This window comes from Stegostoma tigrinum, chromosome 4 (genome assembly GCF_030684315.1).
Source record: "Stegostoma tigrinum isolate sSteTig4 chromosome 4, sSteTig4.hap1, whole genome shotgun sequence".
Classification (NCBI taxonomy): Eukaryota; Metazoa; Chordata; class Chondrichthyes; order Orectolobiformes; family Stegostomatidae; genus Stegostoma; species Stegostoma tigrinum.
The window spans coordinates 49,181,604-49,242,551 of NC_081357.1; the positions used below are offsets into that span (position 1 = coordinate 49,181,604).

The following is a 60,948-nucleotide window of genomic DNA, read 5'->3' on the forward strand; positions in this document are numbered from 1 at the left end:
TAACAATGCATTTATAGCACCAGCATTACATGCTTTACTTCATTTGACAAGGGAAGACTGCATAACAAGAGGTGAAGGATGCGCATAAGAAGAAAACGTACAGGCTTCATTACTCCATTTCAATAAGTCGATTTGAAGACTTAGCTGAGTTAGCCATAGGGAATACAAGAAGGAAGAAAACAGGGGAACTGGCTCCTCTCAAAATTCAGAAAAGAATTCATTATTTGTTTCTCATCTTTCTCACACTGAATTGTTGATGGAAAAACAACTAGGCATCTAACTGGAAGTTGTATCTGAATTGCCAATGAGCACATCATTTGTTCCTCTTTTTCTACAAGATGCTTGGACAGAGATTAAGAAGTTAAGAAAATGGTCCTCAGAATGTTGAGTTATTCAATCAAACCCCAAAACAGCAGCATGTGTCAACTGGCTCATGTATATTCTCAGTTGGTGAGGATGAAGACGAGAAGGGCCTTGCTTTCCAAAGAACAATAATCTTATGACCAAGAAATATTGCTGTAGTCATTGGAGAGCATGTCCATTGGCTTTCAGCATTCAAGCTTAGAATAAAAGAGTTCTTTAGCCACAAACAAGGTGATGTTGGTGCAGTGGACTAAAACTATTCAGTCCAAAATGTAGCTTTAAGATATTGATCATTATATTATAATTTTTGAACACTTATTAAAACCATTTGTTTGTAAAACAATTAGTTGCATCAATTTGAGAATCTGAACTTAAAATTGTACAGTTCAGACTTCTCAGGTCAACAACTTCAATCAGCTCCTAAATGAAAAAGTACTGGATTTTGTTTTGTCAGAGACAGAGAGAAGTAGAACTGTGCAGCAGCAAGTAAAATGAGCAGAGAACCAATGGTAATAATGACATAAGATTTCTGAACTATTGAAGTGACTGTTAGAAAAGTAGCCCAGAAGCTAAATCTAGAATTAGCCAAAAAAAGCACATGATTTCAGTAAATGTTGGTTCATGTGCCAGCTGGCAGCAGGAACTGGCACAGGACAAGACGCTGTTGTGTCTATGTGACATCACTTACCATTATTTGTATGTAGGCTGTAATCCAGAGGTCAGCAACTCATCTTTCTGGAGCTGAGTGAAGCTCTTGAACATGTCATCTACATTGTCCTATCTTTTTTAGTTATATCACACTATCTTGTAAAATGTCTAAAATAACTAAGTTAAGAAAATAACTCCACAGAAGACAGCATCCGATCACCAAGTCACTCTTTATTTACACATGAAGTGTCTTTGACTCTAGTACTGCTTCTTCAGAGTCAGCTCTCAGAGTGCCAGAATCTCTGAAATTCCTCTTTTTATCTGTCAGCCAGGACTCCTTGTTTGGATCGGATTAAACAGCCCCAAACAGGGAAATCATATTCTACGAGGTCCAGTTGGCTGGCCTTATTACAATCGCCACAGCCCTCCCCTTCTGAGTCCAAGGACATAGGCCATTGTTTTTTCTTGGAGAGCTTCCTGGGGTATTTTAGCACTGGAAGAGGTTCTTCTGACTCGGTGTCAGATACGGGTGGTGTGTAATGCATGGGAGCGTGATCCTTGTACCAGGAACACCTCAGTAGAATTTCACTCTCTTCTTCTGGTGGCAAAGGCATTAAGGCAGCTACATCTACCACGTCCATCTCTGACTCACAGTACTCATCAATGCTCGATGGAGAGAGTAAACCCATAGGCTCTGGGAACCTTTCTGACTGTTCCGAGGGACTGAGAACATTTTGTTCCCATAGCTTTTGCGAACTCGTGGCTTGTTTATGTTGCATGACTTGTTCAGGACCTTCTCACTGAACTGAGCTTACTTTATGCATCACTGGTCCTGACCTCGCAACAACTAAGTTTCTTACCCATGTGGGGCAATTTCCAAGTTTCTTACAACAAACTTTGCCCCCTATATCAAACTGTCTCCCTCAATTGACAAAGTGTTATATCTGGCTTTGGTATTTCTGATGTTGTATCACCCTCCCTCCCCTCCCAGGTCTAGAAACGTCAGATTTAATCTGGTGCAGAGTCTTCAACACATTAGTGAAATTGCCAATGCTATCCCTATAGCTGCATGTGTAGTTGTCCTACAATCAAATAAGAACTGTGACAGCTTGGTATTTGGCAAGGCGAGAAGCTGTTTTCTTCAGATCTGCCTCCAAAGGTTGGACTGCTCTTTCTGCCAGGTGTTTGGTTGATGGTGGTATGGAGCTGTCCTGATATGATGAATCCCATTTGACTTTAGGAAATAATCAAATTCCCTGCTGGTAAACAATGGCCCATTGTCTGTGACCAACACATCTAGGACTCTGCATTGAAAAAGATGTGCACAGTTTTTCTATTGTTGTCCCAATGTTTGACCAATGGACTCTGTGCACGTCCAACTGCTGTGAATGAGCATCTACAATGACTAAGAATATTGAGCCCATGAAATAATGTCCATAGTCGACATGCAACTGAATCCAAGGTTTACCTGGCCATTCCTGTGGAGTTGAGGGAGCTGCTATCAGTAATTCTTGTCCCTGTTAGCACTCTGGTTATTGCCGATCAACGCGGCTTTGCCTGCATCCAAGCCTGGTCACCAGACATAACTTCTCACCAACGTCTTGGAGGATGACAGCTGTTTCTTTACTTCATAAAAGCTAGGGCTTATCTATGCAACCATTTCCAAGGTTGTGGGTTTTTTTAGGAGTTGATGCAAAGGTGCCAGGATGGATGCCAGGTTACGTATGAACTTTCTACAATAAATTACCAGCCCAAGAAATGCACTAAGCTCCAACACAGACATGTGTTCATCCAGCTCCACACTTTGTTATCTCAGTCTACAGTTCCCATTATCTCTGTAGTCCAAGTAGACCATTTAGGGATCAAGTACCAAATGATTCAAATATTTTTCCCTTCTTAGGCAAATGCCCACCTGGGAAAAATACCTTCGGAACATCCCAGTTCTCCGAGCGTTCCTTATTTGTTTCCCCTGTTATTGGAACATCATGTCGATAAATGATGGCATGAGATAGATCTTGTAAAATGCTCTTCATCGTCTGCTAAAAAATTGAAATGGCTGACAATATTAATTGCATCATACTTCTGGGAATCCTCATCTAACTGCCAGTAAATATGGCTTGTGTCTTGCTTTGTGAGGGACTCCTTCTCTGTCAACTTTGCACGTAAATCTTCTATCTGAGGGATTGGGTATTTACCTCGCTGTGAAAAGCCTTTTGTTTAAAATTCCCACAAAGGCAAATTGGCGCATCAGGCTTCAAAATCAATACAATGAATGCTACCCATTCCACAAACTGTACTGATTTGAAGATTGCTTTGCTTTCCAGCCTTCTGATTTCTGTCTCTACATTTTCCTGCAAGGCAAATGGCACTGTTCTGAACTGAACTGAACTTACTTTATGCATCACTGGTCCTGACCCCGCAACAAGTATGTCTCTTACCAATGTGGGGTAAGACTAAGGATGCTGTCTGACCTGTGTGCTTTATAACTGTCACACCTATAGATATTTGAAAGAGGGTTTATGTTATAGGGGTTATAAGTTTTTTTTTAAAGTGTCTTCTAAGCTCTGATTTCTGATTTCCACATTCCCCTCTACCACATCTACTGAATGCAAAAACCCATCTTAACGCACCTGACAAACCTTACACCCCTAACCTCTAGCTGGATCCCCTGAGGATTCATGGAATTGCTTCCTGGTCAATGTGGAAGGTGGCCTTGGCTGCTCTGATAGTCCCTAGACCTTCATGGAAGATTTATGGGCATTTAATTAGGACTTCACTCAGGCAGCCATTTTCTAATTGAAAAATGTTGAGCCAATCGAGGGGAATTTCTCACAACCAATTTCACACCATCAAGTTTCAGCCCAAGCCTTTTACTACAATCACAGATAACTGAACCAACTATTTTTCAAAAGAGACCCGAACCAAAATTGTGGCCTTAATCTGTAACGATTTCCCAGCATAGATTCTCAGCTTAGCAGAGGTCTTGCGCCAATTTAAGGGCTGCAATCCAGAGTGAATTTTGTTAAATACTGATTCTGTGATCACTATTACAGCCGTGCTGATATCAACCTCCACGAAAATCAGATGACCATTTAATCAGATTTTGGTTGGTTCTGATTTGGTGTTGCTGAACAATTTAACTGTTCCAAACCAGATGTAGGTGGACTTTCTAGGATGTGAAGTCTCCTGGATACCCAAGAGTCATCTGACTCAAACTTAGGTCTCCTAAGACTCTTTAGCTATCTCGCACCCACATACCAGCAGTAACTACAATGGCTTGCCAGCCTGGATCCTGAAGAAAATTTTAACCATTTGGCTGAGTCTTGTCTTTGTTTTGGGGTTTTATTGTGGACAGGCCTAGAATGCCTCTGATCAGGGTATGTCCTCAGTGAGGCGATGCAATTGTCTGCACTCAAACGGTTTTCCCTAAGATCATTTGGACTGGCTTGGGTGTCCAAATTGTTAGAATTTTCTTCAGGATCCAGGCCAGAAAGCCATTGTGGTTACTGTTGGTATGTGGACCCGAGACAGCTAAGAGTCTTAGTCCACCAAAGATCAGTCGGACTGGCGAGTGTGCCCATTTCAAGCCGAGTGCCCTGCAACTTATATGCTGCACTTGCTTCATTTTCCAATGGTAAGGCCAGTTGTAGTACCTATTTGAAGTCCAGTTGGGCTTCCATTAATGAGTGATTTTGTATAATTACATTATTAATCCCAGTCTCTAAGCATCTCATTGAGGTTTAAAACCAAAGTCACATGCTTCTGCCAATCATCTTAGCCAAGCTCAAAATCCCAATAGGTTTCCCCAGTTCTTGAAATGCCGCGTAAAAATGATAGCATCTCAGAATTAGCGGAGGCTTGGGCTCGTAATATTCCTTAACCATGTGCATCTACTCTTGAAAGGTGTTAGTATCTGGTGCCTCAGGGAAAGTTAGACTCTTAATAAGAGTTGAACAGCTCCACAGGCTGTCAGAAGAATTACTCGTTGCTTTTTATCTGCTACAATCTAGAAAAAATACTGCAGCCTTTCCAAATACAGGGCCCAGTCTTCAATGGCAGGGCGTACAAGGCAAGCTTCCCAAACAAAGGCATGATTTAAGAAATGATTAACCCAACTGAAAGATAATTGTTGCATGTGAGTTTCTCCAGGAAAGTGCTTTACACTCATCACTACTGAAGTAACTCCACAGAGGCTGGTATCTCGTCACCAAGTTAACCTTTATCTACACATGGAAAGCCCCTGACTCTGGTCCAGCTCCCTCTGAGCCAATTCTCAGAGTGTCAGAATGTCTGGTACTCCCTTTTTATCTGTCAGTCAGGTCTCCCTCGTTGGACCAGATTAACAGTCTCAATCAGGAACTCCACCAGCTGGCCTTGTTACAAACACTACAGCAGACGTGTAGAACCTGAATGTTTTGCTTGACATCTCAACAATGCTGAAATTCTTTCTTACACGTATTAAAAAAGAATTAAAGCAAGTTAGTTATCACAGCATCAAATCAGTGCCTAAAGTTCCTTAGCTTCATGATGAGCAACATTTTCCACTTGAAGTATGCTTATACATTTTTTCTATACTCTCATTGATTTAGATCCTTCGGCTGCCATTAGCTTTTATTGTTGGCTTTTTTTAAAAATGCATCTTTGGTAAAATGTTGCTCACCCATGCTGTGAGGGTTCACGTTTGTCAGGATTGAATATCTAAAACTGAGGAAACTTGTGAAAGCAGAAGAAATCAGCAGGATTGGTAGTCAGAGATAATGGGAACTGCAGATGCTGGAGAATTCCAAGATAATAAAATGTGAGGCTGGATGAACACAGCAGGCCAAGCAGCATCTCAGGAGCACAAAAGCTGACGTTTCGGGCCTAGACCCTTCATCAGAGAGGGGGATGGGGAGAGGGAACTGGAATAAATAGGGAGAGAGGGGGAGGCGGACCGAAGATGGAGAGTAAAGAAGATAGGTGGAGAGAGTGTAGGTGGGGAGGTAGGGAGGGGATAGGTCAGTCCAGGGAAGACAGACAGGTCAAGGAGGTGGGATGAGGTTAGTAGGTAGCTGGGGGTGCGGCTTGGGGTGGGAGGAAGGGATGGGTGAGAGGAAGAACCGGTTAGGGAGGCAGAGACAGGTTGGACTGGTTTTGGGATGCAGTGGGTGGGGGGGAAGAGCTGGGCTGGTTGTGTGGTGCAGTGGGGGGAGGGGACGAACTGGGCTGGTTTAGGGATGCAGTAGGAGAAGGGGAGATTTTGAGACTGGTGAAGTCCACATTGATACCATATGGCTGCAGGGTTCCCAGGCGGAATATGAGTTGCTGTTCCTGCAACCTTCGGGTGGCATCATTGTGGCAGTGCAGGAGGCCCATGATGGACATGTCATCTAGAGAATGGGAGGGGGAGTGGAAATGGTTTGCGACTGGGAGGTGCAGTTGTTTGTTGCGGACTGAGCGGAGGTGTTCTGCAAAGCAGTCCCCAAGCCTCCGCTTGGTTTCCCCAATGTAGAGGAAGCCGCATCGGGTACAGTGGATGCAGTATACCACATTGGCAGATGTGCAGGTGAACCTCTGCTTAATGTGGAATGTCATCTTGGGGCCTGGGATGGGGGTGAGGGAGGAGGTGTGGGGACAAGTGTAGCATTTCCTGCGGTTGCAGGGGAAGGTGCCGGGTGTGGTGGGGTTGGAGGGCAGTGTGGAGCGAACAAGGGAGTCACGGAGAGAGTGGTCTCTCCGGAAAGCAGACAGGGGAGGGGATGGAAAAATGTCTTGGGTGGTGGGGTCGGATTGTAAATGGCGGAAGTGTCGGAGGATAATGCGTTGTATCCGGAGGTTGGTAGGGTGGTGTGTGAGAACGAGGGGGATCCTCTTGGGGCGGTTGTGGCGGGGGCAGGGTGTGAGGGATGTGTTGCGGGAAATACGGGAGATGCGGTCAAGGGCGTTCTCGATCACTGTGGGGGGAAAGTTGCGGTCCTTGAAGAACTTGGTAGTCATTTCATTCTATTTCCATTGTTTCTATATACTTTTAAAGTTTTCATTTAAGCTAACAACACATAATTTATCATGGATCTTCATTGGTGTAGCATCAATAATACAATTTATTTTATCTGTCATATTGCAGTTTATTATATGAGTAATTACTAGGATGAAATTAAACTTTAAAGGGGGTGCCAAATGAACATTTACTAATTACCATTCAATTTGCACTGTGCCCAATTTCCCTTCCATTCAGTGGGTGTGTATCTGGCAGTCAATTCATTATCAGTTCTGTGCTCCTTCTGAAATTGCATCCCTCGATAATTCTTCTATATATACACGCTAGCTGCAGAATTAAGTCATGACCATTAACAGGAATAAAACATCAAAGTAAATTGTATTAACTTAATGGAATTAATGTAATGAAAGTTTGCACACCGAGTTTCAATTATAACATTCAGAATGCCCATGTTATTACTAAATGCTTGCACAAATAACATTTTAATGTTCAATTATGAGTCATCAATTGTTAAAATGTGTAAACTGCTCTAATTATTAGCTATGGAGACTGCAATACACTCTTTAGACAAACTTCATTAATAGGGACATCGAAGAGTTACAAATGTTCTTGTTTTTTTGACCTCAAGATATTAGGAACTATAATTAAATAGATCCGCTCCATAAATAGTTTGTTTTTTTTTCTTCTTATGCCCTATTAATTATAAACTAATTGTAAAGAGATGTCCAATCAGACAATTGAGAATTAAAGTGGTCAATAAATCCTCATCTTAACTGATTTGAAACCTTGCACTGCTAATTCTTTCTCATGCTCCTAATTCTTTTGATCTGGCTGCCATAGAATTCAGACAACTTCTGTTTAAAACATTTCAATTCCAACTAGAGAATTTTCAAAATAACCTATCTCATGATATTCAGGTTTTAGGTTTGAACTACATCATAGCTGATACCTTTGTGTTAATTACCATGGGATGGATAATTCTCTTTCCTAATTTCAGCATCAAAGTGGTCGTTTTCCATCCTAGCATTTCTGGCAGAGAGGAGCCTTATGGGGAAGAAATGCATATCAAGAACTTGGGAACTTGGGCTCATGCTGTGTGTGAGTTTCAACCATTTAAATTAATGACTGCAAAGGCAAAGACAGTGATGCCAAAATTCCAACACATGCTCTGATTGTTCTTCAGGTAAAGAGGCTCAAACTATGTAGATATGCATTGCTTCTTACCAAATTCTCCTGTTCACTATTACAAGAAAAGTAATATCACATTTATTAGCTTAACTCAATGAAATTGTGAGCACACAAATTTGGACTTAGTATATTAAGCAATCAGGAGTAGTGAAATGTGCTATTCGAAAGCAATGTTTATGATTTTACTAGAAGTAGTGCACAGAGAAAAATACCCTCTTCATATCCATCAAAATAAATAAGTCAATGTGGGGTTCATCATCCTTTATTTTACAGTTTGGTTATGGAATTATAGTCATAAATTTGTTAAGCGCAGAAGAGAACGATTTGGCTGTCGTGCCATTGCTCCTTTTTGGAAAAGCTTTCCGACTTGTCTGATTCCCTTACTTTCAACTTGTAGCCTCTCAATTTTTTTTCAAGCTTGTATCCAATGTAGTTTTGAAAATTACTCTTTAATTTAGTTTCAGACACTGAATTCCAGATTGTAATGAAAAGCAAAGTCACTTTAGTCCTTGTAGACCCTATGACTGCTCTGTCATGAGAAAGACAGATGACTGGTGGTGGATTAACCTGAGGGTTGTACATCTCCGGTGAGCGAAGAGGTTGAGAAGAAGAGTCCTTCATGGTGACTTCAGCAGATACAGGAGCCGAACCCACATTGTTGGCATCACTCTGCCTCACAAACCAGGCATCCAGCCAACTGAGATAAGCATCTCCTTGTCAAGTGCATGGAATTCAAGGATTCCGAGCTATTTCAACAAATAAATATTCTGTGGAAATTTTCTTTTTATTATTCTCCTGTGGGACATGGGATGTGGGAATCACTGACTGTGGCAACATTTATTTCCCATCCCTGGCTGCCCATGAGAAGGTGGTGACAAGCTACCTTCTTGAAACACTGCAGTCCAGGTGCCGTCGACAGAGCCTCGATGCGCAAGGGAGGGATTTCCTTGTGCCATATACAATTACTGTTAATATTGTATGAATAAAGGTGTTCATAAAAACAAAGAAATAGGAACAGAAATAGATAACATGGCCCCTTGAACCTACTCCTCCATTCAATGCAACCATAAATAATTGTTTGCCTCAGCTCCAATGGTCCCTCTAAATTACGCAGTTGCGCATACATACAGGCATTCCAATGCCCTGCCCACACTGATCAGCATCAGGACAGCATTGATTTCCAGGTCTAGAAGTCACTGCCAAACAAGGCCCTCAGAGGCCTATGCAGCCAGTAAGAAAATTAGAGGGAACGCTCCTCAACTCTAGTTTCCTGCTGTTTCCCCATATAGTGTGATTCCCTAAGAGATCAAAAAACCAGCTACTCTGGCATGGATTATGCTTAATGATGGAACATCAACAACCCTCTGCAGTACAGAATTCCAAAGATTCATAAGTCAATGAGTGAAGATTTTTTTTCCTTATCTCAGTATTAAACAAATGCCCCCTTATCCTAAGGCCATGCCCTGATTCTAGATTCTTCAGTCAGCAGTAAAAAGGGTGAAGTTTAACATCCTCCTCTGAGTCATGTTTGGAGGTATGGGGCATTTAATCAGTCTGTGGTGCTAATCAGCATTTTCCCACATGTACCCCCATTAAGACTGGGGCAGGGAAACTCATGGGCTGTGTAAAGACCTTACCTTTTAATTTTCTACAGTGTCGATTATGGAATAAAATGCGAAAATAACTGTTTTAATAAGCAAGGATTGTGCAACAGATTATTGTGCCCTTTAAGAGCAGGTTACCTAACAACCTTCGTAAGTGCTGTTTACACTGCTGCTTATTTAAACTATGAAATGACCCATAGCCAAACAAAGATCCAGCCAACAACGATTAATTAATTGGTCTAGGGAATGCAGGCCTGTTGTCAACGGCGAAGGACTCTTCAGGCCATCAATTCTGTGATTTGTTTCCAAGCAGCTGAAAAGTCTACAGGTGTGAATATTTCAGCAGACGCTATCCACGCTTGCAAAGCATGCGAGCGTTAGAAGATCCTTCTATGGGAGACCCAAGTTTCTCTGACCATCATCATTTAGAAGTTGCACACCTTTCCTTTCCTATTCTAATGTTCAAAGTCAATGACTGATAAATCCACACATTATATTCCATCTGTCATCTTGGTGCTCACTCGTTTGCCCTTGCAGCTTCTCTGTTTCTTCTTCATAGCTTATAGTCCCACCTAGGTTTGCATCATCATTAAATCTGGATACATTACTCTCAGTCTCTTTTTCTAAATCATTGCTATATTTACAGGGACCCAGCACTGGTCCTTGCAGTGCTCCATTAGCTGCCCTTTGTCACTTGTCACTTGAAAATATATCCTCACTCTCTTACCTGCTGTTACCTGTTCCTCTATCCATATTAACATATTGCCTTAAACTCCTTGAGCCCTTTTATTATATTTAACCTTTTTTTTGTAATACTTTATCAAATTCATTTTAACATCCAAATATATGACATTTACTGGTTCCCTTTTTCTATCCCACTTGTGTATGTTTGAAAAACTGTAATAAATATATTATTTGTGTCAAATTGTACATTTTATTTTTACGTGGATTGTTAAGATTTCTTCATTTTCCTGAAGACAATGTTAGCTCTTGTGGCACATGGTAGTCCAATTGACATGGCTGTTATCCCAAAGTGAGGTGATTTCAAGCTTTTAACACTAATTTAAAGCTAAATCTGAGCAGGAGTATTTCCCTGGTAAATCTGTCTGCTGAATTCAAGCTAGCCAATTCCAGAAATGTTTGGTTTTGGGATTTTAAGATTTACATAACTATCCTACAGGAGAAGAAGGTGTCTGAGAAAGTTCTCTTCTTCCAAATAGCATGTCTAATTTTCATAAGCCTTGATCATGCCATAAACTTGCTTGATCCTGTAAGTTTCTGGGATTCTTTTCTTCAGAAAATACACTTCTGCACTTAAGGAATTGTATAAGATATTAGCATTTATTTCCACTCTGACAGAAAAACTTAAATTAAATGATATGTTAATTTCACAATTTTATTTATGGGATTCAGGCAAAACTTTCAGTGGATACGTATACTAATATATCAAAACCTATCAAGCAATGTAATACTTAATCTAATAGAATCCAGTTTGATATTATTTATAACCATTCAAGCATATCTTAGAATATCTAGGAATATCCAGGAATGGCTAAGAATATAATATCTAGTAATACCTAAGAATATAACATCCATCAATACTGAGAGATTTATCTCCTCTTGTAATGATGCTTGGTTAGAAAAATGGGTTTGGTTGCGAAATAAGTATAACTAATTAGGTAGAATGGGCATAGATATTAAAAGCATTTAAACATAAAGATTCAGGTAAGTGTTAACTCTGAAAGATGCCTTTGCAGCCAGTGGAAAAAAGATATCTTCTCCTCATGGGACAAAGTACATTTTGTGAAGTATTATCTGAGGATTCATGATACTTCTGAAATTTCAACAAAAAGGTCTTTTTTATATATTATTCAGAACTCTCCTGTTTCGCAAATGTAGGTGCTGATCCTTTATATATGTCACCCCCACTTTCAAGTGATGCTGTACAAGTTAATATTATTCCTTCATAATTTGAAGATTCCTTTATGAAGTTGTGAAATTTTAGTGATCAATTTATTTACGATGCTTTATACTTGTACCTGGATACTTCTTAAATCTGTCTCTTATTCTTGAAACCTTAAAAAAATCCTTTGTTCAAGGCTTATCAATAAAGATGAATAATTTCTCTGCCTTTATGAGTGCTGTCTTATTCTTGTTTCTGATGGCATTCTTATGATAAGGATTTTTCCATTCTTGTTATTTGGATGGTTCAAGTATCCCTCCTGTAATTAAAATTTTACTTTCATGCCCAAGTCTGATGTTTCTACATGTCTTTCCAGGCCTTATTTTTAGTAACTAAAATACTGTTGTACACAGGTATATCTTTTTTCCGCTGGCTGCAAAGGCATCTTTCATAGTTAAGACTTACCTGAATCTTTATGTTTAAATGCTTTTAACATCTATGCCCATTCTACCTAATTAGTTATACTTATTTCACAATCAAACCCATTTTTCTAACCAAGTATCATTACAAGAAGAGCCCAGAGAATTTAAAGGTTGCAGTCTGGATAATGTTGTAGAAGGGCTTCAGATCCTGGAGCAACCCTGTGATGACATCAAAGAGCTGTGTATCATTGCATTTCACTGAGTATAAATTTCACAATGCGAGCACAGTTACATCACTGTAGAAGAAATTAGACAAAACTGCAACATGGACATGAACCCACAAAGGATAGATGAACAAAGTTGCTGTAAGAGCTCAGCAGGTCTGGCAGCATCTGTGAAGGAGAAAACAGAGTTAATGTTTCAAGTCCGGTGACCCTGCCTCATGAGGGTTCTGAGGAAGGGTCACCGGACCCAAAATGTTAACTCTGTTTTTCCATCACAGATTCTGCCAGACCTGCTGAGCTTTTCCAGCAACTTCGTTTTTGTTCCTGATTAACAGCATCCACAGTTCTTTGGGTTTTTGTTAAAGATAGATTAATCCTTATCTAGTTTAACTATAATTCAGAGCTTGGTAAGCATTGTATGAATATCATATACAGCAGTATTTAATATTATAATGAATAGTGTTATCCATAGAATCCATAGAATCCCCATAGTGTGTAAACAGGCTATTGAGCCCAATGAGTCCACACCGACTCTCCGAAGAACGTACCACCCAGGCCATCCCTTTATTCCATTCCTGTAATCCTGCATTTCCCATGGCTAAGACAGTTAACTTACATATCCCTGGATACTATGAGGTAATTTAACATGACCAATTCACCTAACCCACACACAATTTGATCCTTTGAAGTCTAAACCTCTTGACTTCACCTTCCCTTGGATTAATCTATAAAAAAACCCAAATTCATAGCATTGCATCAGTCAGGTGATAAAGAAATAAAACATGTTGATTTAAATGTTCCATTATATGCAATTATATGTAAGATTTTGATAATACTAATTCTTAGCATACTATTTTGGTTTAAAGGATCTTTTCTGACTTTTGACCAATATTTTTAAATAATTTCGCTTGAGCTTTGCTGGTGAACCACAAACAGGTAGAGCAGGGAAAATGGGGACTGCAGAGGCTGGAGAATCCAAGATAACAAAGTGTGAAGCTGGATGAGCACAGCAGGCCAAGCAGCATCTCAGGAGCACAAAAGCTGATGTTTCCGGCCTGGACCCTTCCTCGGCCCTTCATCAGACCTCTGATGCCCGAAACATCAGCTTTTGTGCTCCTGAGATGCTGCTTGGCCTGCTGTGTTCATCCAGCTTCACACTTTGTTGAACAAGTAAAGCAGTTACTTTTGAGGAATTGATCTTGCTGACTTAAAATGCCTAAAGGTTTCGAAGAGCCTGCATTCAAGCATTGTGTTGTTTTAATTACACTGAGTGTAATTCAAGGCCTGATGGTCAGCATTAAAAGCAATAACTGAAAAGACCATAATATATAGTAACAGAAGTAGATCATTTGGCCTATTCTGTCTGCTCCACCATTCAATGAGCTCATGGTAGATGTTTTAACCCTCAGCTCCACTTTCCTGCCTTTGACCCATAACCTTTGATTCTCTTTCTGATTAAACATCTGCCTATCACAGCCTTGAGCATAATGACATAGTTTCAATAGTCCACAGATTAACAACTCTTTGTTTTTTCTTAGAATAGAGGACATTGAAAGGAGACATCACAGTTGAAATGTATGAAATTGTGAGGGGCATAGATCCTGTAGATGGAAAGAAACCTTTCCCCTCGATGGGGGAGTTAATGACCAGAAGGCATTGATTTAAGGTAAGGGGCTTACCTTTTTCACTCTTTTCACCCAGAGAGTGGTGAGAGTTTAAAACTCACTGCCTGTAAGCATGAGAGAGGCAGAAACCCTCATAACATTTAAGAAGTATTTAGATGTGCAATACCAAGGTATACAAGGTCAGGAGCCAAGGACTGGAAAATGGGATTAGAATAGTTAGGTGGTTGTTTTTGAATGGTATGGATGCAATAGGCCAAAGAGCTTTGTCTGTGCTGTAGATCTCTATGACTAAAAGAAATTCCTCCATAATTCTGTCCTCACTGGGTCGCCCCTTACTTTGACATTATGCGCCCCCTAGACTCTTCCACAGTGGAAACAACTTCTCCATGTCTACCCTGTCAAATTCTTCAAGAGTCTATGCTTCAATAAAGTTACCTTATATTCTCCTAAGCTCCAATGGCTCAGCAGCTTGAACTCAGTAAGACATCTATCTTTAATCTGGATTTAGTTTGTTGCAGGTGAAGCATCTTGTCATTCTGCTAACAACGTTGGTTCTTAGTTGTTTTTGCATTCAGGTGAATCTTATGTGAATAAGCTATGATGGTTGGCATCGTATATAAAGGGATATGTCATTTATTCATACAATGACACGTTGACTCCTGGTGCCTTGGAAATAAGTGATAGGCATTTGTTTCACCTAAAAAGTTACAGAGGCAGGGAGGCAATGATCCTCATCTTAAGTAAATGGAAAGTATTGATTTGAGTGATTTCCTAAAAAAGAATAAGAAGCCCTCAAAATTAGAGGTAGGGGCTGAAAACTCAGTTTTTTTGGTGCTGTTTTACCATGGCTTCTATGAAACACAAGAAGAACAGCATTTCAAGAAAAGTAGAGAAATTGCCCCACCTGTGCAGGCACTATTGGAGAAATCCTGGCTCTTAAAGGATAAAAAGCTTTCATGAGGTCTTTGGTGTTAAATACTTATAAAATCTTGCTTGATAGTTTTAGCTGGACTCATGGATATTGGTTGTTTTAGGTCAAGCAAAACCAAAGATCTCATCTTTAAAAAAAAATTCGGCACTCAAGTATTTAACTAAGAGCGTTTACATCTCAAAATCCCAAAATGTGCAAATGGGCTGTTCTTGGAGGATAGCTGGGCATGGCTGGATGTAAAGAGAAAAGGAGGCAATTTATTTCTTTCTGAAGTTGATCTGTAAATTCTGATGACACATATTTAAAAAGGCAAGGAAATATTGCCAATGCCATGAACCATGAAATAGGTAAACACTAGCCATAGATGGCTTGGCAGATGCAAACAAGATCTTCTATGTTCTTAATTTTGGAAGAATTTTAATAAATTCACTGGCTGTGCAAAGTTAAGAGTTCTTTCAGATGAATATAAGGCAAGGTAACTGAAAGAGCTTTCTCTGGAACAACTGTCAACTATTGTATGTTAGGGAGTCGAGTGATTCAACATCATCCCAGAACTAAAGTAATCTGGCAGCATTTACAATAAGTGCTCCACATCCTGGCATGCTGAAGCCTTCTCCTCTGGCAAAAATCATATTATCATCTATTCTATGCACTCTGACTGCTTAGGAATGCAGGATCTGGCATCTCCTCCGTTTAGTTAACACATGCATTACTCGTGCAAAAGAAGAAAGATCACTATGGCAATAAAAAAAACATGCTTTTAAAGAAAGACAGGTCCACAACTGCTAATTAACATCAAATAAGGAGGAAGTAATTAATGTAATTGATTTCCATTTTGCAATGGCACATGGAGATGAGATGTATGAATCTCTGGAGCATAAGAAGTTGTGCAATTGTTGGTCCTTCAGCTGGTTCTTGTATTTTTCATATATCTTAGGTTATAGTATTCCTGATAAGAAATCCAAAAATAGCTGATGAAGTTGGAAGGCTGATTAAGCACACCAAATTTAACAGCACTGTTTTCCTCTGCAGTGTTTACAATCCTGAAGACAATAGAAAACATTGATGAAAAACAATGTCCTACAGTGCTCTTTGACATTAATAGCATGAACAACCAGTCACCCACCTCATCTATTTTGTATCCAGCAACATATAAGAGGCACTCACTTGAAGGGATGCAGAAAAACAAAGTGAGGAATTAACACAAAGTGGTAAACAAGAAAGGGATGCTAGTGAATGCAAAGGTTGAATTGGAATTTGATGCATTTGAACAAAAGTGAAAAACATGCCAGACCCAGCTGCACTGTAATGGGATTTGATTTCAGGAGTTTTCCCATATGAGCAGAACATTAGACATTTAAATATATGTGTCAGGATCAGGAAATGACATTCAACTATGAAGATCAAAGATATTAAATAGATCTCTGAGAGTTTTGTTCAAAGAAATAGATCTTTAATGGACTGAAATGCTGAATTAATCTGTCAGGATGTGTCAATTGATTCTATTTCTCGAACGTCCAGCCACTGTTGCCACTGTACATGTTTCCTAATATTCATATGTCTATAATATCAGTGAGATCATCAACTATTCAAACATCCACTGCAATATCTGGTATCAATTCCATAGTGATTGCAAATTGTTTAAACATGTAACATGCAATCACAGTTTACAAGTCAAATCCTGAGCACGTACTGCAATACACTCAGGTACACTTTGGACTGTTCAAGACTTTTTCAGCTTGCCTAGGCTCTGAACTCTTGTTATTAGGCAGAGCCAATTTGGAAACAAATCTACACTCCTCCACAATTTTCCATCTTCCCTCAAGTTTATCTGAAGTACTGAAGAAAGTATTTCCATGTCATGTTTCATTTTTGTGTTCAAATACACCAAATCCATTATCTTCAATGTGCCTTCAAAGTAGGTGGGAATCCCAATCTGCCTCAACTCCAATAAAATCATATGAATTTCCTTCCTGCAACATTAACTTAAATGGCAAATAGATTATGTCAAATACATAACATCAGAATAAGGCAACAGCCATTTAGGACAATGATGAGGAAGAATTTCTTCTCTCAGAGGGTAGTAAATCAATGGAATTCTCGGCCACAGAAGTCTGTTGAGTTTGGGTCACTGAGTATATTCAAGACTTAACTAGACCGATTTCTGGTCATTCAGGGAACAAAGGGTGATGGGGATAGACAAACTGAGGATTTCACAATCAGGCATAACCTCATTGACTGGCAGAACAGATTCATTGGGCTGAATGACCTACTTCTTCCCACATGCATTATGGTTTTATGTTTTACATTGAGTTCACTTAGGTAGCAATCCTCTCTGGATACACATACATCGGTTTATTTTCAGCTTGGCAAGTGGAACGTTTGGTAACTGTCGGATTGTGACATGCTATTGATGGTGCCTGCAATTTTGCTAACTGCTAACCCATGTGAAGCTGATGGATTTAACTCTGTTAGAGTTACATTCGAGTGTCAAATTGCTTGTCACAAGGTTATGGATGTACAAGATGGAATCTGACTTGAAACTGGATTCCAATTAAGTATAGCTATAAGGGATCTAGTTTGCTTTCCTTAAATCCCAAGACCTTTGTAGATTTTCACTGGAACCAAGAGCACATAATGAGGAATGCCTATGAATTCACTAAAAATATTTACTTTTATTTTTAAGATATATTTTATTCATAAAAATGTCTTTATATACACACGTAGTCACTAAAACAGTTCGGTTTTACACGGTAGCAGGTGAAGTATCAAACATTGGCGTTTGACTCGATCCAACAAACAAGCCAAAGACATTTCTTACTTGTACAAGACGATATGTATATATATTCAAGGCATCAGGATGGTCTGATAACTGAATAGACCCCCATTTAACTTCAGCAGAAAGACCTTAAGTGGTGGCCTTTCCCCACTGCTCCTTGATAGTAGCTGCCCCAGCACATTGTCCTGGACCTTGGAATGTGCCAGTCTGCAACACTCAATCAAAATCATCACTTAGCTCTGAATAACTAACAAGTTTCAGACAGACTGAAGCCATCTTTCACCAAGTCGATGGTCCTCCAGGCACAGTCGATGTTTCTCTTGATATTCATCCCAGTGAACAGGCCATAGAGCAGAGACCTTCATCATGAAGCTACTTGGGACTAACCTCAACAAAAACTACAATCCGACCCCACCACCCAAGACATTTTTCCGTCCCCACCCTTGTCTGCTTTCCGGAGAGACCACTCTCTCCGTGACTGCCTTGTTCGCTCCACACTGCCCTCCAAACCCACCACACCCGGCACCTTCCCCTGCAACCGCAGGAAATGCTACACTTGCCCCCACACCTCCTCCCTCACCCCTATCCCAGGCCCCAAGATGACATTCCACATTAAGCAGAGGTTCACCTGCACATCTGCCAATGTGGTATACTGCATCCACTGTACCCGGTGTGGCTTCCTCTACATTGGGAAAACCAAGCGGAGGCTTGGGGACCGCTTTGCAGAACACCTCCGCTCAGTTCGCAACAAACTACTGCACCTCCCAATCGCAAACCATTTCCACTCCCCCTCCCATTCTTTAGATGACATGTCCATCATGGGCCTCCTGCAGTGCCACAATGATGCCACCAGAAGGTTGCAGGAACAGCAACTCATATTCCACTTGGGAACCCTGCAGCCCAATGGTATCAATGTGGACTTCAACAGCTTCAAAATCTCCCCTTCCCCCACCGCATCCCAAAACCAGCCCAGTTCGTCCCCTCCCCCGACTGCACCACACAACCAGCCCAGCTCATCCCCTCCACCCACTGCATCCCAAAACCAGTCCAACCTGTCTCTGCCTCCCTAACCTGTTCCTCCTCTCACCCATCCCTTCCTCCCACCCCAAGCCGCACCTCCATCTCCTACCTACTAACCTCATCCCACCTCCTTGACCTGTCCGTCTTCCCTGGACTGACCTATCCCCTCCCTACCTCCCCACCTATACTCTCCTCTCCACCTATCTTCTTTTCTCTCCATCTTCAGTCCGCCTCCCCCTCTCTCCCTATTTATTCCAGAACCCTCACCCCATCCCCCTCTCTGATGAAGGGTCTAGGCCCGAAACGTCAGCTTGTGTGCTTCTGAGATGCTGCTGGGCCTGCTGTGTTCATCCTGCCTCACATTTTATTATCTTGGATTCTCCAGCATCTGCAGTTCCCATTATCACATCAACAAAAACTACAGCATCTTTCTCCAGACTTCCTTTGAAAAGGCACATCTCAGAAGGAGGTATGTGACAGTCTCTGCCACTGCCCCACAGCCACTTTCAGGCCAGTGTACAGTGACGCAGTCCAACCAGATCTCACAGGAAGCGCGTTTTTCACCACCAGCCAAGCAATGTCATGGTGCTTGTTGGAAAGTTCTAGTGAGGAGGCATTTTGCCAAATGACTTTGACAGACTGCTCAGGGAGCCACATGATAGGACCCACCCTCTCCTTTTCCCGCAGGGTTTCTAGGGTGCTACATGCTGACCACTTCGTGACAGAGTTGCAGTTCTCTAGTCAGCAAAGAAAGTTCCTTTTGGACAGAATCTTGTCAGATGCCTCAATGACATTATGTTGGATCGCTGTCTTAGTTAAGGTCACAAGTAGCTGTTCATACCGCCAAGAAATACTTAGTCGTCCCAGTCATTGCCCTGCATAGGTCTGCTCTCCAGTATGAATGTGACAACAAGGAAACTGTACTTTTACAAGAACTGCAACCAATACATATCCTGTAATTTATGCGGGGCCCATGAGGAAGTCCCTGTAAACGCATACTAAATAGCTATCAGTGAACAATGAAAGGACTCCTGTGGATACATGATTAACTGCACTTCTTCTTGAAAACCTTGGCGCAAAAGCTGCCACTTTCTACAAAAAGTGGCCTCAGATACAAAAAACTTGCTAGATGAGGCTGAAAAAAAATTTAAATATATGACATTCAGACATTGTGGGAATAGAAATTTCTCAAAGACAAGGGAATCTGTTCAACTCTTATCATAAAAGAGGCCATCATGGTAACAGGTCCAACAGCAATGCCTACAAACAAACAAGGAGACGCTGTACAGCTATAAAAGGGAAAGCCTAAATTTTCTACTGGAATCCTTCAACTTTGTCCCATTAATCAGGCAAGTGTAAATAGAAAATAGATGGAGATCCATTATGCAAGTCTCCATCCATTTTAATGCCTGACCCACTTTTAAATTCAAGTAACTGGTGGGAGCGCCCACCTCTAGCAGTTGGGAATAAAATGTAAGTATTATTTGGGGTATTAGAATGGATGCACCCAGGCTTTACAACTCTTGTGAAGAAAATTAGGTGTAAATCATGACCATGTGCACACAGTAGCAGAAGGAGACATGGTCACTTAGAAATTTTGGTCAGTCAAATTTTAATGATAAATAAAGAAGTGATAGAGATGTTAAGCAAATGTTTTGTTTTGTCTTCACAGTGGAACATACATTAAACAAATCGAAAATAGTGAAGAACTAAGAGTATGGTGTTTGTGGGAAACCTAAAGTGATTCAATAATAGCTTTAAAAAAACACTTACTGGAGAAATTAACTGGAGTTAGTACTGAAAAATTCCCTGGGGCTGATTGTTTATATCTTAGGGTTCTAAAGAGTTGGCTGTGGAAACAAATTTCCCTTGAATCCAGAATGACTCCAATGGACTGGAAACTTCACAAGAAAGGAGAGACCATAACAGCATAAGATATGGAAGCAGAATTAGGCCATTCATTCCATCGAGTCTGCTGTACCATGCAATCATGGCTGACATGTTTCTTAACACCTTCTCCTGCCTTTCGCTCATAACCTTTGATCCTCTTATTAACCAAGGACGTATTTATTTCTGTCTTAAATACAAGCAATAACTTAGCCTCCACAACCTTGTGTGGCAATGAATTTGCTGGATGCTTTAAACAATTTTAATTTTAACTCCAAAAGAAATAATCAACTGTTTTACTGTTCTTTCCTGCCACCAGTGGAGATGCTACATTGTTAGCTCAGAAAACGACCTTTTTATCTGAATGTGAAAGTGCCCACAGATTCACCACTCTCTGGCTGAAGAAATTCCTCATCATCTCAGTTCTAAAGGGTTGTTCCTTGACTCTGAGGCAATGCCCTCAAGTCATAGTCCCTGCTACTAGTGGTAACATATTTTCCATGTCTGCTCTATCCAGGCCAACTAGCCTGACATCAGTCTTTAGGAAACTGCTGGAATCTATTATTCGGGAAGTGGTTATGCAACTTTTGAAAAACCGTAATATGATAAATGTACAGCCTTTTATGAAAGGAATAGTGAAAGGGAAAAAATGCATGACAAACCCATTTGAATTTTCTGAGGGTGTGGCTAGCAGGTTAGGCTGATGCAAAGATGTCTTTTCCCTGACTGTTTTTCAGAAAGAGATGATCATCATTTTTGACTTGTCATCACATTGGGCACTATAACTAAATGGTCAGTGGTTGTAGGCTAACGGAACTTATTGTACAAATGGGATTACTGAATCATAAAGCAATATATAATGTTCAGCCTCAAAGTTTGGAAGTCGGTTTACAATACTGAACACATTCCAATGGCACATCATTGTAAGATACTTTGGGAATTCTTAAATTATGAAAAATGTGACATAAATTCCTTTTATTCTAGACTAGGGAATCCTACAGTGGTCTCTTGATGTACTATTTACCAATCTCCTAAACACAGTAGTCCTAAAGATTTGAAGAGCTTCCTCTTCATTCTGGATGCAAGTATTGAGGCCTGCCAATAGTTTCTGTCTCCCTCTGTCATTATGGAGTTAAGGGTTCTCTCTGACTTCACTCTAATAACTGCCACTGAACATGTACATAAGAAATTATGATATAGTGATATCAGATCACATCGAACTGAAGCTTTATTCGATAGAGGTCCAGAAGGTGTCCCCTTTTATTATCCCTTGTATGTAATTATATTGTTCATGGCTCATGTGTTTTAGTATACAATTTTTATCTTCTAAAATCTGGGAAATTAGATTCAGATAAAGACGTGGGTTTTCTGAGCTGGCAATGGAGGGTCTCCATTGCTTGTAGGAACAGTTGATTATTTCTTTTGGAGTTAAAATTAAAATTATTTAAAGACTCCAGCAAATTCTGAAAAGCTGCAAACCCCATTTCCCAATAAGTAGAAATTATAAATTAGGGCTAATTAATCTAAAGGTCATGTTAAATATAACTCAGGGCAAGGTACGTCATCACTGACGATGAGTAGATATTAAGAAGTTTCTCTGGTTTCAATTTAACTGTGTGTGAGTTTGCTGAAAGATGTTGTTTACAATTTGGAGCTATCAGAGTGCTGAAGTAGAAGAAGAGACTGGACAGCACAACAAGATTCTATGCAGTTATAGCTCAGGAAGCTGTAGGGAATGCTGGCTCCAGGCTTGGAAAAAGGAGTGATATCAAAATAAAACAAGTGTTAATTACAGAAAATAGGTAAGTTCTGCTGAGACCTAACACAAACAAGTAAGAAAACCAAAACGACTGCCGATTTTGTAATTCAGGAACCAAACCAGAAGTTGCTGGAAAAGCTCAGTTCTGACAGGATTTGTGAAGAAAAAAATCAGCGTTAATTTTTTGGCCCTGTGACCAAAAGATCCAAAGTTCTGAGTTCTGAAGAAGAGTCACCGGACCTGAAACATTAACTCTGACTATTTTCTTCCAGATGCTGCCAGACCTGCTGATATTTTCCAGCAAATTCTGTTTTTGTTACAAACAAATAAGAGGTTGCATTCCTTAATATCTGAAAGAAAGACAAAACATTTGTTATTGATACACCAAATGAGATGAAGAATTAAATGAACTATCGACCAGGGCCACTTTCAAATTGCATGAGGAGGTGCTGATAGAGAGGAAAGTTAAATGTTTACGCGGGATAGTGCATGACACTGAGTGTGGATCTTAGGATGAAATGAGAATAGGAGCATTGTTTGAGGAGCGTTTTATATCTTGAGATACCTATAATCCCGGCTGGATTGGAAACATGAAAGATGGAACTTCAGTTGGAAATCATGGGGGTGGGGGGCCTGAGGTGGTGGTTCAGTTGAAGCTGGAGGCAGTCACTAAGGAAGGCGATGTGACTGGGAAAGCAGGTTTTAATAAATACTTTATCAAACACTAGTGGGAAATGTAAAGCAATAAAGGTGAACAATCTGAAATATTCAAGTGAAAACCCTGTCAAAGAGAAGAGCAGTACTTCTTCATAGTGGGTATAACTGCAAGAGAAGTGACAATGTGCTAAGCACCCAATTAAGAACAAAGTGCTGTGCTTACTGGAGGTCAGCAATAAAAACCAATATTTCTGGAGAAACTCAGAAGTTCTGGCAGCATCAGTTGAGAGGAAAATGGAGTTAACATTTCATTTCCAATATGAACTGAAGGGGCTGGAAAATGATGTTTTTTTACACTGTTGACATATTTGGAAAAGTAACACATGGAACAGATAGTGAGAGTGCCCAGAGCGAAAAGCGAAGTAAATGCTCACTGCAGCAATGGAGGTATATAGATAAAAAATGGGTGTTAACGGCAGACAATGTCCAGGCTTGAGCTGACAAGTAGCAGGTAATATTTATGCTATAAAAATTCAAAACAATGACCTTCTGTAACAGGATTGAATTGAACCATCTGCCCTTAACATTGATAGCAATATCATTGCTGAATTCCCTACTATCATCATCCTGATGGCCATTGATCAGAACCTCAAATGCAATGGTTATATGAATTCTCTGCTACAAGATCAGATCAGAGCCTAGGGCCCCTGCAGTAAGTAACTCACCACTTGACTTCCCAAAGTTGGTCCATAATCTACAACGCATAAGTCAGGATTGTGATAGAACTTTCCCCACATGCCTGGATGAGTGGATCTCCAACGACAGTCAAGAAGCAAGACATTATCCAGCACAAACAGCCTGCCTAATTGGCTCTACATTCACAAATGTTCACCCCCTCAACAACAATACACAATAATATGCAGCATTTAGAAGAGGCACTGTACAAATTCACCAAGGGTCCTAGGGCAACATCTTCCAAATCCATAACCACTACCATCTAGAAAGACAAGGGCAGCAAATACATCTGTAAGTCCCCCTCCAAATTACACACCATCCTGAATTAGGAATATATTGCAGTTCCTTCAGTGGTTCTGGGTCAAAATCCTAGAGAACTTTCCACAATGGCATTGTGAGCGTACCTACACCAAATTGACTAAAATGGCCCACGATAGCAGATAACCACCATCCACTCAAGGGCAAAACAAAACAAAGAACTGCAGAAAATCAGAAGCAAAAACAGAAATTTCTGGAAAACTGAGCAGTCTGGCAGCATCTGTGGAAAGAAAGTAGAGACTAAAATGTGGCATAGATTATTCCCAAATAGGGAAAGGCTTCAGCAAACTGGAGTACAAAGGGACTTAGCAGTCCTTGTCGAGGATTTTCTTAAGGTTAACATGCACTTTCAGTTGGTAGTGTGGAAGGCAAATGCAATGCTAGCATTCATTTTGAGAGGGCTAGAATACAAGAGCAGAGATGTATTGCTGATGCTGTAGGAGGAATCTGGAATATTGTGAGCTTTTTTGGGGCCAGTAAATAAGGAAGGATGTTCTGGCATCAGAGGGACTCCAGAGGAGGTTTACAAAAATGATCTTGGGAATGAAGGTGCTTGTCCTATGAAGAGCAACTGAGGACTCTAGGTCTATGCTTGATGAGTTTAGAAGAATGAGGGGGTATCTAATTGGGGATTACAGAATGTTGAGAGGCCTGGATACAGTGGACATGGAGAAGATGTTTCCACTAGTAGGACAGATTAAGATCTTTGGGCACAACCTCAGTGTGAATGAATGACCCTTTAGAACTGAGATGAGGAGAAACTTCGCCAACCAGAGGGTGGTAAATCTTTGAAACTCATTGTTGCAGAAGGTTGTGAAGATCTGTTGTTGAGTGTCTCCAAGACAGAGATAGATAGGCTTTTGATTAGTAAGGGGATCAAGTGTTAGAGAGAGAAGGCAGGAGAATGGGATTGGGAAATATATCAGCCATGATCATTGATAGAGAAGACTTGAAATTCTGAATATGCCAATTCTATACCTAAATCTTTGGTTTGGTCTTATTGTCTAATTGAGGTGTAGAAATTATGAGGGCCTTGGTAGAGTAGATAGGAAGAACCTATTTTCTAGAAGAACTAGAGAGAGTTGAGGTAAAATATTTTTGTCCAAACGGCAGTGAGGATCTGGAAATCACTGTCCGACATAATCAGAGATGCAAACACCATAACAGCTTTTGAAAAACTGAGATCTGCCACACTAAGTGTAAGTCACCTGTTGTAACCAAGAGCTGAAAATGTGGGATTAGACTAGATAGCTCTTCTGTCTTTTGCTAACATAGAACACAGTCGACCAATTGGTATCTTCGTGTTCAACGTTAAATCCTACCTTTGGATTCTGTATCAAGACAGACTAGTCATCAAGTGTCAGATGGTTTAGTAAGCAGCAGGTACTAAGTACAGCCCACACCAGCTGAGGAATACTGGTAGGCACTTTAACAGGGCAACAAACACATGCAAATGAGATTCACTTTGCAATTTAACTAGAATGAAGGTACATTCATTTGTAAATGAGTTTTTTTCTCTGTTTGATGTAAGAATAATGCAAAGCATTTTATTTGAGCCCTCAGTGAGATGCACATGGTTTCTCAATGCGTCTTACTGCAGAATGTTCATTTATAGAGTGCATCACGAACTAAGAAAAAGCTATTTTTACATTTTATTCAAGACTTCACTTTATTATCATTTAATCAAGTTTGTCGTTCATAATTTTGAACAAAGAACATTTGAACATTTTTCTATCTCAGAATCGCTAATGTAAATTGCCAGGCCTTTAATTTTGTTTCAGAATGTACGATTTCAGACTCTGAATTGAACTAATCTCAATGTCATTGTTTTGCGGGTTTGATTGAAACTGTTGTTTTGAATAGAAAAAAATCTCTGCTTTCATCTTTAGTTATTCACCTCAAGTGATATGGCAATTCTGTCAGTTGGCATGAATCCAGTTGGAGAGTTTATTAACATTTGATGTTATTTCCAGCTGGGACCTGTGAACTGGAAATTAATCCAGTATACAAGTACTGTGAAATATCCCTTCTTTGTGGAAGTTACATCTCTTTAGCTCTCTGAATGAGAAAGAAAAGTTTTTTCAAGGAATTTTGCTCAAACATTTCACAAATTATGGTATAGTTGCCATTGTGTATAACATACCAATTTAGGAAATAAAGACCTTAAATAAATCCTCGTTAATCTTTGCTGCTACACTTTGTTTACCTTGTTTCCATTTGTAAGTTTGGGAGAAATTAGTGGGCTGTATATGATAATCAGAATAAGGTTTTCTTGCTCATGTTTGACCTGATGCCATGGGTCTTCATGGTTTTGTTTCAGAGATTTTCACACTTCCTGTTCTCCTATGGATGCAAGAGCATCATTTTAGGAACTGAAAATGGCTAAATTGGTGTTAAGTTAACTTCAACAATAATATAACTGGCTCTTCTTGTCGATGTTGAAGATGGAATTTGAGGCCACATTGGATGTTTGGCTGTACTATGAAGGTTAAATTAACAGCAATTGGCATTGAAGAAATCCTGTGACATTGTTAATTGAATATTGGGTAGAATTGGGAAATGAAGTTACTGTCCGTGCTTAATGATGTAAACAACTGTTGGCCTGTTTCTTGTGACATGGAGCTTCTGACAAACAACTTAAATCACTGTCCTCATCCAATGAGGCTTCTACTCTAGTGTTAATTCTCTGTACGCCTTGTTCATTAGCAGCAGTATTTATCAAGTTGATTAGCTAGCATTGAGTTAGAATTGTAACATTTGACATTTATTAGAATTGTTTGTGCTGTTACCTGTTGTTATTTTTTGACATTGTAATTCTGTAGCTAACAGATTAACAGTTTATGGAAGACTTGTAAACTAATGAATATAACTGCATTCTGTGAGAAAATTGTCAACACTCATATCCCAGTGATACGAAGGACTTGAACCTAAATGTGCTAGTAGCAGTAATAACTTAAAGCACACAATAAAGCAGGAGTAACTCAATTATATTTAAAATTCTTACAAAGAGCAATGGGATAAATGCTTAGGATTTAGGATGCTGATCTTGATGTGGTCATAGCATGCCAAGCGCTTGTTTGCCAACCTGCATATCTATCCAATAGGCGATTGTAGGTGATAAGAATGGAAGAGTGTCCTGGTCAATCAGATCCATATAGTAGGTGCAGCAGCAAAGTTTCACCACAGGAAAAAGAAACTCCATGTGCGGGCTCTTGTTGAGAAAGTGCCAGTCTCATTCTGAGGGTCTAGCACACACACACAAGGGAAGTTACATTTGTCCACACAGCACCTTTCAGAGCTAATGTTTATTCTGAGCTGCATTGCCACCATAAGATTTTTGCAAATGCTGTGCATAAGTCACTCTGCATGGGCAGCTGTCCAACAAAGTTTAAAGGATCATCTACAGAGGACATAATTCCAGCTTAGGGTGGTGTGTGGTTTGGTGCAGAATTTACAGACAGTGGTGTTCCCATACATCCACTGTCCATGCCCTTCTAGGTGGTAGCATTTGCAGGGGGTTTTAGCTTCCCTCAATCTACAACTAACTGATGAGTGGCCGTTTCACTAACTCAGATTGTGTGGACTGGTCTCCTGTAAGCTAGATGCGAGCCATACATTGGAACTTCAATAACACCTTGCACTTCTACAGACGGGGTCTCCTAAAAACAACTCTGTCTCGTTACTTCAGAGATAGTAGGAATTGCAGACACTGGAGAATCTGCGACAACAAGGTGGAGAGCTGGATGAAGACAGCAGGCCAAGCATCATCAGAGGAGCAGGAAAGCTGACATTTTGGGCGGAGACCCTTCTTCAGAAATGGGGGAGGTGAAGGGAGTTCTGTATTTATTAGGATGGCCTGTCTCCTGCATTTCCCGCAACTCATCCCTCACACCCCCTCCCTGCAAGAAGAACCAAAACAGAATCCCCCTCATCCGCACCTACCACCCCACCAACCTCCAGATCCAACGCATCATCCTCCGACACTTCCGCCATCTGCAATCCGACCCCACCACCAAAGACACTTTTCCATCCCCACCCTTATTTGCTTTCTGGAGGGACCACTCTCCCCAGAATTGCTTATCTGCTCCACACTCCCCTCCAGCCCCACCACACCCGGCACTTTTCTTTGCAACCGCAGGAAGTGCTAGACCTGCACCTGCACCTCCCCCCTCATTCCCATCCCAGGCCCCAAGAAGATATTCCACATCAAGCAGATGTTCACCTGCACATCTGTGAGTGCGGTATACTGCATCCGCTGTCCCCGTTGTGGCCTCCTCTACATCGGGGAAACCAAGCGGAGGCTTGGGGACCACTTTGCAGAACACCTACACTCGGTTTGCAATAAACAACTACACCTCCCAGGCGCGAACCATTTCAACTCCCCCTCCCATTCCCCAGACGGCATGTCCATCCTGGGCCTCCTGGAGTGTCACAATGATGCCAAAAGTTGAAGCAACAGCACCTCATATTCCACTTGGGAACTCTGCAGCCCAATCGTATCAATGTGGATTTCACAAGCTTCAAAATCTCCCCTTCCCCTACCACATCCCAAAACTAGCCCAGCTTGTCCCACCTCCCTAACCTGTCCTTCCTCCCACCTATCCCCTCTCCCACCTCAAGCCCCACCCACACTTCCTACCTACTCGCCTCAACCCACTCCCTTGACCCATCCATCCTCCCTGGACTGACCTATCCCCTCCCTAACTCCCCACCACTCCCCTTTACTGGCTCCATCCCTGCCTCTTTGAACTGTCTGCCTCCTTTCCACCTATTTTCTCCTCTATGCATCTTCAATCCACTTCCCCCCTCTCTCCCTGTTTATTTCAGAATCCCCTTCCCCTTCCCCATTTCTGAAGAAGGGTCTAGGCCCGAAACATCACCTTTCCTGCTCCTCTGATGCTGCTTGGCCTGCTGTGTTCATCCAGCTCCACACCTTGTTATCTCTGTCTCATTACTAATTGTTAGTACATAATGGGTTCTTACATTTGGGAGATGGGATCTTTGACTCCGCCCAGATGATTGGCAGGGCAATGAGAGGCTGGCAATCACTATCGTCTGCCTATGATGCAGCAGTTACCTGGAAGAAAATGAAATTCCTCCCACTGACATCAGAGAAACCATAGGCCAACAGCAGGCACAGTAACCTGTGTATTTTCAGAGATAGTAGAAACTTTAGATGCTGGAGAATCTGAGATAACAAAGTATGGAGCTGGATGAACACTGCAGGCGAAGCAGCATCAGGGGAGTAGGAAAGCTGACGTTTCGGCATTTCTGAAGAAGAGTCTGAGCCCGAAACATCAGCTTTCTTGCTCCTCTGAAGCTGCTTGGCCTGCTGTGTTCATCCAGCTCCACACCTTGTTATCTGTGTATTTTCAACCTCTTTATCTCAATTCCACACTAAACAAACATTGAACCTTTTTTTTGGCCTTTAATAAAGGCTTTACACATTCATGAAAAGGTTTATTTCACAACTCTCCTTAAATCCATTTCAGCCCCAAAGCAAAACCATCGCATGGTAATAAAAGAAAAGGTCCAATTCAACAGCCAAGAGAAAAACAGTCTTTTTTTCCCTGAATGAAAACTGACGCAAACTTCCAAAAGTTCTTAAGAAAAACTGAAATATCTCTGCCAGTATTATTATCAAATAAAGACATGACCAAAGGTACTCCAGAATGGAAAGAAATAGTAACTCAAGTAAGTAATATTAAGTAATTAAAACGCACTTATATATAATAGTTTTACAGCAGTGTTGATGCAACATTGCTAACTGGTTGCAAAGTTAAGCAGTGGTAAATGTCTCAAACTGAAGATTAGGGGCATTTTCCACTGCCTTGAATGGAGTGGGCAATTTTGAGAAAATTGGGAAAATAGGTTTAAAATGGAAAAATCTGATTTCAAAGTGAAAAAAATGTTCGGATCTTCCTCTTGCATTTTAGATGGCAACTGCTGTATCTCATGAATGAGCAGTGACTACTTAATTTCCATACACTTGCATTGCAGTATTTGTTCATTTCGATGTATTTCTATACAGCTCCAGATTCTCACCTCCTGCACCAAAAAAAACTGAACGACACTAATTATTGGTGTGAAAATCCAAACAGTTAACTGGCAATAGCAGCTCATTGCTAGTTCCTCCAGGTCTTTTATCCAATTCCATCTCCTTTACCAATTCCCTGCAGGTTCTACGGACCCCGTTCTCTATCACCTTCCTCTACATAAGTCAGCATCATCCAACCACCAGCTTCACCACATCATCACAGCTTCTTTCTGAAGAACTCACACACCACTTCAGCCCTTTAGGACTTCATTTTGAAGCTTAGTAATGCTTAAGACAAGTATGTTTGGCCTAGTCCTGAAATGTCAGCTTCCCTGCTCCTCTGATGCTGCTTGTCCTGCTGTGCTCATCCAAGCCTACACCTTGCTGTCTCAGATTCTCCAGCATCGGCAGTTACTATTATCTATGTTTATGCGAGGTTACTTCATGCACAGGGACAGACACACATCTCATGCATCAACATAGGGTGCATCTTATAATTCTTAGATTGAATTCCTAACCCTGATTCACTTTGCACACAGATTGGGGAACACACTGGATCCTGCTTCCTTCTAAGTTCCACAAGCCATACAATGGTGACTGTTGGGAGACAATGGCTGCCCCGTCCAAACATGATTGCTGATGCCTTTATGAAACTCTCAAATTGACCCAAAGCAGAGATGCAATGTTCCCATATCTCCACCAAGTGCCACAATGGTACAGGCCATAACCCTTTCTGCTTTCAAGCTTTGATATCTGAACTGTTCCAGCAGAGCAATGCTTTATAGCCCAAAAAGATTGTACTGCATCACTGTGACATGCCATGCCCTTCACAACTGGATCTGACAAAAAGGACTTGTCCGGAATGCAGAGGAAATGGAGACCAATAGCAATCTTCCAAGAATGTAGATCAGGACATTGACACACATAGACATCCAATAGAACACAACAGATCTCTGTACTGTTGGCTTGAAAGGTCAGACAGGACTTCACTGAATCTCATTTCCAGAATGAATGAGCTAGGTTTACACTTCCTTTCATTGAATTGCTTCCTGTTGGCAATGAGTTTCTGGTCAACCCACAATAATATGCACCTGGTCATTTCTGTGCTCCTTAGCAAAGTAGATGTGGAAAGGTTGTTTTCCCTTGTGGGAGACTCTAGGAACAGTGAGGAGTCAACCAATTAGGACAGAGATGAGGAGGAATTTCTTGTCTCAGAGAGTCATGAATCTGTGAAATTCTTTACTCCGGAGGATGTTAAGGTTTGTTTGTAAAGTATATTCAAGACTGAGATACACAGTCTTTTACTCAGTAAGAGAATCAAGGGTTATGGAGAAAGACTGGAAAGTGGAATTGAAGATTGATTGCCAAATGGCTTTCTTCTGCTCCTCCATATTCTGGTCTTATGGATTCTAATGGTCAAGTCCACAGGATTATTTTCTGCTTTCCAGGGCTTAGTCCATGCTCGATCTATGACAGTCCTCAGAATATGAGAGACCTGGGACATTTGTTCCTTGTCCAGTGAGGAATACCCACTGAGTTGAATATCTCTGAGCTGGTGGAAAGTGCAGGTGAAAGACTTGCTTGTGCATCCTCTGAGGGTTCATTGACTCAGAAGTGGAGGTCCCTGCATGAGAGAATAGAGAAAATTCATTGTGTGGGAAGAATAAAACCTTGTTGAGGATAAGAATCAGATCAGTGGCTATAATGGGAGAGCAGCACACCACAATGAAGCTTAATCAGTAGGTCATTCATGGAGGTTCAGGCATTCCATGGGTGGTCACCCTTTCCCCCAGCCAATTCCAGCGGCTTTTCTTCAAAAATCGTGAGGAACCTGCTATTTGCCCCCAGCTGCTGGCCTTTACCCCCATAATCTAGTTATGAGACATCTTTTCCTGCGATGAGTCAAAGAGAAGGATTGACTATGAGGAAAGTGAATAGGAGAGCCTATTGTTGTTGAGGCAGGAGTATCACATGTGTCTGCATTGAACGGGTAAGAAGCCCAGACTGCAAGAACAGTTAATGGTTTGGGAGGATGATGTTACTGAGAGCCATTGAATGGGTTATGCTGCATGCAATGCATGAACCTTGGTGGGAGGTGTGTACATTACAACAGTTAGAGTAGTGCCCCTTTGAGTGTGAGGTGGCCGAGAGAAGATCATGGCACTTGCCCTTGGGAAGTGCTGAAGATCACCCACCTTCTTGCTGCTCTGCTGGACATTTCTTTTAGGCCAAGCCACCGCAATATCCTGGGTCACTTTTGCCATGCAGGCTGGCTGCATCCAGTGGCACGGCCTTTGTTGCCAAAAACTTGAGGTCCTTGTTGAAAAAGTGAGAAGCTACTTTGCCTTTCCAGACCATTGCCTTCAGGTAGCCGTGCAGGAACAGAGTGAAGAACAATTCCTGGCTTTCAGTGCCTGGCATGCCAAGGAGCTGGGCCTTAAGTCTCATGACATCAGTGTGAAGATTGCAGAATCTGAGCTGCCACAAGCAGTTCCACCTCTCCTGCTGCACAATTCCATGAGTCAGGCACTGTAGAGGCAAGGTGCATCAATTATAAGGTGACAGTAGACTGCCTGCTGTTAACCTACCAAACAAACACTTTTCTAAAACAAAATGGAAAAGTTCAGTTTCATGAATTTTTTAAACATGGCTTTGCTTTAACCAGAGGCAGACTTTCCAGCCAGCTTCAAAATCAAATAGAACCAAACTCTACCAGCTACAGGAGGAACTGTATTATATTTCAGTTAAGCTTTCTTTTCTGGAAGCTCCTGCTAGTGGTTCAGTGTGCACAAGTGATTATCTCACTTGGACCTTCATTACATAGTGTACACAGAAAACAATGCTCAGATAAAATGTGGTCTCAATAACTCAATCAATTCAAATATTGCCCCTCTGCAAAAGATCTTGTTACCTTTACATTTCCACATACATGTGAGCAATAAGCTCGCAATCTCAAAGCATCATATGCAAAACTGACAGATGAATGAAGCGAACAGGAGAAAACAAGTATAACAAGCAATTGTTAGCTCCAACCGTGGTTTACCCTCCAATGAATTCAAAGTGGCAGCAATAATTGAAAATATAACTGTCATGAAGTACGTCTATGGATTTAAACAACCTTAAATTGCTGAGTACTGTCTTCTGACCTGTGACCATTAATCTACACCTGCCAAAAGGTGATTAGCAACTGGTTTCATCCTCACCTTGTGAAATACCTCAAGGAGTTTCTAAATTGTTGGTTCCATTACTTGAAACATGAACTGTGTCTACTAATACATCCGTCACCACCTTTTGCTTGTACAGATTGTGGATCTTGCCTCAGAACAAAAGCTTTAGGTGTGCTGGAAATCAGCAAACTGGCCTTAATCCCGACAGTACATTTTCTCCTTGAACATAAAACCACCCAAATAGGCAGTCTTTATTTTGAGTTGATGTGGCAGAGTCATTGTTAGAATTGAAGTTGTTGAAAATCTTGACTATAATTTTTACGTCAGCTTCATGAGGTTCCTGACTCTAAGTTGTTTGTATGTTTTCTTTTGCCTCAGATTTATGCCATAAAAGCAACCTTGCTTCCTTTTGCTGCTAATAGATTTAAAGCAATATTTCTATTCGAACAGAGTTATTGTTTTCGAAAGCTCAGCAAGGACTGCTTAAAGTATACTTTTAAACTTTTTTTTAGTCTTTCAGGAAGTTGTTCTTATCCAGCGTTCGGTAGCTTAACCTAACTAAGAATGAGCAAAGCGGTCTGCTTTTACATGGTCCAATATGAAAATTCATATTTAAAGAAGAGGGAGTGTAGAAATAAAAATTTAAACTGTTTCTAATTTCTTAATTCAAAGCCAAAACCCTGAAATTCCTCGCAGGCAGCAACAGCTATCTCACTATCCAATAGCAGTGTTCACACTGTCTTAAATATATGAGATAGAATCCCTAACATGTCCAGTCAAGCAACTGCTATGTTGAATGCATTTGCCAGGCATCACTTCTGGGGTGTTGCAAAATTCAGAATGGTGCCTTGCTGTTTTACCAGATGATCAGAAAAAAAGTGGAAGTCTTTCAAATAAAGCAAGTGCTATTTTCCATCTTTCTTCATGTCAAAACATTGTTCCAAATTGAAAAAGATGGTACGAGTCTCACTTATGTCAGCAGTAGCATGTATTCTGTTGTTACTATGGCCCCCGTGTCAATTTTTAATCATGGTCTACTCGGAAGAATTGATTGTTCTGTTTATCTTAAAAAAGAAACCAAATGCATGCTGAAGTTCTGACTTTTGTACAATTTGCCTGGTTGTGCAAGCATCAAATGTAACAAAGAGACCAGGTGGAAAGGTGCAGAATTATATTTGAGAGGACAAACAACAGCAGTGAATGTAGCCAATAGAGCATTGATACAATGTGTATTTGGACGAGGAATTTGACAAGGACGTTGTTTATTACCAGTTGTTTTTGACGTCTGTACAAAATCAATTATTAAAGAATATTTGAAAACGTTGAATTTGACATTATGATTGCAGGTGAAAGAACATATCAATTAGATATGCAGTTGATGAATAATTTGTAGCAAGAACAGTAAAATGATTATGAGAGCTACAGGAACTTTGCAGTTAAAGTGAACAATGGCAAAAATTAGATTGTGATGCATATCTGGCCCCATTAAGAAATTTTCTATGTTAGTAAAAGGAAAAAATAAAGTAGGTGCAAGAACTTGTATATTTGGGAAGTAGATGGAAGGTGCAACGAGGAAATAAAAACAATGCTTGAATGGGAAAGGCTTTTATTGAACAAGATGATTGCAAACTGGAGAGCTGATAAACATACGACTGAAGAAGTGAGTTGACCTGCACAGCTTGGTCAAGTATCGCAGTGCATAGATATGAAAAGGAGACCAACTTGTTAAATAGCTTTCTGACAGGAGTTGAAATCATGCTTTTGTATTAGAAAGTGATTCCTTTAAGCCTCTTTCAGAATTTGTGCAAACAATTATCTAATGCTACAATACAACACTGAAAAGCTTACTTTCATATGAAATGTTGGACAGGGAACTATCTGCCATCTCAAGTGGATGTAAAAAAAGTTTTCGGGATATTTGAAAAACAGAGAAAGATTCTGGGCTAACATTGATCCCATAATTAATACCATTAATGTTAATTATTTTTCCTATTGGTTGTAAATGTTGCTGCACGTTATCTCTATGCATCTCCTTCCTGTGCCAATCTTATCATTTTCAAACAATTTCCTTCCATTTTTAATCCATCCAATATATAATCATTTTCCTTTTTGTCCTCAAAATCTTTCCTCCATATACTGCTATTTATCTGATTCCTCATCCCCTTTTTCTAATGAAGGGTCTAGGCCCGAAACGCCAGCTTTCGTGCTCCTGGGATGCTGCTGGGCCTGCGGTATTCATCCAGCCCCACACTTTGTTATCTCTTCCCATTCCCTCTCTCACTTTTAATGACCTTCAGCAAATTTCTTTGTATTTTCTCTAACTTCAGTGCTTCGTTATTGAGACTGTTTCTGTTCGCAGATTCTTTCCAATCTCCTGTCAGAAAGCTATTTAACAAGTTGGTCTCCTTTTCACATCTATGCACTGCGATACTTGACCAAGCTGTGCAGGTCAACTCACTTCTTCAGTTGTATGTTTATCAGCTCTCCAGTTTGCAATCATCTTGTTCAATAAAAGCCTTTCCCATTCAAGCATTGTTCTTATTTCCTCGTGGCTCCTTCCATCTACTTCCCAAATGTACAAGTTCTTGCACCTACTTTATTTTTTCCTTTTACTAACATAGAAAATTTCTTAATGGGGCCAGATATGCATCACAATCTAATTTTTGCCATTGTTCACTTTAACTGCAAAGTCCCTGTAGCTCTCATAATCATTTTACTGTTCTTGCTACAAATTATTCATCAACTGCATATCTAATTGATATGTTCTTTCACCTGCAATCATAATGTCAAATTCAATGTTTTCAAATATTCTTTAATAATTGATTTTGTACAGACGTCAAAAACAACTGGTAATAAACAACGTCCTTGTCAAATTCCTCGTCCAAATACACATTGTATCAATGCTCTATTGGCTACATTCACTGCTGTTGTTTGTCCTCTCAAATATAATTCTGTACCTTTCCACCTGGTCTCTTTGTTACATTTGATGCTTGCACAACCAGGCAAATTGTACAAAAGTCAGAACTTCAGCATGCATTTGGTTTCTTTTTTAAGATAAACAGAACAATCAATTCTTCCGAGTAGACCATGATTAAAATTGACACGGGGGTCCTAGTAACAACAGAATACATGCTACTGCTGACATAAGTGAGACTCGTACCATTTTTCAATTTGGAACAATGTTTTGACATGAAGAAAGATGGAAAATAGCGCTTGCTTTATTTGAAAGACTTCCACTTTTTTTCTGATCATCTGATAAAACAGCAAGGCACCATTCTGAATTTTGCAACACCCCAGAAGTGATGCCTGGCAAATGCATTCAACATAGTAGTTGCTTGACTGGACATGTTAGGGATTCTATCTCATATATTTAAGACAGTGTGAACACTGCTATTGGATAGTGAGACAAATATGCTGTTGCCGCCTGCCAGGAATTCCAGGGTTTTGGCCTTCAATTAAGAAATTAGAAACTGTTTAAATTTGAGACAAAGCTGGTATTAGAGTAAATGGTTATTTAATGAAGATAGCTAGAGCAAGTAGTTTTAGAACTTTACACAACATTCTAGTCTGCAACTTAGAATCCTGCAGATGTAAATGTTCTGCCTTGAGAGCTGACCAGAGTAAATCTTCAGTAAATCTGTCTTGCAACAATATCTTGAACAAGGAAATCACATCAGCATAAGCAATTACTTTTTAGTCTACCATGAGGGGTCTCATGAGCTCTCTGTCTGGACATCGTCCAGAAGATGCATCCCCTGGTAATCCCCTGAAAAATCCTGAAACCCCATGAGATAACTGAATTGATTGTTCCAATCTTGAAAAAAAATAATGTTCTTGTCTTTTCCTTAGCCAAATAAAATTAAATAAGAGAATAATTGCAACTTTTAAAGTTGCAATTTGTTTCTTCAGTTTGAGGGATAGTAATAGTCTTGGTATTTTTTGTGAGCAAATTAAAAACCATTGGATTCACTAACTGACAAGATTTGTTCCAAAGTTTTCCAATGGAGATGCGTAACAGTATTATTCCCAACCCCCACTGATACAGAAGTGCTTGCCTCAGGAGAGTGCTACCTTTGGCTGATTATTTATATATCATTGGAGACTTGCCCCCATAAATAGAAAAAATTTGCACATAACACATTTCATGTTTTATTCACTGAAAAGTTGACAACAAATAATTCAAAATGTTGAGGAGGGAGTGGCCATACAGCAATTTAAAGAGTCTGAGTGCATTGTTTCAGGTACAAATAAGTGGAACTGGAGACTTCTGGGACCAATTTTGCAGGTGTTAAAGGTCCCAACCAGCCGTCTCTAAATAGACCTCACAAAAAAAACTGTTCCTTTTGCCCAATGGACTCAGGTACAGTTACTATTTTCCTCCTCAGTCAACAAAAACAGGCATGAACCATGTGTCAGCCTGCAAAAAGTCCTTTGAGTACCGTCTTTCCCCTTGGTCCCCTCAGCTAACTCCAGGCCCAACAGTCTACTTAGGAATGGGAGCTTGCTTATTCAACCCCCATCAACATCCTGTAAAGTAGCAAACACTTGATGACTTCAGCTCACTGGTAAATTGTTGATGAGATGTTAGCCTCAAATTAGATAGGTTCTGGTATGAGACACAATGAGGAGGTAGGTTTTCAATGTTGTTGATTTTGCACCATTTTGCACCAAAAACCTGGACCTCAACCCAATGTAGCCACCCCTAAACCCTCAGCATACCACCAACTTTAATATCATACTTTGTAACTGCAGCTTTGTAATTTTACCATTCACCATAAGATTAATCCACTGTATAATGCAAGACAAATGCATATAATGCATGTGATAAGGGAATATTGGTGATCATGGGTGATTTTAATCTGCACATAGATTGGGCAAATCAAATTAGCCACAATGCCATAGAGGAGGAATTTTTGGAATGTATACAGGATAGTTTTCTTGACCAATATGTGGAAGAACTGGCTAGAGAGCAGGCCATCTTAGAGTGGATGTGGTGTAATGAGAAGAGAACCATTGTCATTCTAGCTGTGTGAGACCCCCTTCGGGAAGAGTAACCATAACATGATAGAATGTTTTATCAAGATGGAGAGAGAGGTTGTTAATTCAGAGGCTAGGGTGCGGAACCTTAATAAAGGAAACTGTGAGGGCATGAGGCATGAGTTGGCCTCGATAGATTGGGGACAATTACTTAAAGGGACGACAGCGGATAGGCAATGGCAAACAGTCAAGGAACGCATGGGGGAACTGCAACAACTGTTTATTCCTGACTGTCACAAAAGCAAAGTGGGTAAGAGGGCCAATCCATGGCTTACGAAGGAAGTAAGAGATAGTATCCGATCCAAGGAAGATGTATACAGATTGGCTGAGAAAAATAATAAATCTTAGGATTGGGAGCAGTTTAGAATTCAGCGAAAAAGCACCAAGGGATTGATTAAGAAGGAAAAAGTAAGTTTGCAAGGAACATAAAGACTGATGCTAAGGATTTCTATAGGTATGTGAATAGAAAGAAATTGGTAAAGACAAATGTAGATCCCTTACAGAGAGAAACAGGGGAATGTATAATAGTGGACAAAGACATGACTGAAGAACGGAATATATACTTCAGTTCCATCTTCACAAAAGAGGACACAAATCAGATACCAGAATTGTTGGAGGATGCAAGATTCAGTGAGAGGGAAGAACTGAGTTAGATCAATATTAGTAGAGAAATGATACTCAGAAAATTGTTTGGATTGAAGACCAATAAATTCCCAGGGCTTGATCATTTACATCCCAGCAGATGGTTCCATGGTGTAATGGTTAGCATTCTGGGTTTTGTATCCAGCGATCTGAGTTCGAATCTTGATGGAACCTCTAATTGTTGGGGCAGCACGTTGGCTCAGTGGTTAGCACTGCAGCCTCACAGCACCAGGGACCCGAGTTCAATCCCAGTCTCAGGCGACTATCTGTGTGGAGTTTTGCACATTCTCCCCGTGTCTGCGTGGGTTTCCTCCGGGTGCTTCAGTTTCCTTCCACAGTCCAAAGATGTGCAGGCTAGGTGGATTGGCCATGCTAAATTACCCATAGTGTTCGGGGATGTGTGGATTATAAGAGGTTGGGTTTGGGTGGGATGTTCTCGTTGTGGACTTGTTGGGCCAAAGGGCCTGTTTCCACACTGTAGGGGAATCTAAGAATCTAAGTACTTAACAAAGTAGCTCTAGAAATAGTAGATGCACTGGTGGTCAGCTTCTAGGATTCTATACATTCTAGAACCACCCCAGCAGGTTGGAGGGTGGCTAATATCACACCTATATTCAAAAAGAGAGGTAGAGAGAAAACAGGGAATTATAGTCTGGTGAGCCTAACATCAATAGTGGGAAAAATTCTTGAATCCATTGCCAAAGATTTTATACCAGAGCATTTAGAAAGTAGCGGCAGGATCAGACAGAGTCAGCATGGATTTATGAAGGGAAAATCATGCTTGACAAATCTGTTCGAATTCTATTAAGATGTAATGAGGAGAATTGACTAGGGGGAGCCAGTTGATGTAGTGTATTTGGACTTTCAGAAAGCATTTAACAAAGTCCCACATAAAAGATGAATGTGCGAGATTAAAGTGCATGGGATTGGGGGTGGGGGGGTAGTGTATTGAGATGGATAGGAAACTGGTTGGTAGAGAGGAAACAAAGAGTAGGAATTAATGGATCCTTTTCAAATTGGCAGGCAGTAGCAAGTAGGGTGCCACAGGGATTGGTGTAAGGACCCTAGCTGTTCGCAATATATATTAATGATTTGGATGAGGGAACAAAATGTAACATCTCCAAGTTCGCAGATGATACCAAGTTGGGTAGGAGGGTGAACAGCAACAAAGATGCAGAGATCCTTCAGCTTGATCTCAACAGGTTGGGTGAGTGGGCAAATCAATGACAGATGCAGTATAATGTGGATAAATGTGAGGTTATTCACTTTGGAAGCAAAAACAAGAAAGCAGATTACGACTTGAATGGCTGTAATCCGTGAGAAGGGAGTATGCAGCAGGACCTGGGCACCCTTGTGCACCAGTCGCTGAAGGTAAATGTGCAAGTGCAACAGGCTGTAAAGAAGGCAAGTGGTATGTTGGCCTTCATTGCAAGAAGGTTTGAGTACAGGAGCAGCGATGCGTTGTTGCAGTTGTACAGGGCCTTGGTGAGACTACACCTGGAACATTGTGTGCAATTTTGATATCGTTTTCAGAGGAAGGATGTTCTTGTTCTCGAGGGAGTGCAGTGAAGGTTTATCAGGCTGATTCCAGGGATGGCAGGTCTGACATCTGAGGAGAGATTGACTAGGTTAGGATTGTTTTTGCTACAGTTCAGATCAATGAGGGGGGATCTCATAAAGACTTACAACATTCTAACAGGACTGGACAGGGTAGATGCAGGTTGGATGTTCCTGATGGTAGTTGTGTTCAGAATCAGAGGTTGCAGTATGAGGATTCAGGGTAAATGATTTATGAGGAGGTGGAGGAGACATTTCTTCACCCAAAGAGTAGTGAGCCTGTGGAATTCATTACCACAGAAACTTGATCTTAGAACAATAAGTGCATACAAGAGGTGACTAGATATAGCACTTGGGATGAATGGATCAAAGGTAACAGGGAGAAAGCAGGATTAACCAACTGAGATGGATGATCAGCAAATTCATGAAGAATGGTGAAGCAGGCTTGAGGGACTGAGTGACCTCCTCCTGCTCCTATCTTCTATGTTTCTATGTTTCAATGTCAGTAATTTCCTGCTAATTTCTTCTGACCTCAAATTGACCTCGGGAAAGCAGAACAACATTATAGTTTCACAAAGAAAGACTTGGATTTATATAATGGCTTATCAGATTTGTAAGAACATCCTTAAAAAATGCCTCATAAGCAATTATTTACCTTAAAGAACAACTATGGTGTTTTCCAGGTGAATGCAATATCCATTTTACACACAGAAAAGTCTTGCAGACAGCAATAAGATAAACGATCAGTTAAATCTGTTTTCGGTGGAAATCTTTAAAAGGAAACAGGTGGACAAGCCATACTGGGTTACACACAGCTGCACCTGAGCAACTACCTTGTATGTTGTGCATTGCATGATATAATGCTCCTGTCAGAGGTCCTCTGGTTTACTATAAGCAGCTGCACTGAATAATGTGGAACTTAATTTCAAATTTACCAGTGTTTAATTAAAGTTAAATTTCTTCCTAAGTTTCATTTATAATTCTTGTGACCAGCTTCATTAGAAAACTAATAGTGAAACAGCTAGCAAAAAATACAAGAGATGGTGAAAAATTGTATGTCCATCTAGAATGGTGCCGTTCCTCCAACTTAGTATTCAGTTTCTTCACTCTGAGTTTAGATCTCGCAATTTTCGTAAATTACGAGCAAAATTCAGGAAAAAAATTATTGGTCTTATTTTACACTTTCTAATAATTAACCACCTGACAAGATCTATTGACTAACTGGAAGTGCAAGTATTATTGTTGTTTTATATAACAACTTATAAGATCTATAATTCAGAAAACATATAAGATAAATTGATAATTATTAACCTTCTCAAGAGTATACTCTGACCTATGAAAGCTATAATAACCTTTTAAACCTTGTGTTTATTTAAGCTATTTTGAATTGTTGAAAAACTTTTAAACTGAAGAATGAAACAGTGCATTTTAGAATCAGCAATATTAATTTTCAATTTAAAAATATTTTGTCATTATTCCTACATATTGATAGAATATCTTAAAGCTGTTTTGAAAATCTATTATGTATTTTTGCTCTTTTTTACACACTTTTAACAATTTCTTTCTTCAATCTAAATAACCATCAGATCAAACAATGTTTTTCTATCTTCAGAATCAAGGAAATTGAGGTTGGGTATTTACTGAAATAAATTAGTGACAGAAATCTCTGGCTTTGAGAAAAAGAACAAGAATTCCATAGAGACAGATTTATTTGATAGGTTGTATTGCAGAGCATTTGTTTTATGCAATGCTTACACTTTGGTGGCATTTTGACCCTAGATAAGCTTGAACCTGACCATGAATTGTTGTTGTTTACTTAAGGACAATGATCAGGAAGCAATTCCTCAGTCAAGTTTAAGATAATAATATCTGTCATTTTAACAAAGAAAGAAGTTTAAATAATCTTTGACCCTCACCCAACCCTCACGTCTCGCTGACAGACTTAGTAGCTGTTGATTTGCAGAAACAGAAAAAAAGGTACACATTGAAACCTAACAGTCCATGCTGGTATACGTCCTCTGGACAAGCAAGCTCTAATTCATTTTTTTCAATTTTAAGACTGGTACTAGACAGCACAGTTCTCCACGCATATTACAGCAATGTCAAATAAGAAACATGCAAATAGTTGGTTCAGCAAAAAAAACTGTTTAAAGAATGAACAATGGGAGGAAAAGGAGAGATTCAAAAGAAAGCTTATTTTGTGGTGATAACTAGTAAAATACCACAGAAGAATAACTGACGTAGATTTGGACATTGCATATAACTAGAGTTACTAATATTGTGTTGGTTCATTTGAATGAATAGATTCTGTGTAGAAACTGCCTAAATATATCTTTCCATTAATGCTATTTTGCTTTGCAATGTATTCCTTATTATGACTGCATTCCTGTTGGCATTTTGGGTTTTTCATTGGAATTGTTGCTAGATTTGTAATGATTCTGTTTATCAACACCAGTATTGCTCAACTGCTGACACAACAAGTCTTTAAATAAACCTATAAAAGATAAAGGGTGAAAAATTGATTAGCACACAGGTCTTGTGATTAGCAACCTGCCTGTGTCAGTTTCCATTGAGGCAGGTCACACAGAAATTTGTGCTGCCTTCTCATTCAAATGATTTCAGTCTGTAGCCCTGCATAGCCTATGCTGCTAAATGGATCGACACAAAACAAAAGGATTCATAATGTGTTGGATTAATACACATTTTAGCTAGCCTCCCTCCCTTAAAGGGAAGCAACAGTAGCTTCACAGGAGACTGTTTTGGAATACCATTGATGCAACTGCAACTATGAAATGAGAGGGCTCCATGGATCACTGACAGAGCAGTGGATGTTCTAATCATGGAGGTGGGCATGAGGAAAAAGGCCACATTTCCACAAGAGTCAGGAGGCCCTCAAAGACCAACCTCTGAGGGGAGTCGGAGGAGGTGGCCATCAAGGTCAATTTTCTGAGTCTATTTCTAAGGGTATTGGCAGTGACACAAAAAGGTCAATAACTTTGTGTATGTGGTCAAAATTAGCACATCTACTTTCAAAGGACACAACATGGCCAACACGCTACCATCCTTTCACACCACTGTCCTTTCACATTGCTGAATGGAAAACAACCCCACCTGTGCTGATGACACAAAGGTATGTAGGAAAATGAGTTGTGAAGGGTATATAAGGAGCCTACAAAGGATTACAGGTAGGTTAGTTGAGTGGGCAAAGAGCCAGCAAACGGAGTACAATGTGGAAAAATGGAAAATTGTCCATTTTGGCAAAAAGAACAAAACAATGATATAAACGGCAACACAGAATGCAGTTGCATGCCTAAAGAATGCCAGGATACTTTGAAGAAAAAAATCTAACCAAAGGTTCCATATTTAAAATTCAGAAATACCAACTGGTAAATATGGAACTACCTCTCAAATTAGATTTTGCAGATATTATGCTCACTTTAATCACAGGCCAAGTGGCTAGTGGCCTCAAATGTCAAAACAGTATTCAAGTGACTCTGGAGTGTTCTAAATGACTACATCCTGCATCTACATGACTACCGGCCTTGCAACTATTTCCAACTAGATTGACTGGAATAGTCATCTGATTCAATATTCAACAAGTATGTACAACATTCTGTATTCTTACCTCATTTATATCTCGTCCGCTTTGTTGTTGTCAGATTACAGATTGACATGATCATTATACAAGGTATATTGCGGGAGACACAAGGTATCTTTAACAAGGCCCTGTGATGGAGGGAAATAGGGTGTACCATGGTTATCTTCTGCTCCTGGTGAGAGAAGTATCAACTGATTTTCAGCAATAATACATTAAAGAAAAATGTAATGGCAAGATCAGTGGATTAATAGATTGTAGTATTTTCTAGCTAACTGAATATTGTTTGGTGTGTGTAGAACACATTCCTTCCTCACCAGAAACTGCCCTGTTTTCTCTCACATAAGCAATGAATGCAATTGGGCAGGCAGAAGCACAGCTGAAACCATAAATGTAGACAAAAGGACGAAAGTGCCAACTATCAATCAAATGCAATGTGTTAAATTGGAGACAGCATTGGGCAAGAGATTTAAAGATACCAATGAGATGCAACTGTAAACTTTTGTGAAGGATCTCTGTATGTACTAAAGATTTGCTACTAGTTTACTATTAAAACCATATTCATACAAATTGATTTTTCAACTCATTTTGCAAAACTGTGAGATGAAAGAAGAGGCTCAAATTTAAAACTGGAGCATTTGGATAGACATTTGAGCCCGAGGAATAATTTTAAAGATCTTTGCAATCTTTCCCTGCAGCCAAATTCAACATTTGTTAAGTTGATTCATACCTTGATAATGTCCTTGAGAATTAATTACCTTTCTGCTATACACTCCAGTTTGTTTTTTTCACAAATCCTTTCAGTTCACTGATTCTTATCTGACAATTTTGTACCATTTAACGAATCTTGTGGACTCTTGTTTTTTTAACCCACACTATGTATGTGTTTGTGTTTCCTTTGCATGCTGCTTGTTAGAAATTATTCCAAAGAACATCCCTTGATATTTGACAAACTGATGAAAATAAATAGTTCACGACAGAGCAATCTTCTTGTCTTTTGCCCTGGATTTAGTTTTGCATAACTTTATTGAATAGTGTCACATAAATTTATATCCCTTATTGCACAGCATTTTGCATAAATTAATTCAGTGTAGTTTTGAATATCATCACCAACAATAAAAACATATATTTAAATAGCACCAAAGGCACTTCACAGAACTGTCTTTAAACAAAATATGACACTTTGCAACATAGGGGATATTAGATAAGATGATCGACAGTTTAATCAAAGACATTGAGTTTAAGGAAAAACCTAAAGGGAAACATGCATGATAGAGAGCTGCAGAGTTTTGCGGAATGAATTTCAGAGTTCATGGTCAAGGCAACTGCAGGCTAGCTGTTAGCGAAAGAACATTAACACCTGTAGAATTCCATAGAAGTGCTTGTCTACGCAACTAAGTTGACACTCTAATATAATATTAAGGAAGAGTCAGTGTCGCCAATGCCTTTATTTTTAAGCATTTTTGAAGAGTTACAAGTTAAAATAAATGCTTATAACATAATAGATTTTCAAATTTCAAGAGGTTTTAGCTTCTGTGCACTGCCCCATTGGCATCATGTTTTTGGTACAGACTGAGAAGGACATTGTGAGCTGCCAATATATTCTTTAATTAATAATTTTCCCAATTTAAGTGTTAATTGGAAACCCTGTACATGCATAGAATTGATAAAATCTTCCTATGAAAGAAAACCTTGGCCATTCTCACCATCTATGCACCTGATGATTTTATAAACCTTTATAAGGTCACCCCTCAGCCTCCAACACTTCAGGGACAAAAGCCCCAGCCTATGTAGCTTCTCTCTATAATTCAAATCCTCCGATCCCAGCAATGCCTTTGTAAATCCTTTCTGCACCTTCTCAAGTTTAACAACATATTTCCTACTTCAAAGCAACGAGAATTGAATGCAATATTCTAAAAGTGACCTCACCAATGTCCTTTACAGCTGTAACATGACATCCCAACACCTATACTCAAAGCTCAGACCCATGAAGACAAGCATGCCAAGTGCCGTCTACCTGTGACTGCACTTTCAAGGAACTATGCACCTGTATTCCAGGGTCTCTTTGGTAACATTCCCAAGGATCCTACCATTAATGGTGGTGGACAATTAAGTAATTACATTCAATCATACAAATTTGGAGCATGAACAGGTCATTCAGTCCCACTGGCCTGCTCCACCATTCAGTAAGATTGTTGCTGATCTCATTTTGATCTTAACTTCACATTCCTGCCTATTTCTAATAACCTTTGAAGGCTAACAGAAAGAACAGATGGGTCCATAAATATTCCCAAATGCAATGATATGGCAGCCCACAACAGTGGTCACATCTGTGCACAAGAACGACCTGAAGCATTTACAGCCATCTTCAGCCAAAAGGGTCATATGGATGATCAGTTGTAGCCTATTCCAGAAGTCCCCGGCTTCACAGATGTCAGTCTTCAGCCAATTTGATTTACTCCATGTGATATCAACAACAGAAGGGATTGGATCCTGTAAAGGCTACGGACCCTGACAATATTCTGGCAATAGCCCTGAAGGCATGTGATTCAAAACTTAGCAGCCAAAACTTTGAACCAAGTTTTTCCAATACAGTAACAATGTCAGCATCTAAACTGCAATATAGAAACTTACAATGCAAATTACCCTTCTTCCATAACAAAACTGTACAAATCCAATCCATCCAATCACCAATCTACTTTCAATCATCAGCAAAGTCATGCAATACACCTTCAACAGAGCTATTAAGGAGCATTTGCTCAGCAACAGTGACATCTGCATCAATGGCCTTGATGGCATCAGCAAGGTGGGGCCCAATTGCAAGAGATGGGTCCTGCACAGGCAACAGCAAGCCTATCGAAGATGGTGGTGGCGCAAACATCACTAATGAGCTGGCTCACGACTCATGGCAGAGATGGAAGTGAAGCTTTGACCAAATGCAGTGTATAAGAACAATTATGAACTTTCTGTCAGTAATACCATTCACTTATTTTCTTTTTATTTCTAAGTTATTTAAAATGATGCCAGATCATGGCGACTGTTGAAGCTGTCTGCTGCATTCTCCTTTTAATGCAAGTAACAATAAATAATTTAATTTAACCTCTCGCCAACATTCAGTGCTGGTTCCAGCTGGGCCACTCAGTTCTTTGCCTCATATCAGCCTTTCCTGCTATTAGTTGTTTTATTGTTTATTTACAACTGAACATGGCTGAACTGTAAAGCTAAGATCTGATTCTTACATTGTATAATTGCTTTGTCCTGTCTACTTTTTGGTGCCGTCACTGTCTTGCATGTATGTGGCTCTTTGTTGTAGCTTCAACAGGATGCCCTTTCATTTTTAATATCTGTTGCTTATTGCATTCTCACCTACACTCTCCATTGAACCAGAATTGATTTTCTAAATTGGTGCTAATGATAGCAGGGAAGATAGAGCAGAAGATGAGATTGTGACTGAATACAGTTCAGCAACTGCTAATTGCCTACAGCAGTGCTAAATGCCCGTTTTTGAATTGTACGGAAACATAGGAGCAGGATTACACTATTTGACCCTCCAAGCGTGCTCTGACGTACAATATGATCATGGCTGATTTTCAATTCTGTTTCCACTTTCTCCCCATGTTCTTTGATCTCTTTAGCTGAAAGACCCATATCTAACTACTTCTTGAAAGCATTCCTGATTCTGGATTCCTGGCTACCACCCTTCCTGAGTGATTTCTATCAAGCCCTGTTATGTTTTTGCAAGATACCTCGCACCACCCCCCCACCCCCAATCATGTAAATGCTAGTGAATATAGTTCAGATTGTGTTTTCAAATAAACCTGTTGGACTATAACCTGATGTTGTGTGATTTTTGACCTTGTCCACACAGCCTAACAGCAACATTATCAGTAACTGATGTACAAGGACAACCAAGTTTCTTCACACCTGCAGCTTTCCTAATCTACTGTCATTCAAATAATAATCTATCTTTCTTGTTCTGCTACCAAAGTGGATAACTACATATTCATTAAAATTATATTTGACCTGCCTTACATGTTGGTTTTATTTGATTTTTAAAATTAATTAAAGTATTTTTAATTTATTTCAATTTAAAATCATTGTGACATTCTTTTTTCTGACTGCTAAAACTTTTGAAATTATTTCATTTGGTCTGAAAGTACATTTAGAAATGCATACCTACCACCCACAAAGAAAAATACTCAGCCTCACCTGACAACGTTCTGCATTTTTTTCAGATATGTTCTCATTATCTTCTATGGAGATATATATGGATGTATTCCTTCATTTGATCGGTATTAACTAATCATTCATATACTGTATCTGAATTTAACACTCTTACAGTTTTCAACTTGGCTCCTTGTTTTGGTAAAAATCAGTCAGAATCCTCTCAATGCCCAAAGTAGGAATATGCCAAAGCATGTTATGTCCTCTATTATTGAGTTTTGAGTCATCATTTGAGATACATGTTATTTTGTACTATTACTTCCTGTATATTCTTGGGTCGACTATGCACATTGCCTCAATACACCACACTTGTGCTACACCACTCGCAAGTTATCAGTTCAGATTACTGCTAAACTATAGTTCACATGTCAGGTCTCTTCATCAAACACCTGTATACATCCTGACAACAAGGATCACTGATTACAACAATTATTGCCTTTTTGAGGGAAGATGTAAAAACTTTCTACCTGTTAATTCAAGTTTCTAACAAATCCAACTTATATATAATGAAAGGTATTTTGTTGAGCATAACTTTCCAGTACATTATAATACATTTCAATTTAAGAATTTACAAAAAATGCCGTGGAGTATCTATGTGTCCTACATAAAGCCTAATTTATAGAGAATCCTAAACTGGACAGAGGTGGGAGGTTTTGCCTTTTATCAAATTCTTTGTAGGATAGTTTTGCCTGTTTTGTGAAAATAACCTCCCTGTAAAAACTTCATTGTAGATTATCTTTATCTTGTTTGAGATCACATGTCTATTTTCTATTGTCTATCAACTCACAAGCATTGTTCCCTTTACTGAGGAGTCATTCCATCTCCAAAAATTTGCTAGACCCTTTTTTCACAAACAAGAAGCAACTAGCTAAAAACTGACTTGTATTTGCGCTTCACAAAAAACAAAAGCTGAGAACGAAAAGAATCCCTGCTAGTTTAAGGATAATTTGACTTCATCACTCATGAACCATACTGGCCGAAAGAAAACGTCAGACTGTGTACACCCCGATAATAATTCACCCGTTCTTCAACGAACAATGGCTCACCAAACATACACTGGCCTTCACAAGCATTCAATCTGTGATTAATCACGCCCTATTTCAGCGCCTTTCCTCTGGATTTATTTCACTTCACTAAATTATAATAAAAGGCTGGGTTATTTTGAAAAGGATGTAAGTTTTTCCAATCTACTTGACTGCATACCGGGGCAGTGGTTTGATCGGGGGGTGGCATTCGGAAGCTGTGCTTTATTCCCATTGAAGCTAACTAACCAATCATCCAGTCTCTTCTTGATCTTTCTTTGAGCACATACAACCCGATCCGTGAAAATGTTAATGTCCGCCAAGTGATGCAGCACTTGAGGCCTGGCGAATTCTGGAACTGAATGTTAGCAAGGAGCAGAAGCACTAAATAAAATATTAAAGCTTCGACTCTTAACATAAAACAACTGCAGATGCTAGTATTTTTGAAGACGATCAAAGAATACTGGAAACACTCAGCAGATCAGTCAGCATCTGGGGACCTCGAATAGGTTGACGTTCGGAGGGTGGTGGGGCCAATCGATGAGAATGTACTTTTCTCATGTAAGTGTTATCACATCTGATGACTAATTCTACACAATGCGTCACATATTTCAAATGGTAAAACACACGTAGAAATTTATTTACATTAATGCTTTAAAAATATTTTAGAAATTGCGAACGGTTTTTTTTAAAGTCCGATATTAAATATAGGTAATTATTATTTCATAGTATCACAAAAAGATTTTTTTAGTCAATTGGCGAAATAATTCTAATTATGTTGGTTAATCTGGCATTGTAACATTATCATCGAATTAAAACAGGATTCAATCGAAACATTACTAAATGCAGCATTAATTTATAGGTATCATTTATAGCTGTCATTGCACACTGTTACATTCAGCAGGGTTATCTTTTAGTGAGTGTTACCGTTTTAATGTGATCTTACGAAATGGGAACACACAAAAGGGGGAAATGTTTTGTTTAGTTATATCCAGACATTTGATAATATTCTACTGTATCATTTCCAAATGCAAGTTCGAACTCATAAGAGTTATTAAAGATTTTAAAGCCATGCAGCTGAAAACGAGAACAAACCTATCCATAGAGTTTCACAAAAATGAAATAGATTGGTGAAGAGCAAATCTTCAAAATGTTAAGTGAGTTTATTGGAAAATTCTCGCACAACGCATTGCAACGAAAAGGCGAATATCAAGCGCACTGTACATCATTCAATGTAAAAGCGAAAAATACACAACGTATTGCTCTACTTCACAAAAAAATCATATAGTCTCTGAAATCATATATAACATTATCACGTACTTTCGACTCATGCTCCTACTATTTTTCCTGAAAATATATGTACATAAAGATGATCAAAACAATAATGGATACCCTATTTTAAATAGTTTAAGTACTAATCTATCAACAATGGTCTCTGTCACGTTTTGCGCGCGTCTTATAGTGCTTTAATACTTGTCTCTTTAAAGACGCGAGTTCACACAAAATTGAGTAATTGCTCCCAGCTCTACATCATAGGTCACTTTTAGCTTACTCTGCAAATTAAGTTTGTTGACCCTTATACATTTGCTTAAATGATTGATATTCACGCTGGACCTATCAAATTATTTGTCATCATGATTTCTAAATGAAGGTCATTCCATTTATTGAAATGTTTCGATGATATTAACGTTGCATTATGAAAATTACTACATCGACGGATGAAAACTGAAAGGAAGTGCACTGATGATTTATTTTAATCATGCTTGTAGCATTCAAGTTTTTTTCACAGATGCTTTCATCTTATTTGTAATTCCATAGTCATTTATTAAACGACGACACTTGGCATTCATACATTGCATTAGCCGGGGCTATGAATATTGCTCAGCCCTAATAAATATCCTTTGCTATCACAGTCACCGAAAGGCACAATTCCTATCATCTTATGTACAAAATAGACAGGCATTTCTAGACGCTTCAAGCATTTTCGGGATTTTTTGGCAATTCGGTGTTTACTGGTGTCAGTTCTCCAAACTGTTGTTCTTCCCTGAATCTTGATCACTTTGATCATCAGTGAAGCAGACGTCCACGTCGCTCTCGTTACTGTGGTCACTTTTCTGCTCAGGGTCGTCGAAAGATGACTCCGTTTTGCTCTCTGTTTTGTGCACACTTTGCCCCGGGTGCCTCGACTTAACGTGCCTCTCCAAGTCTCTGCGACGCACAAGCACTTTGCCACAGAACTCACACCTGTAAGGGGTGTTCCCCTCCGCGTGCAAACGGATATGTTTGTTTAGGTTGCTGGGATCTCCAAAGGGTCGAAGGCAAACTTTGCATTTTAAAGGTTTGTACCCCGTATGTGTCCGCATGTGGATTTTCAGTCCGTATTTCCGGGAGTAGAGTTTCCCACAGTACAAGCAGAGGTGACCCTTTTTGGGCTTGCCACTGGACGTGCTCGTGGTGGACATGGAGTCCAGTCGAGACCTGCTCTTCTCGGCGGCGATACTCGATAGTTGCTGCGTGTGCATGGCGATCTCTCTGTCGATGTTGGTGATGGAACCAATTTCTGGGTTGAGAGGTGGAGCCCCAAAGTAGGTGACAGATTCGGGGTATTTAATTAAGTTGCTGAAGTGGAATTTTAAGGGGTAGTAGGGAGGACTGTACAAAAGTTCGCCATTGTAAACCGTTAAGGGCATTATAGGAATGTTGCATTCTCCGGCGAAAGGTTTAACTCCTTCAAACGGTGGAATGGAGAACCTCTCAAAATGAACGCTCGTTGGGATCGGGGCGTATCGGCTGGGAGACAAACTGGCGTGAAGGCCCCTCTCGACATGTTTGAATGCAGATGTCTCTTCAAAACTGGGGAACAGAGGGAAACCTCTGTTTGTGTTGCTGCATGGCAATGCAGGGAGTGGTGGCTCGATGGAGTGGACACATTTGGCAGGGGAAGCTACCCCCAAACTCTCGCCAGAGGAGCGTGGTGATTTCAGACTGCTCACGACTTTGTTGAAACCCAATCCAATTGCTTTAGCGCTGCTGTCCCCGCTTGGATCAGGCGAAATTAATTTCGATAATCCCGTGGGTTTAAACGCGGATCTAATCCCGGGGTGAAAGCCCATGGTGTTGACAATTGAAGAGGTGCCGCTGATGGTAGTCAAGGCTCCATGACTCCTGGCTGAATTAACACTCATGTCCAGGGCTCTGTCTTGCTCCTCCTCACGTCCCAATGACTTCTTGGTCATAATCATTTTGGCCAAAACTGGAGACGCTGATCGTTTAATCCCTTCTGTTGGGCCAGAGGAGATTTGATGGCCATTTCTCAGGGGTGTTGATGAGCAGGATATGTCGGCGGTTTTCGGAGATTTGGTGAAAGTCTCTGAAATTCGGCATTGATCACTGTTGATGAAGCCCCTGCCGTTGCTCAGAGCGCAGTGGAAGTGGATATGAGCTATTAAAGTGTTTGGATATTTGAACGTTCTCCAGCAGTACCAACAAATATAACGCTCCTCCCCTAAAGAGACGAATGAGAAGAAGACTAAGTTTTCGATAAGGTTGTAAACATTTCCACACAAAAAAAACTGCAAACAATATCAACAAGTATTGTGCCCAAAGGCTACTGTCTAACACAAACAGGAAACAATGTTTCAAATTATCACCCACTTTTCAGCAAGCGACTCCCATATCCTAAGAACGACTTGTGTAGCTAGATTATAGATTGTAAAGAAGGCCGTGTAGTTATTAAAATTATCCTTATACGATGACACAGTGCTCACTATCAGAAAAAGCTCAAACTACACCAGCCCAGTTTCTGCGACCCAAGTCGATAACTTTCCAAATTAAATGGTAATAATTGTAAAAGGAAGTCAATGAGGCAAATGAGCTTGGTTGGATAATTTATATGTAATTCTTAGCCATGTTACTTCATTATGCAGTTCTCTAAGGAGGAAACGCAAGCCTGACCAGACATGTACAACGTAGACAGTTAATGTTTTGGCCTTTGCAGGCCTTGGAGGTGATAACAGCTGTTCCTTGAAATCATGGGGCGCTTGAAACAATGCACTTGGCCCATCTGTTGATGTTGAAGAAAGGAGGCGTATGGCAAGGAGTTGAACAAACTGGCCAAAGAACAAACTATATATCATAAGCTTCGCGTTAAAATCGGAACAAAGCGGAGGATATAAAAGTTGCTATCGGAAGACCAGCAGTCAGTTTAGGTGCTCGCATTTGCAAATACTTCAACGGGAGAATGGCATTTCCAATTTAAAGCACAGTTTTGTGTACTGCACAATCATTTTTAACCTTTACTGTTGCTTGATATTTTCCCTTTCCCTTTTTGAGCAAATGAAATGCCCCCAGTGTTTCGATTTCTTTCTACTTTTCTTCCTGCATTTCTTTATGTATTTTTTTCAATCCGCTCTTCTTCCTCTCTTCGTTTACTTTCCACTTCAGTTTCTTTCCTTTCTGCTTTCCAAATAGACTTCCTTGATGAATGTTGCTTAGTACGATTTACCGATGCTTTTTTTTCTCTGAAGTTTGCCGCTCCTCCATTCACACATTTTGCAATGTCGATTGTATTCGTGGTTCTCGAACCAATATTGCGCGTATACTTTAAATTTAATCGACTGTTTTCCGGCATTGACCTTAGCAATGTAGATCATTTGTGAACTGTTGTAATGATTATATCAAACTTGGTTCCGAGGCTTTTCAACTGCAAGGATCTCTAAGAGATCAAAATATATTAGTCCTCTGATTATTTGCTGAAAAATAATGTGAATCAAAGGCATTTAACCTGTTTAAGGTATTGATAATCTCCTTTTGATTCTACCTCTTTGAACACATTTAACAAAAGTGTACATCAGATATTTTTGATTGTCCTGGACAAATGGTTCTCATGTTTGTATTTGAAATACAATGTCTGATATTTCATTCAATATCTTGAAAGTTACTATTATTAGTTATTTCAAATCAGAATGAAGCCCAAATGTTTTCAAGGATCAACACCTACATCAACTAAAGATACAATGGAAACTTGACGTTGTTCATATTTCGAATGCTTAATTCCAAATCTCTACCGGTAAAACAGAAGACATCATGAAGAAAAAAATAGAGGTTTATGTTCCCTAAATATTCAGCCAGGACAAATGCATTTAAAAAGCAAAACTTCGCTTACAAACTTCAAAAAGCTTCATTGAAATAATTACATATTAAATTTACACCAGTAATGTATTGATTAAACATAACTTCATGTTAGCGCCTGTGAAACGAATGAACTTTTTCCCTAGGACATGAACTGTTGAGTATCTGCAGTTGTATAAAGCGCTTTCTCAAAAATATATGGTGAGAAGAAGAAATCGTGAGATCAGATCAAAATACTGACAGATTACATTATAATATAATGTTTGAAAACGATTTCATTGTTTGAAATCATTACTAGGTCTAACATCATCCTTTCAAACGTTGATTGCTATGCAAGGTGACCAAACAGTCAGGTATAGCATTGTCCAATCAAAACTTTAAAAATGCAGAAGAAATTATATTCATAAATGTTCACCCTGTTGCCTATTCTCTGCAGGGTGAACTGCAAAGCAAGCTAGTTTTTAAGGACATAATACCCAAATGCGGGAAAACAGTTCATATGAGACAGTAGTTCATTGATATGTCGATTGAATTACTTGCATTCAAAATCACCAAAAAACTGTTATATCGCCACGTCGACAGTGATTTTCTTTTTTTAAAGAGAAAGTGTTCAGAACCAGTCATTCAACAAAATAGTTGATGTATATGATTTCAACATTACTAACGACCTATAGAATAGTGTCCGAAACATTTACGATCTTTTTCATTGTCAGAAGTTGTGATGAACTGATTAAATCTTACCTACCTCTTTATTGATAAGTATGCCTGTAAATACTTCAGAAATTAACATTGTATTCTTTCCAACAGTATTTATGATCAAGTATTCATATTATACCACAAAAATGGAAAACAACAGTCGTTCCATTACGTGCTATATCATGCCAGCGTCCTTCATATACAACCTATCCGCGTTGAACTCCAGGAGATGGTATTGATAAGATCAGAACTTAAAGCCTGAAGCAAAGGGTCTGCATGTCGTCTGTTGACTTTGGGAGTGTCTGCAAACCTTACTTGTAGTTGCTAAACTGCTGTGGCTGAAGCAACGTCTTCGGTAATCCTTCCACATTAACTACACCTTGGTTTAGAGACCACAAAAGCGTCTCGATCCTCCCCTTCCCCCAACCGAGACCACCAGCACCTATTCTTTTGAAAAATGAGATTAAATAGCTGAGTTCACCAGTGAATCTCCTGTTATTAATCCTTTGAGGAATGCAATTTTGCATCCGCGCACAGTTTGGAGCCAGGATGCCTTTCCACCTTCCCATCTGGTATAAATAGCTTCTAATGCTAGACGTGAAATCGTGGAATGTTCATAAGCTCCACTTTTGAATACTTCAGCCATAAAACACCTACTATTTGTTTGATCAATTGTTCCTCTATGAAACTTGGCTAGATTTCAACTGGAGTAATAATCATAAATCAAAACAACCTACAATGGAACGATGTCCAAAGTTCCTCGAAACGTCCATACTGTATATTATATTGTGTTACCTCTTTAGTCTTGCCTTGCTCCAAAATATGACCTTTATATGTATAGACGAAATAAATTACAAACATGCGAACATGGGTTGTGTTAAGTTCCAGAAAAATGTACGTCTATTGTTATGGATCAAGTCTTTTCATCATTCAAAAAAGAAGTGCATATGGTAAAATGGTGGCCTGATTACAATTTCGGCCCATTTTGCAATTCGAATCCAACTGGTGTTTTTGTTTCCAATTGAGCCTTTGTTAAGTTTGGCTAAGTTCATCAACGTAGAAATGCTGACTGCACCTTTCCGACAGATTAGTAGATTTCCATTCGATTCAATTGAAACATGCTTAAAAATAGACGTTTGTCATGCCAGCATTTTCAACCGTATTCTTAAATTCAACGCTGAGCAGCAAGTTATGTATTTGCAGTGTACTTCTTCTTCTATTTTAAGGCGAATAGAACCAAGGACTTACTGAGATGTTCGCTTGCCTGATGTCAACGTTCTACTACGGTGTCATTGATTGCTTCTGACGACGGATAGAAACTTTCTTCATTCGCAACGCTACTGAGTGAGTCAGTTTAAAACCTCAGATTTGGCGGCTGATGCTGTAAGTGGCAATGTGCCATTGACAATCGTTTTCTTGCAAATACAAGTTGATTCTGCTATACGAATGAGGCTTGTTGTATTAACTCAAGTGTATATCGAATTCGAGTTATTTCCTTAAACAGATTTTGGCAACACTTTGACTGTCGTACAGAAACAGAACTACAGAGTGAATTAATATGTGTAATTCACTGCTTCTTACGGGTCAGCAATGCATTTAGTTCCACCATCACCGTTCCATTAAACACTCATTAAAAGAAATGGTACAGAGGGAGTGGCACATCATCGCCTCTCAAAATTCCAGTTAACTCGGCCAAGCAGAAAAAAATGCAAGACAATTTATCAAGCAGTATTCTGTAACAGCGCATGCTGCGTGACATTGGGGAAACGCTGACTTCATAATTGTCGAAATGATCAATGCAATGATTGCAACATTTTCATTTTTAAAAATGTTAAACAAATAAATTGACTTATGTGATGACATTTAGAAGAACCCACTGAAAATAGTAAAGTCACGTATAGCATATTTGTATTCGTTGCAGGCTGTTTACATTTACTCCAAAAATTTTAGGATTCGGGATTTATAAAAGATATTGGTTCATCCACGGTAACTTAAATAACAAAATTTCGTTATCCATTAAGAAAAAATGGAATAATTTGTAATTTATATATATATCGCGTCAATTCGTTGAAATCCTGTAATAAGCCTAGAGATTCAAATAAAAACGGATATCACTCTGCTTTCATCTGTTAGCTACCTCCATGTTCATAGGTACCTTGTCGTTACAAACTTGTGGTTATACTCCCATAAATGCTATACATACTACGCACCTTTATTTTGTACGTGCATAAATATTTCTGCAGAAAAACCTTTCGACCAAGTTACCTACAAATGTTATTTGATTAAATCCGTACTTTTCAAACGAATAAGTTTCTAGACTCAAGTGCTAGTTCCTACCTTTCTCATCGTGTGTCGGTGTGGCTGTGGTTGGTAAATCGAACCACTGAGCCAGAGTGCTGGAATACCATGCTGCTAACTCCTCCCCAGGCTGGATATCCCTCAGCGTTCTGTAAAAGATCTGCAGAGGCGAGCAGATACAGAAATCTAAGTTTACTTTATGATTTAATTTCTGGGTGTACAATGTTAGTTTGATTTTGTAAAGAGAAAACAAAGATAAACCACGCCAGAAATGTCATGTAATGTACCTGTCCCCCTGGAAGGTCAGTGATCGCTTCCAGATTCTGCTCTTGAATGTGTCTGGCAGCCCGGATTAACTCTATCCATTCCGGAACTGACTCGCCAGCTTCATCAACCAAATGCCCTCTGACAAAGCGTACCTGAAATAGATCCCCCAGCATCACAGTTTAAGAAAGGTCCTTCTAATTTCATTTCGTTGTCCCTAAACGCTCTTTTCATTCGCTCATAATCATTTCACTTGATTAGTCTCTTTGCAACAGAGGTAAACCCATAACATACATTGTAGTTACACTGGGAAGGGTCTACTAAAAGCAAGAGACAAAAACTGCAATAAAATGTGCTGAGACACGCCTTTCACCCAAGCGTCAGCTTTCCAATTCTTGTTTGTTATTGATTTTGCAATAATTAATATGCTAGGCACTTCACATCGCCGAAAATTGAAATTAAAATGTTCGAGTCCAACATTCCATTCAGGAATGCTATATTAAAGAAGTGACCCAAAGATACCTGGCAGTGACCTGATTCCGCTGAAATGACTGTGGGAAGCTGGGGAAACATAGTCTTGCATAAACCAGAAAAAAAATCATAGGAAAGAAGTTGTATCCAACAGTTTCCGTTTATTACTTGTCGCTGGAAATATTTTTAAAATCGTACTTTGCTTACTTCTCTAATTTTTCTAATTCAATTAAAATGTAATTTGCACGTGTATTAAGATTTCAGAGAAAGCAATTAAACCATGAAAGGATAAAAATGAAAAAGCAGTGTTTTGTTTCTCAGTAAGGCGTCAACTGCAAGCCCGGGTTGAGGTTTGCAAAAGCACGTTCGCAAAAGTGAACGATCGTCAACCGGTTTATATAATATCGCCGTGTACAAACAGATCACACTGACACTTGTTTTACTAACACCTGTTCACTTTTGGCAATTGACTGATTGGATAATTGAATTTCAAGAAGCAGCCAGCCTTATCTCCTCACTTATCTTACACCTTGCATGCATGTAAATTATGTTCGCTAATAAACATGTTGGCGTACGAACAGATAACCTTCAACGAACAGAAGTTCAAGTATTCTCTGTACAACGGGCTGATCAACAAAATATTGGGGTGGGCGGATCAATCGCAGCCATTGAGAGCCGCTTGGGGAAAGTGAACTGTGATTAGGCAGAACGGTTATTAACAAAATCGATGAGAAATAAATAACATGACTCGTCAGGGGCGTTTAATGGGCTGTTAACAAATCAAAAATCTGACCATGGCATACGAAAAGGCATCTGCACCTGTTTAAGGAGGTCCATAAACAATATGCAGCGTTGGACAGTGGAAACTATCAAACCTGAATAAAACTATCTAGTCTGCATGTTTCTGTGTGTATCACATACACACACATACACAGTGATATCCCCAGTCAAATTACATGAATCGTGTTTGCGTTATACAATGCAGTTCAAGTATTGATAACTAACTATAGCAACGGCAAACAGTATCTGATACTAAATTGCTACGCTAGATGTGTTATCAATTGAAAATAATCCAACCGCTTATGCTTCGATTAATTTAATCAAGCTAAAGAAATGATACCTCGATGTTCAAAGACACGATTTCTACTGAGAAAGGGATTGCTAAAATTCGAGCTATAAGCATGAAGAATAAATCACTTACAATAAACATTCTCAATCTACCAACAAATGCAAAATACGATCATTAATTGAAGCCTGGCTGCGCTATTAATTGCAGACCCATCTGACACGAAAGCTGGAATTGGATCCAATTAAAGCGGTTTGTCAATAACTCGAACAGAAGTTATCAGACTATGGTAATTCACAGGCAAACACAATTAATTAACAATTAGCGAGCAAGTGATGCCATTAGACAACCTAAAGCAGCGCCCACAGATCCTAAAGGTCATATACTTGTTATTTTGTCCAGTAATAACCCTTCGTAAAGAATTGACGTGTAATATTGTTTTGCTTGTTGATTATCTGTATGAAAAAAATTAATTCCAAGCATTTCTCGTAGCTTCTGCGCAGCTAACAATTGATTCGAAGTTCCCACATTTATGATGTAGGAGGGAAATTTGTATTTGAATTATTAACACCGATGTAACGAAAACTGTTACCTTTTTCCTATTGAAATGCTCCTTGCGATCGGACATGTATTTTCCCAGCCTAAAAATGCCCTGCACGGGACCCAAGCGCAGACCGGCTGGGATGGTGCTATCCGCGGTCACGGTGATCGCCGAGCTCCGGGGGTTTTGCATGGCTCCGGGGATACTAGAGGGAGGAAAAGAAGGAGCGAAGGAAGAGGGATGGATTGACAGCGAGATGAGACAGATGAGAGAGAGAGAGAGAGAGAGAGGGGAGATGGACACAGACTGGTCTCCGCCTGCAAAATGACGCGATGGAGTCCGTGTGCTGCGCTTTTTCTATCCAAAGGGGGAATGCTGCGTTGAAGCAAAGTGCACAGAGTGCCTCAGTTTGGTGAGAGAGTTTTGGTGCGATCACAGCTGCGAGCCACAGCCAAGAGGGTCAGAGAGACACACATGGAGACTTTCCCTACCCAACTGAATAATAAAGTGCTCGAAATGGCCAGGAACAATGGCCCAGGCGACCTTCCCATTCCTAAAATCCAATTTGTCAAGGGCGCAAAAAAGGCGATTGTGAATCAAAGGTCTGGCGGGACCATTAATCGTCAGCTTGTGTTATTGTCCGGCAGACAGTTACGATATTTTAAGTGACAAATTCACTGTATAATTTCTCCATAAATTTTGCCTCCTTTTATTGCGGCCAACAAAACTTTGGGAAAATAAGTGACTAAAGTTAAGTCTACTTGGCTGATTCTTTTCAGGTTAAATATACTTCAAAGATTTTACTCACCCCCTTGATTTTTTTTATTTTCTCAGAGGAGTGAATCTCAGTTAAACAAAGAGAGCAGGAATGTTTGGAGGACTTGTTAACTTCTATTGATTCGGCGTGTGCCGCATAGAAACTGGGCAGGTACTAGATGGTAAAACACCAGAAGAAAATTCGCTACCGGTCCAAGATAATCGCCATCTATATTTGTCCAGCTCTCCCGTTAAACTCCCGGTCTATACAGTTGAGAAAATTATTTAAGCTCATTGCTTTCAAGTAATCTTTGTCAATACTGGGCAATTCCAATACCTATTTTGGGACCTGGCAAGCTCAGAATGGCCCGCGTTGTTAAAACAAACAGGGAATGTGCCGGCTCA

General features: G+C 39.8%; 1 protein-coding gene across 1 annotated transcript; it reads right to left on the reverse strand.

Moving 5' to 3' along the window:
* Nucleotides 1-50,528: 50,528 nt before the first annotated feature.
* Nucleotides 50,529-60,187, reverse strand: prdm13 (PR domain containing 13). Its single transcript, XM_048531671.2, has 4 exons — nucleotides 59,839-60,187; nucleotides 57,733-57,864; nucleotides 57,485-57,605; nucleotides 50,529-52,826 (listed from the first exon to the last, which is right to left on the reverse strand). The coding sequence occupies exons 1-4, from the start codon at nucleotides 59,977-59,979 to the stop codon at nucleotides 51,340-51,342; spliced, it is 1,881 nt and encodes a 626-aa protein (XP_048387628.1). The 5' UTR covers nucleotides 59,980-60,187; the 3' UTR covers nucleotides 50,529-51,339.
* Nucleotides 60,188-60,948: the final 761 nt, after the last annotated feature.

What these genes read in the sequence shown, in the direction of transcription:
- prdm13 (XM_048531671.2), bottom strand. Translation starts at nt 59,979, where the DNA reads ATGCAAAACCCCCGGAGCTCGGCGATCACCGTGACCGCGGATAGCACC. An exon ending in CTGACCTTCCAGGGGGACAG is followed by an intron (nt 57,606 to 57,732) that starts GTACATTACATG and finishes TCGCCTCTGCAG; the next exon opens with ATCTTTTACAGAACGCTGAG. An exon ending in ACCGACACACGATGAGAAAG is followed by an intron (nt 52,827 to 57,484) that starts GTAGGAACTAGC and finishes TCGTCTCTTTAG; the next exon opens with GGGAGGAGCGTTATATTTGT.